Genomic DNA, 72,089 nt, shown 5'->3' with positions numbered 1-72,089 from the left:
AGTTCACCAATAGGTTCGGTCACGTGTAAGCGTCGTCACTCGACCAAATTTTCAAAAACAAAAAAAAAGGGGGGGGGGGGGTCTTACACGAGTCTATGTACGGTGTTCAGTTCAAACTCGTATGAGCAGTGCCGGAAATGCCGTATATGCCACCGATAGATGTCGGTGAAACGCCTGTGCGTATGCATTGTGGCTATCCGCAAAAATGTAGGCGTGAATCAGAGCAAACGTATTCGTGTTACCGGGAAGGTTACCTGAGTTTATGAAAGCGGCCGTCGGCGGGGCATTCGACTCTGCTCGCATTTCGAGCGACCCGTTTGTTCGTCATGTACGGCGTCGACGCGAGGAGGCTTGCTCAGCTGCAAAAACCCGCGCCTCGGGGACGTCTTATCAAAGGAGCCCGATGAAATGGTAAGAAGTTTATATGTTTTTCATTGACTGAGTGATTGAAAAAAAAGATTTTGTTGATCGGCTGGTTGCTTGATTGAAGTATCTCGATAGTACCGTACGACGGTCTTATCCGCGCGCCAGGAAAATATCAGGCTCCCTTGAAATTTCTAGCCGCCTGAGCAGGAACCAAATTTTTTTACTGGTCCTCACAGACTATCGACTATCACGAACGGTTCTATACAATTCAATACGAACTGTTCAAGTTGTAGTCGAAGCCAACCAGCTACCCAAGATCACATCTTGTGAGGATATTGGAGTTTCACCTTTCCCGTATCTGCCAGCTTCCTCAAAATCGGCAAGGGATGAACTAGCCATCTTTTCCAGAGCCGAAAGAGTGGCTTCCAGTGAAGAGCTACCCTGAGGCGCAGGACAATGGAGTTTTGGCTAAATGAAGTCAATACCAGCACCTCCACTAACTTGACACCTTGTTCATAATGCGTATATATGATAGCGACTTAGCCTTACTGGTCTTTTTGAGTGACCTCATGTCAACTTTTTTACCCGACACAGTTTTAGAGCAAGCCGTTCAACATGAAACTATGGAAGGCCCTAAAAGACGCGCCCGGAATTGATCGGCCAGTCAGTTTGTTCTGCTAGCATCAATGTTTTCACACGAGAAAAAGCGATTAGTAGGAAGTTAAAGGTACAGGAGTGGGCACATCATGGGCCCTTACTCCGATCAACGTGTGATTGTGCATTTACCTTCGCGGCTCAGAACTCTGTTTGGGTGAATGAAAGGAATTTATTAATGAATAGGTCGCGCTAGTGTCCTAGCCCGAAGCGGGCCGTGCTCTTACGTTGCAACCGAATGACCTAGCCTTTTAGCCGCTTCGCGTACCCGTTGTACTGCCCGTAATTGTCCCTCTAATGTAGGACTGCGCTAAGCTGCATCCTATCGTTCTTCAGTATTTTCCTTGTCGCTGCGTAACGCGAAGCAATGCCAGATTAGTTTCCATAAAGAAAAATAATAATTAGTCGGGTACGTTTTTATCAACTCCAAAACCTATAGAAATGGATGAGAAAAAAATCACAGCATATCCACGGAGTGAATATGCTGTGATGAGTGGGGAGGCTGGATATGCTGGATGATGAGGGGGGCGAAGTGTCCGTCAGCCATTCCGGGCTTCCGTCCTTCCGCGCGACCACCCATGCGTCCGTCCGTCCATCCATCTGTCTATCAGTCTGCTAGTCTTTCTGTCCGTCCGTCCATGCGTCCGTCCGTGCATACATCTAGTGAACACTCCAAGTACCGCCATCTCCCATCTCGCATCACTTGTGGCACATACCCGCTCTAGAGCGGGTATGTGCCACCGGTTGCTATACGTACATCACCAATAACAAACCCCATGGTAAGTACAGACCCACGCGTGAAGGAGCTTCGCCCCTAAAATAGAGAAATGCGTGCTGCCCGCGTACAACTACTCGCAAAAGTTCGCAGGACGTAAGAGTTGTGAGCACGAAGCCAACGGGGTATAGAGACAAAGTGTGACTGTTCGCGGACAGTGTTGCTGCCTAGTACTCGGACATTGCTCCCGTCACTACATTTTTTCGTACTGTCAAAAACTCTTCATTTTTCGCCTTCATTCTTTTACACCCCATTTATCCTTTACAAGTAAAAGGTAGCGAACCGGAGTCTTCCTCTGGTTGCCCTCCCTGTTCTCCTTGTTTTTCCTTTATTTTTCTCTCCTCGAAGCCCTCACATAGAACATCGAAGTCAATGTTTGGTGTGTGTGTGTGTGTCGTTGGCGATATATGCAGTGATCTATTAGATACTAAGTGCGATACCCTAACATACAGAAATCTCCGTAAAGAGAGAACGAGAGATGGACGACGCCGTCGAAAGGCAGATACATTAATCAATTACAAGGTGTACCGGATGAGTTATACGTTAAACCGGGGGATAGAGAAGAGGACAGCAAGACAATAAGAAAGTAAAACAACAAATCTGCGGCTGTCATAAACAAAGTGAACTGTAATTCATGATGTAACTGAAAGCTGACTTCAGTCACGCAGTGCAGGAGTACACTATCGCAGTTATTTAAAGCTGAGGAACAAATTTCCTCGCGCAAGCTACAAAAAGAAGGTGCACACTTCAGAAGAAAGGCATGTGCAGAACACAAGCGTAAGCTATCAACTGTTTATTGCGGTGATAAACATTGAATAGATACAGAGATTACATGCATACGAAGAGATGTCGTAGCTACCGACTCCATCTGGCCTCTTCAATGGTCCGCCGTGGTGGGTCAGGGATTTCGGTGCTCCACTGCTGATCCGAAGGTCGCGAACCTAAATTCCGGCCGCGGTGCATGTGGCATTTTGGTGGAGGCGAAATGGCAGGGGCCCGCGTACTGTGCGTTGTAAGTGCGCTTTATCGGACATCAAATTGTCGTAACTTCCGGAGCCATAATGATGTCGTCATTTTGGCAGGTAAAAACCAAGATATTACTATTATTAGCCTCGTTGATAAGCCCCTTTAGCACTGTTAACTAGGACATCTCCTCTGTGCATGTGTTTGGTCTCAGTGTATACCGCATGTTCATAACCGCATTAAACAGATTATAGATGGCGCTGATGAGAGTTCTGCACGTGTCTTTCTACTTGTAGTTTGCGCAAGGAAGGTTCGTCGTGTTTATCCAACTAGCCCATTGTCAGACTTTCTTTCGGCTCAGCACGCAAGCACGCCGGAAGGGAATTCCCTTTCCCACTTTATTTTCCTTTCCCACGGCTTCACGGCACCCCATTGGTATGTATAGGCGGCCTCCACTCCAGCATGATTTATTTAAACCTCCTTGAGTTGGAGTTAAACATCACAGAAATCACTTCCGGTTTATGTCCCTGCCTTCTTGCTCTATCTTTCTCCTTCCAGTATCTCGTTCTCCCCCTTCCATCTCTACTTTGGAGATGTCTAAAATTGTGCATTTGTCACTTTGACTTTCAAAGGAGAACGCCTATTCGAATGCAACAGCGCCGGGGACGTGCAAGGCGGACGTCGACGCCTCGTACCCCCGCGACCTGTCCTACGTGGCGGGTGCCTGTTGCGTTCTGTTCGTGATCTTGGGCGTACCGGGCAACCTGCTCACGCTGGTCTCACTGGGCCGCAGCCGGCGGCTGCGTGGCCCGACCACAGCGTTCGTGCTGAGCCTGTGCTTTGCCGACTTGCTCTTCTGTGCCATCAACCTGCCGCTGACGGCCACGCGCTACTTCCGACGCTGCTGGATGTTCGGCGACGACATGTGCGTCGTGTTTGGCTTCTTCTTCTACGGCAACGTGGCTACCTCCATATTCTCGATGACGGGCATCTCGGTTAGCAGGTGGGCTACGCCTACAGAGAGTATTACCTGTTGGAGAAAAAAAAAACTCGGGTTGTGTCACTAATTTTATTATAGCCTACGTGAAACTCTACTCAAGGAAAGGAATCAGAAACACAAATGACAAAGGGGGAGTCTGAAGGTGAAGCGAGAAGGGCTCGATGTATGGTTTGCATTCCTGAGCATAGACATGCATGGAGTTGGGGGTGTCGATCGATGTGTGCCGTAGCGGGATGGAGGGAATTCGAACAAGTCGGAAATTCAGGCAAAGATTCAGGCTTGTAGAAAAAGAAAAGTTCTTGTACAGCTGGGAGCGTTGTTGGAGCCAACTTACGACCGAAGTTGCTACCTTGAAGAGCGTTTGCTGAAACGTTGGCTCCAGCCAGGACATCCCGTGTTCAAGAATTTTTCCGTCGCTAGGAGGCATCTTTTGGACAGAATAAAATACTTGAGAGTTCTTTCTATTCAGCCCGGCTGGGGCCGCTGCGCTGGCGGAGAGCTATACCGTACCTACCCCCTACTTTGTATGCAGGCTACATGCGCGGCCTTGCAAAGGCTGAGTGAACCGTTACAGCTGGTCACTTTGTGTGGGCGCTCAGTGTTCAAGGTCACATTAGCACAAAGTTTAGGGGACATGCTGTAAAGCGTGAGGTAAAGCACGTGCTGACCTACGTCGGCGCCGTTTCTCACTTTACCGCTTTAGTGGCAAGTGTTCCCGCGATCGCTAAGTGCGACTTGTTTGTGTATGACTGCGTGCATGCGACTCCATGCTTGTCAGCTTGAATTAATAAGCGAATTTGTTCACTACAACACTGCTGTGGGCCGCTTACCTAGAAAACGAAGAAAAGGAGGACGCGTCAGTTCCTGTGGTCACCGTGGTTGTGCATACCATGTACCTGTCTCATGTACCGGTGTGCCTTATAGCTTTTTTCCTCGTTCTTCTGACGTCTCCATATAGCTTTTTTTGGTGAAGGTGCTGAATATATCCGAAGCACGCCTGGTAACTTCGCAGCGGACATCTTCTTGGCCATTCCATCAGGTCGATAGCAAGCCCGCCGGCACAGCCTCGGCTAAACCAATTAAACCAGTACTCCTCTTTTTCACTTAGAAGAACAGCTCATAACGATGTATTGGGTGTTTCGAGAAATGTCTAAAATATTTTTAAGAACTAGTGAAATCTGACATTTGTTTGATGCCTTCACAATCGCTTGTTCTGTAAACGTGGGCACCCTAAGATACCCAATGACTAATTTGAGACATTAATTAAGGTCAATAAACTAATTAACGTTTTAATCAGTAGAGTTAGGTGGTTGTGTCAAGTGGGACATTTTAATCCTGCATGTGAAGAACCCGTAGCAGCTTTGGGATTTCGAAGAAGTGGTTTCTAGTAGTGACTGCGAAGTAATAATTTTCACCGAAATTCAGCGATGGAACCCAAACTGATGCTCGAAAAAACACAGTTGCCGTATTATTATGAGGCATCCACAATGAGTTGGCGTCGTTGTATCAACGACTTCGTTATGCGGTATGCGGGCTGCGATTGCAGTCGTTGTCTTAAAAATCGACGTCACTCAGGTGGTCTGGTTGTAGCGCGCAGAAGTGCATCGGTTTAGGTTTCATCGTATGATTTGGGTGATTCTCATTACGCTCCAATAATTAACAGAGGCCACAATTTCTATACCTGAAAGCTGTGATTAGTTCTTCGCAGGAGGGACTTCAATTCTCCCATTTCACATAGCTACCTATAACTCTACCAATTGGAACGATAATTACCTGACTATTTAGCATCCCATACGGTTTATTTTAACATTTTAGGATGTCCACACCTATGGAAGAAGCAATGGTGAAGGCAGTGAGCACATATCACAATTTATCGATGATGCTGAAGAATCTTGGGCACACTTAGAGAAAGACCCTGTAAACGGTCAATAAAACCAGGAACATTACATGCTGGTGCTGTAGCGCTAAAACGTCAGAATGCAGCAAAACCAACTTGCCCGTCTTTTTGTATTATTGCAGGAACGCTACCTCGTGTAGTGTTCTGATACTTTTTTTTTCTCTGTCTGTTAACGGTTCACCATTCGGCGTGAGTTAAAAGCTATCCTCTGATACCTTTTGTAAATTTCAGGGCCGTGCTGGTAGACTCGCGCCTTCGGCACGACCGTCTGTTCTCCGGAACCCGCACCCTAATGGCGGTCGTTTCGTGCTGGCTGGTCGGTTTCGGCCTGCTCGTTCCCGTGCTCCTCGGCTGGTGGGGTCGCTTCGGTCTGCACAGGCCGACCTTCTCGTGCACCATCCTGAGCAAAGATGGCCGTTCGCCCAAGAGATTCCTGTTTGCCTTGGCATTCCTGATACCGTGCATGGGAATCATAGCCTCGTACGGACGCATATACTACAAGGTACACGGCCGCACCAAAAATGAGACTGAACGAATCGCATCTTCCTGCTGCGACTTCGTTTGTCTGTGTATTTCTTGTGTGCCACAAGATTCACCGCCTATCACCGCGAACAAGTCCATTCTTACATTATTTCAAACTCCTCTCGGATCCGGTCCACTAACTAAGTATGAGGAAGATATATGTGTACAACTAGCCTGACGGACATATGTGTCACAGAAATTGGGCAATCGTCCCACTACTCGCTTAAAGAGGAGTATGAGGATACAACTTTGTTAAAAGTAAATTACAGTATTTGGAGGCGACCGCTTGTCTACAGAGGTCTCTTCCACCCAGGCCATGACTGATCTTTGCAGTTTTTCATCGAGGGATCGTATTAGTGTCTGCATGTCGTTTCTGAGGGAACTGGCTGAAACTTTTAGGGTGGGGGAAGGTCTTCGCTATCCCAGTCGATGCGATCTTGGTTCGCTATGATATTTTTAATTGCAATGCTCGCATACTGAGTCAACCTACCCGCCTGTGGAGATCGCTAAGCGATGGGGAGCGATAAAGCTGTCAGACTGAATTTGGTGGAGGATAGTGGCCTGCGTGTGCGTGAGATTGCAGTACGTGGTAAGGGGTATAATCTCCTGTCATATTTGCACGTATGCGCAAGTTCGTTGTAGGACGTCCCTACCTCTTCCTCAGGAGAGGAGGAGAGGGGGAGGGTTCAAGAAAAGCGTTACCCGGTTAATTCTCGGTCAACTTTATGCGCTTGTTCGTTACCGAAGTTTCCCAAGTGAGCTGAGACCCAGACCAGATTAATTCTGGTTCTGTCGTTCAGATTGAAATTTCTCAGGACTTTGGCTCTACTTACTGGCACACTTCTCCTCGCAAAGCTTTAAATGGCGCTCTAAGAGTCGCTTAGGACTCCGCGATTCATGACAGCCATCTATATCCGGTTCACTAAAAACAAAGAATTTGTCAATTACTAGTTTAGTGGATGTGTATCCCACATAAATTGGGCAAGCACCACTACACTCCTCCAGTCCACTAGAAATCTAGAAGTTGTCTACAACTAGCCTGGACTTCATGCGTGCTATGCAATAAAAGTGGAATGGACATTCGATTTACGGCAGGGTGCAAACCGATATGATCCAGAAAGCCGGTGGTCTTTCCAATGTTCTACGATGGATAAAGTGTGCGCTCTTCGCAAGAACAATGTGTCTATTGGGATCGTCAACAGGAATATACGCGTGGGCGGAAATGAAGACGTCGCTCTTAAGCACAAGCTCGCAGGAGCTTCTAGAGAGAGAATCTGACGTTACAGATGTGAACAATTTCAAGAAAGACAAGATTCAAATTAGGTTAGAATTAAAAAAAAACTTATATTCTTAGAGGTTGTGTACACGTCCGGGTATATGAGGTGAAAGCGGACAGGTGAGGGATACGTGTTTGAAGTAGACGCAAAGTGGTGGCCTGTGCCCGGTTGAGCTTGGGGTGAGGTGGGAGAAAGGTTCGGCGTCTGAGCTAAAAGTTCTTAACCAGATCATTGCAGGCAGTCAGGTTGTCCCTGGTGTCCCACTGCCGGCGCTGCGGCACTCACCCGGCTACGCTTCCGCACTTGCTGTGGGAGTGCCCGGCACAGTAGAGACACAGTAACGCCGCGACCCTTTCGTCGAAGCTCCATGATGCCCTGTGAAGCCCCGCTCTTAACGACCAAACCTGGGTGACCCAGCACGCCCATGAGGCGGCGTTGAGACAAGCCCTTGACGTCCCCTCATGGGAGGCCTAGGCCCGGCGACCTAAACCTGCTGGTTTCTTATAATAAAGTTTATTCCTCTTCCTCCTCCTATTCTTAGAGATAAAACGAATCGCACTAAACATCTCTGCGTAAGGACGCACGTTTGCTCCCTACCAGATCGTGGGAGCGTCTGTTTAACCGCGCATGCGCGCAGTCCGTCCTCTCCTGTCGGCGTAACCGCACACCTCTCTCACAAGCACAACACACACGGAGCGACGCACGGCTCTTCTTCCGTCAACGCCGCGGTCAAAGGTTGCCCTGCCGAGGAACTGTTGGCGGAGGTGGGGCGTGGTCTCCCGGTCTCAAGCTCTCTGTGCCAGCTGACGAGGGGTTGGAGCCGCTTTCCTAGATGAGCGTCTGGACAGCGCACGTGACGCTCAACAAGAGCAGGTGGAAACAGAATAGGAATACAACAACACGTGAACGGCTAGCATTGCATCCTGAGTTTTAATTAAAACAAGGCAGGACGAAGCGATGGAGAACGTCTTGGACGAGCGGGGCAGTTGCATGCAAATTATGCAAGGCTAGATCCGCCGGCTACCTACAACATCCTTAACCTTTTTTTTAGAACGTCTTACTGTTTCATCAACCTTCGCGACGTTGAGTTCGTGAAGATGGGGCTTGTCAGTTTCTGTGGCACATAAGAACTTCGACCAGGTAAACAGTTTCGTCGCAATCACGACGAACGCTGCCTTCGTCAACGTCACGATCACGTGATAATACAATGCCTGTAGTCCTATATAATTCACAAGTGTCAATAGCTTAAATCGCTCCTTTTTTTTCGTCATCTGAAATTGGCATGAGGTGTTTTTTTTTTTGTAATATCCATCTCGTGGTAGGGCTTTTTATGGTTACTGCAGCAGCTTTCTAGCTTCTAAATATTTCATGTTCAGATTAACGTGGAACGTGGCCGGGCTTCTCGCCCCCTAAAGACAACGTGGGCTCGTATACAGTGCTTATAGCGTGATACGCCAATCAGCTTCCGAATTCTGGAGCACCTTTACGTACTATAGAAGACTGTAAAAAATTGACATAGTTGAAATATTTGACGGTCACTTCAATAAGTAGACCCTTTGCGTTGTGCAGATTCAGCACAGTTCGCGCAGGCTTGCATCCTACAGCGGCATGACGAGGATGCGAAGCCCATTCTCGCGCCACAGGGAGGAAGAGATTCGGGTCACGAGGCTGATGACCATCATCTTCGCGCTCTTCCTGCTCTGCTTCCTGCCGCTGCTCGTGGCCAACCTTCTAGAGGCGCAGATTACGTGAGTGGCGACGTGGTGATTAAATTATATTTTTGTATCCTAGATATACGTGCGCTCTTTGAAAAAAAAACCACTTTTTAGATAGATAGATAGATAGATAGATAGATAGATAGATAGATAGATAGATAGATAGATAGATAGATAGATAGATAGATAGATAGATAGATAGATAGATAGATAGATCAGAAAACATGGCTAAAGATGACAGAAACGTGCGGTGGACCGGAGTTTGCGGGATCTTTTATGACATTTGTTTTTCTTCTGCGCATACTTTCGCACACATGGTACGAATTGACAGACTCCCTTATGTACTCACCTTAGACGACTCGAAGCCGGAACCTTTTTTTTCGGCATTTTTTTTTTCAGAGGGTGGCGGGCTGGAAAGGTCCCGGCCCGCCACCTTCCGAAAGTTTTCCGCACTTTATACGTGGTTTTCCACTGCCTCCACTATCGGTCCACTTTTTACTCAGCTACAATGTTGTGCAATGACGCGATCACGTGACGGTAGAAGTGACTGTGGTTCGGCAAGCAATGTTACCATATATTATACGTATACGTAATATACATATCTAGTGCTTCATAGACATTGTTTTGTTGTTGTTGTTGTTGTTGTTGTTATGGTATGCGCCCGAAGACGTGAACACGATGACACAAAGAGCGCTTTGTTCCGTCTTCGTGCCCTTACTGGTTTTATACGAAGCAGCTCAGACCCAGCCTCTGATTCAGTATACTTCATTTATTCGTTTTGGCTGAATTTCGTCCCTGTACCTATATGACGAGAGGGCGCCATTCACTCTTGATGTTAAATCGACAGATGGTGTGGTGAGCAGGTGTCCTTAGGTTGTCTAACAATATATGTCCGTTTCAGAACGCCGTGGGTCCACGTGACGGCTTCCATTCTGTCCTGGATGTCCTGCTGCATAAATCCCGTCGTGTACGCAGTCATGAACAGGCAGTACCGAAGCTCTTACTTGGCACTTCTGTGCCCCAAGAGAGCCCGAGAGCAATACCTGAGAAACACGATGTGCCGAAGTCTGAAAAGCACTGCAGTATGAGTGTCACGTGTTGCGCGACCAAGTAGGTTAAAGGCACCAGACAATTTTCTTGGTATTTCTGGCTGATAGGTTTGATGACGTATGTGACAGAATTTTTGTGTTATTCAGGTGATGACTAGACAGTCATATTCGTAATACCCTCTTGCAATCCAATGGCCGTTTTGGTCAACACCACGTCAAGGAGGCGATCACGAGAGCACCCAGAAGTAGGCGGCTAGGTAGATCGACAGACAGGTAACCTTGATAGAAACGCTCGAAGTGTGTTTGGTTCTCTCAGAAATGCTCCACATTAACAAATTGCGAAGTGGGCCTCCGGGGACAATCGCTCTGCAGCTCGCCGCTCCAACCAGGCACCATGCAGCCACCGGCGTATGTATGTAGAATACCTATATTGTACGTTTTGGGCGTGAGTAACTCATGAAATAAATGTCACAAAGGGATTTATTTTTATGTGTTATTTATTCTGTGGTGTATCAAAGTTGCAAAACCCATGTCGCGCGCAATGCAGAGGTTAGCAGCGCCAAAAGCGCAGTGTAACTTGTCCGTAGTAACCTACGAAGAACACCATAACTTCTGCGTACACAGCCTCACACCCTAACCACTTCAAAATGGTAAAAGCATTGGTGGAAGCTGGTGAAGGTCCGCGGCTACGAGGATGTTTTTTCTTATCGCTTATCGTGCGGCTGCGGTGAAGTGCAGACGGTGCCACTGCGGGCGGAGAGCATTCGCAACGCGTGCAGAGCGATGCACCGAATCGCCGAAGCTGCACACGGCGCGCTGTTTTCTCGCGGTGGTTGCGAACTTGGTTCGCCACTTGCTTCCTTGAGTTTTGTGTTGCGTGATAAGTGCAACGAAACCCCCCCCCCTCCCCCCTTATGACTATCGGCGCTTAGGCGCGTAGCCAGAGACTTTTTTTTTTGGGGGGGGGGGGGAGGATCTCTGTAATTTTTTTGGGGAGGGGCACCACCTTGAAATGGTAATTTTTCGCTCTCTATGTCATGCTGATAAAAAGCTTTCAAGGGGGTGGGGGGCACGAACTCGGTGTGCCACCCCCTGGCTACGCCCCTGTCGGTGTTATGTCATTTTGTTGTTGTTTTTGTTCACCGGATGACTCCACAGCAAGCGCCGTTCTTCCGTTCTTTCCGACTATGCAACCACTGCCCAACGGCTCATGGCCGAACAACTCAGACGGGTAAGTGTCTTTTGTTCCAGGTACTATCGTGAGCAATATGAGCTCGAATGCGCGAGCGCGTGGCAAAGAGCTTCAAAACCGAGATAGCGTCGTACGTGTATGACGCTGCCGAAACCGGTGCGGAAAAGAGGGGTACTCTTCCATGAACTGTTTTCACTCCCGCTTCTCTGGCGGGCGTTGCTTCGAAACGGTAGCTCATTACGTGACATCGGCCGCTAGCAATAAGATATTAAAGCGTGCAGAATGTCGTAATCTGTTGCCAAGGGTTCGGCGCCAAACATCCCTGTATCCATTTACTTGCAAGCGGAGAATGTCTCGGCATAGAAAAACAAAAAGAAAACAGTATTGTTGTTTATGACTATTGCGCAGTTTGCTGGTCTCGTGGTCCGAGAAAAGTCGCACGCTGTAGTTGGTTGAAAACATTTATTGGATGCTCCCAAAACTGTAACAAAATTTTAATGCGCACAATTAATCAGCTAGCTCGCCCTTTTCGTAAGTGTTTACTGGGCTAATAACTGATCATGGCTTCACCGGCTTGAATCACGCTTCCATTCTTTCTGGCAGAGACCTGTAGAAAGCTTCGATGAAGGTTGTCTCCGCTTGAATATGTTCCCACTCTTCTTATAGAGCCGCCCACAGTTCATCAGCTGTCACCAAGTCCAAAGAAAGCCTAGAAAGGTTAGCCTTCATACGTTCCCACACGTGTTCAATAATGTTTATGTCCGCACCCTTCGAGCACCACTCAAGGCGCATTACCCCTCGCTCATCTAGAATGCGTGCGACGTCTTTTGCAGTATGCACGGGAGACAATCCCTGCGGGAATCGACAATACGGGTGTGGGCCATTCAATACACATGGAATTATCTCGTGCTACGGCCGACGGTGCAATATGCATCACTTTGCAGCTCCCGGAGATTCTTGCAAGAGGACTTAGCCCGTCACGCGAGATAGCTGCTCAAACGTTTACCGATGTGCGACCACTTGCAGCTACCTGCTTGATATTCTGCGGACAGAAGTGCGTGTTCTCCATGCGCCACACTCTTGTCTGCTGATCCCAGCGGCTGGAGAAAGTTTATTCGTCGGAGAAGACGACATATTTCTAGTCCTCCACTGTCCAGCTGCGGTGATCGACCACGATCTTAAGGCGAGCCGTTTTGTTGGCACATGCGAGAAGGGGCTTTTGAGCGGCGATGCGACTTCGGAGTGCAGCTTCTCTTAGTCTTCGCAGTGTTGTGCTTTCACTTATATTCGCAAGGTCTAGAGTACGGCGCACATCTTTCGCACTTGAAGATGGCTTCTCGCTGACTACAGCAACAACTCACAGATCTTGGTCCGACGACGTGGCACCAGGTCGCCTTTTGTGCGACGCATCCTTAATTCGTATACTTCATACTCTTGGACTATCCTGTTGACAGGGCTGACATTACAGTCTGTAAAGGTAGCAATGTTCCGCTGCGAGTAACCTTTCAGTGATAATTGAACGACTTCTTCCCGCTTATGCGTAGGCACTCGTGACATGTTTGCCCTGGAACTCAGAACAATACTAGGCAAAAACGGCTGTGGTGTGCGATACCGCTATCTTAAGAAAAAAAAGATAATGAAAAGAGCGTATCAAACTGAGCGTATCAAGTCTAATTGATTGATTGATATGTGGGGTTTAACGTCCCAAAACCACCATATGATTATGAGAGACGCCGTAGTGGAGGGCTCCGGCGTATAAAGTCTAGGTGGTGTTGACTGCAACACCACCTAGACTTGATAAAAGCATGACCTGTGCATCACGGGAGACTACGTCACAGCCGATACCGCGGCAACTACATAATTTGATACGACACTGTATGTATAGCTGTGCGCGATGATGTGAATTGATATCGCCGCTAGGGGCTTCGGACATACTACAAGCTGCCGTTTTGCCCCTACGATATTTAGACGGGAGTGTCAGCAGTTATCGGAAGCGCGATGCCCTTTCCTTTTTGTTTCCGACAGCGGCCGCTGCGAATCGACCGATGCAGGGTTTCAAGGCTATTTTCCACGCGCTCGCGTGTTTGAACCCATGTGGATCACAATAGTACACTCTAAGGGCATGTGACGTCTTACTTATTCAAGTACTTGTCCAATCGGGTCCTTTCTGAGCTGTTATAAGCGACCTCGTTTGTGAAGTTTGTTGCGAGGGTGCTTGTCTTAGCGGTATGTATATGATGTTCACTTGGTTTATCGTTACGCATGACTGACATACTGCTCGCGACATTATGTGTCGACAGACATTTTCGTCTATATATCTGCCATCCGTGCTCCTTCAAATGGCCAAGTACTGGCGCCGCTGGCTCGTTTGGTCATGTGCTACCGGCGAGAAGTAACGTGAGTAGCCTTCTCCAAATAAATATCGCCTTTTCATGTGCGCTCTGCCTTGCAGAGATTGCGGGATTTCGTGTAGTCATAAATGCACACGGTTCCGGTGCTCGGCTGCAGCGTTAATATTTGAAACCCGAGTTTGCGCCTGCTTTCTGCACTTATGAATTGGGTTCTGTGCCTCAAGACTTGGACGCTACGCGAAGAAGTGTGAGAGTACTTAATGTGTGGTGCTACGGGGTTAGGCTTTATGCAACACCTAGGCGAACCATGAGATTGAAGTAACTGGAAGGATAAGAATGGGGTTGAGCACATTTGGCAAGCACTCTCAAATTATGACAGGTAGATTGCTACGATCGCTCAAGAGGAAGGTATATAACAGCTGTATCTTGCCGGTACTTAGCTACGGAGCAGAAACCTGGAGACTTACAAAGAGGAGGGGGAGGATTGAAAGAGGAAGGACAGGGAGGTTAGCCAGTTCTCAGACCGGCCAAAGGGTTCAGCTTAAATTGTGGACGACGCAACGAGCAAGGGAAAGAAAATGGTAGGTGTAACCTTAAGAGACAAGAAGAGAGCAGAGTGGATTAGTGAACAAACGGGGGCTAAGGATATCATAGTTGAAATCAAGAAGAGAAAATGGTCATGGGCTGGGCATGTAGCGCGTAGACAGGATAACCGCTGGCCATTAAGGGCAACTGCATTCCCAGAGAAGGCAAGAGGGTTAGGGGGAGACAGAATGTTAGGTGGGCAGATGAGGTTAAGAAGTTTGCGGGTATAAATCGGCAGCAGCAAGCACAGGACCGAGTTAAGTGGCGGAACATGGGAGAGGCCTTTGTCCTGCAGTGTATGTAGTCAGGCTGATGACGATGACGACGGCGACGAAGACGGTGATGATGCTGATAGGTGAACCTGGTTCATTGAAGGTTCTGCGCTTCAGAGTCAGTGTGCAGACAGCATCGATAGCATGACGAAATTGCACGTTTTGTTACGACACGATCCTGTCTCTAATTTATTGCATATTCTACGTGGGGAGACAGAACAAGATAGCGGAGTTATTGGGCGCAGTACACATGGAGTTTTTTTATTTGTCAAAAAAAAATGTTGTTACTTTGCTGCCGCTCCAAGATTAAAACTATAACGCGTGTTCCAAGACTAACACTGCGCTGCTCCAAATCTCGCTTCGTGAGTGGCACAAGTGCACATATGCTGTAATTAATTGTTGCGATAACGATCGAAATTATTATTACTTTCCTTTGCTTCTCTCAGCACGAGGAATATTAGTAGGAAAATCAATTTATGGTTATTATTAATAATCACTTTTGCTTTACCTTAACTATTTTTCACTAGCATCGAACCGAAGTAGAGCTCCGGTTTAAAAGCAGCATTGGTGATCTAGAGAAAACGCATGCAGAGGACAGTGTCGGAAGCGTTTTAATGCAGAGAATAACCTGAATGTACATTTATTGATATAGTCGAGCACTTTCAAGGCCATTAAAAGCACACACTCATCAACGAGGTTTGTGCAATCATCACTACGGGTATAAACTTATCAATTACTGCTGCATCAAGTGCCTTCCCACAATTTTATTTCACTTTGAATATCGTAATAATATGAAAGTGCTCCCAAGTCTTGTTTTTCTTTAATGATTCTCGCTTCAGTTTGATAAGAAGTTTCACCCCGCTATTTCTTGATGGCTCTATTGTGATACTTCACCGATAAATCTACCGGATGATTTAGAAGTCGCTGCACCTCATATGCATACGTGCCTCTGAGCACACGCGTTTCCGCTAAAAGTGCTGAGCAAGTCATTCGGATCTCTATAGAAGTTACAAAGTGGACCCTCATTTTTCGTCTGCTGACATGCTGAATAAAAAAATCTTTAGCACCCTCTCGTTGTCATGTTGCAGAATGTTGCCCTGCCGGACACAGTCATTGCTCGTGGACTGCACAAGAACCGCCTGTAGAATCTTAGTTTTCTCGTTAAAAAGAAGAGTGTGCGCTAGCTATGTAGCGCGTTGATATGTTTATTGCGATAGCAAATATATCGACCCCCTCCGCTGGATTTTGCCGCCGGTGTCGCCGTTACTCACCATATATATATATATATATATATATATATATATATATATATATATATATATATATATATATATATATATATATATATATATATATATATATATATATATATATATATATATTTATATATATATATATATACGGTAGAAAAAGAGTTCGACAAACGTGCGAAAAAACACTAGTTTTACTAACGTTTCGGCAGGTGGGCCTGCCTTCGTCGGAGTGAATGGTTACACATGGCACACAGGGCACATATATAAGCCGCTTCTTTGCGTATCACACGGCTAAGTCATTATCAGTAGTTTAGGAAACAAGATTATACATCACCAAAGGTACATGGCTATAGTGCATATACAGCTGAAAACGCGTATCATTATACAATAGTGAATTGGCACGTATTAGATACCCTACAACTTGTTTGGAATGAAACAGGTCAGCAAAATAACAGACTGCGCACGCACTGTAGCTCACTTGGTCATACGTCCTGCAGGATAATCACAGCCTAAAAACATTCAGTAAGCCTTTAAAAAAGAAAAAGAAGTTTAGAGAGATAAACAAAATCACAAAGCAGGCAGAGCAAAATGAATGCGAGTAAATGGTGAAGCGACAAAGGCCACCTACATTATGTAGGTAATATTTGACAATAGGCCAACATCGTGCGAAGAATATACACTTGTCAGTAAAACAAAAAAGCGATTTACTCAGGCAATATGCAAGTAAGGGTACCCGGGCTCTCGTTCATGCCGGCAGATAGTGTTTTGAATTTATGAATTAAAAATGACTCTTTTACTTCGCGTTCATGGTGTGATTTAAAACCCGATTCCAGTATTGTAGCTATCATGTTACTGAATGAATGACCTGCCTCGGTGACATGCCTTGAAATCGGTAAGTTAGGAAGGGCATGCACATGAGCTTTATGATTATTGAAACGGTATCGAAAAGAAGTTTCAGTATGACCTATGTATTGTACATGACAGATTGAGCATTCTAGCAAATATACGACATTTGCACTATCACAAGTAAAACTGCCCTTAATTTTGAACTTGAAGTTCGTCGCAGTACTGGCTGCCAGTGTTGTTGTCGTCATGTGTGCACACACTTTACAGCGGGGCTTTTTACAAGGACGGCAACCAAGCGTCTGGTCGTTATTGCTCTGTCTGGTTTTAGAGGAAGTTAATAAATCTCGCAAATTTTTGCCTCGTCTGTACACAACACGTAGTGGTTCTGGAAACGCTTTTGCAAGGCGTTCGCTCTGCATAAGTATGTTGTGGTGTTTACGGAAAATTGATGTGACGTTAGGTGCCGATGCGTTATGGGTTAAAACCAGGTTAACCTGTGAATGACTTTTAGGATTTTTCTTGGGGATGCAGAGTGCTGTACGGTCTTGTGCGTCGGCACGCCTTACTGCGTCATCGACTAACTTGGGCGGATATTTCTGTTTAAGAAGTGCAGTGCGTAGCTGGTTACAGTTATTATCAAAGTCAGATTGCTCAGAGCAAATTCGCTTAAAGCGTAAGGCCTGGCTGTAAGGTATGCTGGATTTGCAGTGCCTTTTGTGGCTGCTTTGAAAGTGTAAATACCTCTGTCTGTCAGTCGGCTTGCGGTACAGTTTAGTGCTCAATTTTGCATTATTGAGACATACTGTGACATCGAGAAAGTTAATGGTCTCTGGTGAATATGTGTGCGAAAAGGATATGGAAGGGTGAGCATTATTAAAGTCCGAAATAAAATACGAAAGTTCCTCCTCTTCATGTGGCCAAATCATGAAAATGTCGTCAATAAATCTTTTATAATAAAAATGTTTTAGCGAACGACCCGACAAGAATTTGTTCTCAGGGGATCTCATAAATATATTTGCATAGCTTGGCCCGATCTTAGTACCCATAGACGTACCACTTACTTGAACATAATGCACTCCATTGAATTCAAAGTTGTTGTACTGAAGAATCATTTCAAGCAGTATAGCTATAGTCGAGCTATCAATGGACTTGTCGAGAGCGGACTGATCGTAAGCCTCAACCACGGACCTTATACCATCCAAGTGCGGTATGCTTGTGTAGAGAGACGCAACATCGAGAGTTACAAGGAGAGCGTTGTTAGGTATAATAAGGTTGGCAATATCAGAAAGGAAGTCGTTAGTATCTCGCAGAAATGACTGGAACGTAGGGGGTATCTGGTTTATCAGGCTATCTACGTAACGCGACAAGTTTTCTGTCACGGTACCTATGCCGGAAACAATTGGGCGACCAGGATTGTTGTGTTTATGGATTTTCGGCAACAAATAGAAAGAACCTGCCAGCTGCCGGACTAAGAGGGATTAGAGAAGCTGCCCTATCATTTAGTTTTTTCTCCTTTATTAGTTTTCTTATTGTGCCGTCTAATATCGCTTTATAATCCTCAGTCGGATCGGCCTCGAGTCGCTTATGAAACGACCCATCATCAAGCTGACTGTTCGCTTCAGCAATATATTTGGTCGTGTCCATGACAATGATGGCACCTCCTTTGTCCGCAGGTTTTATTGTGATGTCGATGCGTTCGCCAAGGTTTGCTTTAGCTTTTATTTCTAGGGTCGATAGGTTTCGACGAAAAGACTGGGGTTCATTATAAGCTTGAATGATATCTCGCTGCACTGCTTTAATAAATATGTCCAAGTGTTTGTCACGTTGTGATCCCGGTGTCCAACGTTTAGCCGAGGGTAAAGCGATTGGATCGTCGGCGGGAGTCGGCTGATCGAAGAAATATTCGCGTAGTGGCATATTTCGTGCGAAGTTGTCTAAATCTTTGTATAACTGAAATTCATTATAGTTAGCACTTGCTGGACAGAAGCTTAAATCACGGGATAAAAGACTGAGTTCTTCTTTAGATAAGATAGCAGCTGAAATAATAATAATGTTGTCGGGTGCAGGTTTACATGTTCTTTCCTTGGCCGAAGATGGAGGCGTTGAATTTCGATGTTTTACACCATCTCTGAGCAACTTTTTGCGTTTTTGTGCGTTAAGGTTGGAACGCTGCTTTTGCTCATATGCTCTTGGGGACAATGATTGTTCTGGAGAAAGGCTAAACTGATCGAGTAGTTGGCGCTTCCTGTTTATCAGGGATTTCAGGAAAGATCGATAATGGTTTAATACAATGTGTACTAGCTCAAGTGAGGCGTTCTTTAAGGTGTCAAACCACTTCCTCGCGTTGCACTTCGATAGCTTTGATGTTGCTGGCTTTAGACAGAGACCTAAACCTCTAGGCGGAATGGAAGCCGCTAAATATGCTTCTAGAGTAGACACATGTAGCTCGTAACGGACAGGTTTCTCGACAGACTTCCTAATTATTTGAAACTGCTTAGAACACTTTGAACTCACGATACTATTCGACAATGAGTGCTGCAGTCAATTATTCGGTTTTCTTTTTAAAACGTCTGAATATTTGCGTCGAAGTGGGTACCTTGAGCCCGTAAGGGAAACTGCCGTCTTTCGTGGGTCTTGTGGAGCCAAGCTGGATGATGTTCCTGGTGCGGAATTCCTCTGGGCAGAGCAGGAGTAGCATTTCTCGTTCCGGGGCACACAAGGATGATCCGATGACCGCTGGTTGGCGGACGCTGTAGGCGTTGATTCGGCGAGCATGGCGTTGCTGCGTGGCTCCTTCAAGGTGGGTTCGTTGCGAGAAGAACTGGCATGACCCTGGATACTTTTGGTCGGCCGGATAGCCCCAGGTTGCCTTTTTCGGGTCTTGACCGAGGCAGGTCATTCATTCAGTAGCATGATAGCTACAATACTGGAATCGGGTTTTAAATCACACCATGAACGCGAAGTAAAAGAGTCATTTTTAATTCATAAATTCAAAACACTATCTGCCGGCATGAACGAGAGCCCGGGTACGCTTACTTGCATATTGCCTTAGTAAATCGCTTTTTTGTTTTACCGACAAGTGTATATTCTTCGCACGATGTTGGCCTATTGTCAAATATTACCTACATAATGTAGGTGGCCTTTGTCGCTTCACCATTTACTCGCATTCATTTTGCTCTGCCTGCTTTGTGATTTTGTTTATCTCTCTAAACTTCTTTTTCTTTTTTAAAGGCTTACTGAATGTTTTAGGCTGTGATTATCCTGTAGGACGTATGACCAAGTGAGCTACTGCGTGCGCAGTCTGTTATTTTGCTGACCTGTTTCATTCCAAACAAGTTGTAGGGTATCTAATACGTGCCAATTCACTATTGTATAATGATACGCGTTTTCAGCTGTATATGCACTATAGCCATATACCTTTGGTGATATATAATCTTGTTTCCTAAACTACTGATAATGACTTAGCCGTGTGATACGCAAAGAAGCGGCTTATATATGTGCCCTGTGTGCCATGTGTAACCGTTCACTCCGACGAAGGCAGGCCCACCTGCCGAAACGTTAGTAAAACTAGTGTTTTTTCGCACGTTTGTCGACCTCTTTTTCTACCACATTTTCCACCGGATCCATTGAATTTCACCCCACCATATTTTCCTGCTATGGATATCCGGAAGACAACGTCGAAATGCACCACCTGCAAGTATCCCAAGTCCGGAATAACCACGGCTATCTTGGGTGATTCACAGACAAAGTACCTGTTCCAATACTTCGACCCACTGCTACAAGGAACACCGGCGTTCGTAACGCAGTCGAGCGCTTTGGTCAGGGATGTTCCTTCACTGCTTGACCTAGTTCCTTCGTCGACAAGAACTCTGTTTCTACACGTCGGGAGCAACGACTTGGCAAAAAGAAGTGCTCAAGCAACCTTTCGTTGTTATCGCAACCTTCTACACCTAATCCGTGAAGAGCGACCCGAAATAAGCCGTCTGTACGCCACGCTTGTCTTGCCAAGGGCCACGAATCAACGTCGCAGAAATAATAACCAAGTATTTGTCCATCGTTTCAACCGCGAAGAAAGCCATTTCAACAGCCTATTACGAAGTGTCTGCGAACGCTCTAGGAATGTGTCGTTTCTGGACCACATGTTCGAATGGCTGCCACCTGGACGAGTACTGGCAGCCGATGGACTGCACGTGAGCTTTGAGGGCGTCGCGCTGATGGCAAGTCACATACGCCAGCTTTGTTTCGACTCCCCAAGTGAAGCAACTTCAAATAGTTGGGGTGACGCTGTATCTTTGCCCCAGCACCTTCGGGGGCTTACCCCACAAAGGAGCCACCGTACTACGCCAGAAACCGCCAAGACCCGCAAAAGGCAACCTGGGGATATCCGACCGACCAAAAGTATCCAGGGTCATGCCAGTTCTTCTCGCAACGAACCCACCTTGAAGGAGCCACGCAGCAACGCCATGCTCGCCGAATCAACGCCTATGTATACAGCGTCCGCCAACCAGCGGTCATCGGATCATCCTTGTGTGCCCCGGAACGAGAAATGCTACTCCTGCTCTGCCCAGAGGAATTCCGCACCAGGAACATCATCCAGCTTCGCTCCACAAGACCCACGAAAGACGGCAGTTTCCCTTACGGGCTCAAGGTACCCACTTCGACGCAAATATTCAGACGTTTTAAAAAGAAAACCGAATAATTGACTGCAGCACTCATTGTCGAATAGTATCGTGAGTTCAAAGTGTTCTAAGCAGTTTCAAATAATTAGGAAGTCTGTCGAGAAACCTGTCCGTTACGAGCTACATGTGTCTACTCTAGAAGCATATTTAGCGGCTTCCATTCCGCCTAGAGGTTTAGGTCTCTGTCTAAAGCCAGCAACATCAAAGCTATCGAAGTGCAACGCGAGGAAGTGGTTTGACACCTTAAAGAACGCCTCACTTGAGCTAGTACACATTGTATTAAACCATTATCGATCTTTCCTGAAATCCCTGATAAACAGGAAGCGCCAACTACTCGATCAGTTTAGCCTTTCTCCAGAAGAATCATTGTCCCCAAGAGCATATGAGCAAAAGCAGCGTTCCAAGCTTAACGCACAAAAACGCAAAAAGTTGCTCAGAGATGGTGTAAAACATCGAAACTCAACGCCTCCATCTTCGGCCAAGGAAAGAACATGTAAACCTGCACCCGACAACATTATTAATATTTCAGCTGCTATCTTATCTAAAGAAGAACTCAGTCTTTTATCCCGTGGTTTAAGCTTCTGTCCAGCAAGTGCTAACTATAATGAATTTCAGTTATACAAAGATTTAGACAACTTCGCACGAAATATGCCACTACGCGAATATTTCTTCGATCAGCCGACTCCCGCCGACGATCCAATCGCTTTACCCTCGGCTAAACGTTGGACACCGGGATCACAACGTGACAAACACTTGGACATATTTATTAAAGCAGTGCAGCGAGATATCATTCAAGCTTTATAATGAACCCCAGTCTTTTCGTCGAAACCTATCGACCCTAGAAATAAAAGCTAAAGCAAACCTTGGCGAACGCATCGACATCACAATAAAACCTGCGGACAAAGGAGGTGCCATCGTTGTCATGGACACGACCAAATATATTGCTGAAGCGAACAGTCAGCTTGATGATGGGTCGTTTTATAAGCGACTCGAGGCCGATCCGACTGAGGATTATAAAGCGATATTAGACGGCACAATAAGAAAACTAATAAAGGAGAAAAAACTAAATGATAGGGCAGCTTCTCTAATCCCTCTTAGTCCGGCAGCTGGCAGGTTCTTTCTATTTGTTGCCGAAAATCCATAAACACAACAATCCTGGTCGCCCAATTGTTTCCGGCATAGGTACCGTGACAGAAAACTTGTCGCGTTACGTAGATAGCCTGATAAACCAGATACCCCCTACGTTCCAGTCATTTCTGCGAGATACTAACGACTTCCTTTCTGATATTGCCAACCTTATTATACCTAACAACGCTCTCCTTGTAACTCTCGATGTTGCGTCTCTCTACACAAGCATACCGCACTTGGATGGTATAAGGTCCGTGGTTGAGGCTTACGATCAGTCCGCTCTCGACAAGTCCATTGATAGCTCGACTATAGCTATACTGCTTGAAATGATTCTTCAGTACAACAACTTTGAATTCAATGGAGTGCATTATGTTCAAGTAAGTGGTACGTCTATGGGTACTAAGATCGGGCCAAGCTATGCAAATATATTTATGGGATCCCTTGAGAACAAATTCTTGTCGGGTCGTTCGCTAAAACCTTTTTATTATAAAAGATTTATTGACGACATTTTCATGATTTGGCCACATGGAGAGGAGGAACTTTTGTATTTTATTTCGGACTTTAATAATGCTCACCCTTCCATATCCTTTTCGCACACATATTCACCAGAGACCATTAACTTTCTCGATGTCACAGTATGTCTCGATAATGCAAAATTGAGCACTAAACTGTACCGCAAGCCGACTGACAGACAGAGGTATTTACACTTTCAAAGCAGCCACAAAAGGCACTGCAAATCCAGCATACCTTACAGCCAGGCCTTACGCTTTAAGCGAATTTGCTCTGAGCAATCTGACTTTGATAATAACTGTAACCAGCTACGCACTGCACTTCTTAAACAGAAATATCCGCCCAAGTTAGTCGATGACGCAGTAAGGCGTGCCGACGCACAAGACCGTACAGCACTCTGCATCCCCAAGAAAAATCCTAAAAGTCATTCACAGGTTAACCTGGTTTTAACCCATAACGCGTCGGCACCTAACGTCACATCAATTTTCCGTAAACACCACAACATACTTATGCAGAGCGAACGCCTTGCAAAAGCGTTTCCAGAACCACTACGTGTTGTGTACAGACGAGGCAAAAATTTGCGAGATTTATTAACTTCCTCTAAAACCAGACAGAGCAATAACGACCAGACGCTTGGTTGCCGTCCTTGTAAAAAGCCCCGCTGTAAAGTGTGTGCACACATGACGACAACAACACTGGCAGCCAGTACTGCGACGAACTTCAAGTTCAAAATTAAGGGCAGTTTTACTTGTGGTAGTGCAAATGTCGTATATTTGCTAGAATGCTCAATCTGTCATGTACAATACATAGGTCATACTGAAACTGCTTTTCGATACCGTTTCAATAATCATAAAGCTCATGTGCATGCCCTTCCTAACTTACCGATTTCAAGGCATGTCACCGAGGCAGGTCATTCATTCAGTAACATGATGGCTACAATACTGGAATCGGGTTTTAAATCACACCATGAACGCGAAGTAAAAAAGTCATTTTTAATTCATAAATTCTAAACACTATCTGCCGGCATGAACGAGAGCCCGGGTACGCTTACTTGCATATTGCCTTAGTAAATCGCTTTTTTTGTTTTACTGACAAGTGTATATTCTTCGCACGATGTTGGCCTATTGTCAAATATTACCTACATAATGTAGGTGGCCTTTGTCGCTTCACCATTTACTCGCATTCATTTTGCTCTGCCTGCTTTGTGATTTCGTTTATCTCTCTAAACTTCTTTTTCTTTTTTAAAGGCTTACTGAATGTTTTTAGGCTGTGATTATCCTGCAGGACGTATGACCAAGTGAGCTACTGCGTGCGCAGTCTGTTATTTTGCTGACCTGTTTCATTCCAAACAAGTTGTAGGGTATCTAATACGTGCCAATTCACTATTGTATAATGATACGCGTTTTCAGCTGTATATGCACTATAGCCATGTACCTTTGGTGATATATACTCTTGTTTCCTAAACTACTGATAATGACTTAGCCGTGTGATACGCAAAGAAGCGGCTTATATATGTGCCCTGTGTGCCATGTGTAACCATTCACTCCGACGAAGGCAGGCCCACCTGCCGAAACGTTAGTAAAACTAGTGTTTTTTCACACGTTTGTCGACCTCTTTTTCTACCGCATTTTCCACTGGATTCATTGAATTTCACCCCACCAAATATATATATATATATATATATATATATATATATATATATATATATATATATATATATATATATATATGTATGTATGTATGGTATATGGCACAACGGGAGCGTTGTCAACAAGGATGAATATATTTATTTCCCAACAGTTTCGGGAGGGGTCCTCCCTGCATCAGGGGATGAAGGGAGGACCCTCCCGAAACTGTTGGGAAATAAATATATTTATCCTTGTTGACAACGCTCCCGTTGTGCCATATCCCATACCTTCACGAAGACTAACTGGCCCATTGAATTATTACACCCACTATATATATATATATATATATAATATATATATATGTGTGTGTGTGTGTGTGTGTGTGTGTGTGTGTGTGTGTGTGTGTGACGTATGGTATGAAGTGATGGTTAGGAGGAGTAGATGAGGAAGGAGTGCTTATAGAATAAACGACGTATGAGCCAGGCCACGTCTCCCATTCATCGTAGCGTCACACGAGTCGACAGGATGGAGACCTGCCTGCCCCTTCATCAGTCACTCATCATCGACGCAGTTCCCCAGAAGACACCCTGACCATACATTGACTACCGAATCATTGCATAGAAGGACAACGACCAGCACCTTGACAGAACCATCGAGTGACCTCGGCATCCCCAAGTACACCGGATCAGCGGACGACGGACCCGTACAGGACTGGTTCAACCTATTCGAGCTCCACGCTGCCGCTGCATCCTGGTCGCAACGGGTGATGATCATCAACTTCACTGACTACATCTAGGGTGAGGCATTCACATTTTACCTCACCCACATATTCGAGAACGACGAGTCATGGCAAAAAATCAGAGGAGATGATTACCCATTTTAAAGACTATGACCAAGACTTACTCATTGCCAACCATCTTGAGACAACCGCACACTATCGTCAATTCCCTAAGCAGTCCTCAACCATTCGAAAGCCCAGCACAAATCGACAACTGCCTCAAGACGAAGTGGCACATGAGTTTTCATACAGAAGGCCATGCGTATATTGGGAAAAACCTAACTGTCAAGCGCGCCTCCCTTCTGCGCGAAAGTCATCGTTTCAGCATATGACCCGAGACGTTGCTCAACCACCTGATGTCCTTCGCTCTTCGTCTCGCATACGTGGTGCACCACCTGGGTTTTCGTCACGCGGTTCTTCAAGCGCTCCGAGTGCTCACCACTGGCCTTGTAAGGACGCCGTAGTCATGGTAGATGACCTGGCGCATCGGAAAAATACCCTGTCAAGCCATTCTTCTTCCGTACGGTTTCATGCATCAACGTCCGGTGCACACACTCTCGACAGTGCAAACAAAACAAGGCTCAGACGCATCGAACGTCGCACGCTACCAGGCGCAAGAACTACTCGCAGTGAACAGCGAAAAAGAAGCCCCTAAAGAGCTTCGTGTCATTTCTACGGCACCACAGACTTGCCAAAATCTGCAGTTCAAACCTAATAATGCCATGACACCTGTGGTGCCCACATGCAGAGCTCACCAATTCATGAATCGAACGCATTCAGAAGTGCATGATACATCAAACCTCGTACACAGTTGTCTTTCGGAAGCGCCCTTAATGAACCCCGTCACCGAAGCTTTTGAAGAGCCTGCCAGCAATGATGACGCATTACCAACTATGCCCGACAAGCAAGACACCATTTCACCATGCATCAGCTGTCTACAGGACGCATCAAACCTCGAAGGAAATGAATTCCCAATTCCAGAAGGGGCGCCACTACAGCCATCTCCTGAGCAGCACCAGAAAAGCAAGCAAAGCCAAGTACACAAACTCGGGAGACAACGAAAGAGACTGCAACGAGGGCATCGAAGAACGCGAAATTCAACGGAAGTGCACTCACGAATTGAAGAACATCAGAAAATAAGATCTTGAAACCAAAGACCAATTCAAGACGTCAGACACTTTCACCCAAAGAAAAGTCACCAGAGACACTCCCTGCCTCAGCCATTACACCGACTGCACCACCACAGAAAACGCCGAGAAAGACGCGGAAGCACTGCTTGCACACCGCAAGCACTCAGGCACTTCGTCACACTTTGTCAAAAAGCACGAAAGCAACAAGCACCAGGATTGCACCATTCGCGACAAAAAATACAACCCCGACGACATCCGAGCTGCCGATGCAACAATGCGTTCCATCCTTGCTCAGTCCCCAGAGGAGTTCAAGCAGTATTGTCAGTATCCATGTGTAGCATGCTCTCTCCGGAACGCAACAGTCAAGCTCGTCAACCAGAGTCGTCATAAAAATCACCGGACTGCTCCCTCGGCCTTGAAGATTTAGTGAGATTGTGGAACTCCGTCGGGACGTGGAACTGCGAATTTGGCCATTATTAGGGGTGAAGCTCCTTAGGGCGTGGGCTGTGCGTCCCCTGTAGCCTGTATGTAGCCACCTCTAGTTTAGTTCTTGCAGTGTTCACTAGATGGCGGTACCGTCCCCTGTATGTAGCCACCTCTAGTTTAGTTCTTGCAGTGTTCACTAGATGGCGGTACCGTCTCCTGTATGTAGCCACCTCTCGTTTAGTTCTTGTAGTGTTTACTAGATGGTGGTACTTGTAGCTGATGATGAAAAGATGCAAGATGTTATAAACTAGAAAGCGGTACTTGTAGTTGATGAAAGACGCGAGATCTTATAAAATAGGAATGATGTCACATATGGCGCGTGTCATTGGTTGAAGGCAATCGTTCGATTTAGTGCGGCGACGTACGCTAGGGGGAGCGTTGTAATAAAATCCGTTCGCTGTTGGCGCGCGCTTGGAGTCGCCGGATGAATAAGGCTGCACAGCGGAGAGAGCGCAAGGCGGCAGCAGCGCGCGCTCGCAGACAGAATCCCGATGTGCGAGCGCGCGAGGTAAGGGACATCGCAAGCCATCCATCGTCTAAGAACAAATAAAAGTTGATTTGTGTATATACACACACAGCGTTTCTCACGTCTTTACATGATGATCGACTGGGCGAACTACACGGAATATTCACAGTTTACCGATGAATCCCCCCGGAGCTTCGCCCATTCATCATCATTCACCCCGTGAATATGTCGTAATTTTTTTGTTTATTTTGTTTTCAATTTGTTGTAGTTTGTAACCGGTGCCAGCTTTCGGTGGGAGGGGGAATCGTGTGACGTATGAAGTGATGGTTAGGAGAAGTAGATGAGGAAGAAGTGCTTATAGAATAAACATGACGTATGAGCCAGGCCACGTCTCCCATTCATCGTAGCGTCACACACACACACACGCACGCATACACACACGCACATGCACACATGCATGCATGCATGCATACACACATACACACACATACATACATACATACATACATACATACATACATACATACATACATACATATATATCATCATCATCATCATCATCAGCCTGGCTACGTCCACTGCAGGACAAAGGCCTCTCCCATGCTCCGCCAGTTAACCCGGTCCTGTGATTGCTGCTGCCAATTTATACCCGCAAACTTCTTAATTTCATCTGCCCACCTAACCTTCTGTCTCCCCCTAACCCGCTTTCCTTCTCTAAGAATCCAGTTAGTTACTCTTAATGACCAGCGGTTATCCTGTCTACGCGCTACATGCCCGGCCCATGTCCATTTCCTCTTCTTGATTTCAACTATGATATCCTTAACCCCCGTTTGTGCCCTAATCCACTCCGCTCTCTTCTTGTCTCTCAAGGTTACACCTACCATTTTTCTTTCCATTGCTCGCTGCGTCGTCCTCAATTTAAGCTGAACCCTCTTTGTGAGTCTCCAGGTTTCTGCTCCGTAGCTAAGTACCGGCAAGATACAGCTGTTATATACCTTCCTCTTAAGGGATAATGGCAATCTACCTGTCATAATTTGAGAGTGCTTGCCGAATGTGCTCCCCCCCATTCTTATTCTTCTAGTTACTTCAATCTCGAAGTTAGGCTCTGCAGTTATTACGTGCCCTAAGTAGACATAGTCTTTTACAACTTCAAGTGCACTATTATCTATCTCGAAGCGCTGTTCCTTTCCGAGGTTGTTGTACATTACTTTCGTTTTCTGCAGATTAATTTTAAGACCCACCTTTCTGCTCTCCTTGTGTAACTCCGTAGTCATGAGTTGCAATTCATCCCCTGAGTTACTCAGCAATGCAATGTCATCGGCGAAGCGCAGGTTACTAAGGTATTCTCCATTAACTCTTATCCCTAACTGTTCCCATTCTAGGCTTCTGAAAACCTCCTGTAAGCACGCGGTAAATAGCATTGGGGAGATTGTGTCCCCCTGCCTTACACCCTTCTTGATTGGTATTCTGTTGCTTTCTTTATGAAGCACTATACTAGCAGTTGATACCCTGTAGATTTCTTCCAGAATGTTTATATATACTTCATCTACGCCCTGATTTCGCAGTGTCTGCATGACGGCTGATATTTCTACTGAATCAAACGCCTTCTCGTAATCTATGAAGGCTATGTATAGTGGTTGGTTATACTCTGAGCATTTCTCTATTATCTGATTGATAGTATGAATGTGGTCAATTGTTGAGTAGCCTGTTCGAAATACTGCTTGTTCCTTTGGTTGATTGAATTCTAATGTTTTCTTTACTCTGTTAGCAATTACCTTTGTAAATAGCTTGTACACTACAGAGAGCAAGCTGATCGGCCTGTAATTCTTCAAGTCCTTGTCATCTCCTTTCTTATGTATTAAGATGATGTTCGCGTTCTTCCAAGACTCTGGTACCCTTCCGGTCAGGAGACACCTCGTAAACAGGGTGGATAGTTTTTCTAACACAATCTGTCCTCCATCTTTCAGCAGATCTGATGTTACCTGATCCTCACCATCAGCTTTGCCTCTTTGCATGCTCTCGGAAGCTTTTCTGACTTCTTCTATCATTACTGGTGGGGTGTCATCTGGGTTACTGCTAGTTCTTATCGTATTAATGTCGTGGTTGTCTCGGCTACTGTACAGATTTCTGTAAAACTCCTCCGCTATTTTGACTATCCTATCCATACTGGTAGTTATTTTGCCTTCTTTGTCCCTTAGTGCATACATCCGACTTTTGCCTATCTCAAGTTTCTCTTCACTGCTTTGAAGCTTCCGCCGTTTTTCAGAGCGTGTTCAATTCTCTCCGTGTTATACCTTCTTACATCGCATACTTTACGTTTATTAATCAACTTCGAAAGCTCTGCCAGTTCTATTTCGTCTGTTGTACTTGACACTTTCATATTTTGCGCCTGTTAATTAGGTTCTTCATTTCCTCGGAAAGCTTGCCAGTGTCCTGTCTAACTACCCTGCCTACAACTTCCACTGCACACTCCGGAATGATACTCGTCAGATTACCATTCATCGTATCTACGTTAAGGTTGGTTTCCTCACTAAGGGCCGAGTACCTCTTCTGCAGCGACACTCTGAATTCCTGCACTTTCCCTCTCAGTGCTAGCTCATTGATTGGCTTCTTGCGTATCAGTTTCTGTCGTTCCTTCTTCAAGTGTAGGCGAATTCGAGACCGTACCATTCTATGGTCACTGCATCGTACCTTGCCAACCACTTCCACATCCTGCACGATTCGTGGGTGTGCAGTCATTATAAAGTCTATTTCGTTCTTATTTTTGCCATTAGGGCTCCTCCAGGTCCACTTGCGGTTTTCTCGTTTTCGGTTGAAGGTATTCAAAATCCGTAAATTATTGCGTTCTGCGAATTCTACTAGTAGCTCTCCTCTGGCGTTTCTAGTGCCGATGCCATAATCTCCTACTGCCTGGTCTCCAGCCTGCTTCTTCCCTACCTTTGCATTAAAGTCACCCATCACTATAGTATGCTGTGTTTTTACCTTACTCATTGCTGATTCCACGTCTTCATAGAAGCTTTCAACTGAAGCGTCATCATGGCTGGATGTAGGCGCGTAAGCCTGTACTACCTTCATCTTGTATCTTTTATTCAGTTTAATTACAATACCTACCACCCTTTCATTGATGCTATAATATTCCTCTATGTTGCCAGCTATGTTTCTGTGAATTAGGAACCCCACTCCTAGTTCTCTTCTGTCTGCCAAGCCCCGATAGCAAAGGACGTGCCCATTCTGTAGCACCATATAGACCTCATCTGTCCTCCTAACCTCACTGAGCCCTATTATGTCCCATTTAACACCCTCTAGCTCCTCAAATAGTACAGCTAGACTTCCCTCACTAGATAAGGTTCTAGCGTTAAACGTTGCCAAGTTCAGGTTCCAATGGCGGCCTGTAGTCCAGAAATTAGCACCCTCTGCTGCGTTGCAGATCTGACTGCCGCCGTAGTCTGTTGCTTCGCAGCTGCTGAGGACTGAGGGCCGTGAGTTATTCGGCGTATCCATGTGAAAGGTAGTGGCCATATACTGCACCAGGGTGGCCAATGCTTCTCTGATGAGGGAGTGCGTTCCCGGCGGTGGTTACCGGTGAGGCCGCACCTCAGGCCTCTTAATGCAGTTCCATCAACTCGCGTTTTTTTTTTCTTCCCGGTTGGGAACTGCGCGGCACCGGGCACGTGGTCCGACTGTTGTTTTCACAGATTCACACTGTTTCCCCTTTTAAAATTTAAAATTTTCGTTTGTAATAGCAGTATTTGTAGCGGTTGAACTCCTTGTATCTTCACGAACAAATAGACACCACTCTGACCCTCCTAGGACCAAAATTGCTAACGTTATAGGTAGATATGTGCAGAGCTCACTTACCCGTGCTGTTGACGCGGCCGCTCCCGCTCCCGCAGTTGGAATAATCTGTGCTTATTGGCTAAGAGGTGGAGGAGCAGTTCCGGTGGGCTTAATTCGCTGTGGAAGCTGTTTCGCCAAACCCAGCTCAAGCAGTGACAGCAGTCCGGCAACACTGAGTGTGTCTTCTGAATAAGTCTCTTTTGACCCTCTCAGTTGAATTGGGCGCTCGCGTTTTTTTTTCTACGGCTATCTCCGAATTTTAACGACTCAATTGAGACCTGATTTGTCGTCCTGGGGTGTGTAAAAGCCGAGATATGGCTCGTTGTCCTCAAAGTGGCTTGGTCCCACACAAGATGGCGGCCCCATATGGTCATAAGGTGGGAAAACTTTCTTGTGGGTTTGTTTTCGCCGGTCAGAAACTGGTAAGATTGAGCTCAGAGCCCGAAATCTTCCTTCTGCGTGATTTAATAATGTTACCAATATTTGTTGTGATCTTTTGCCTTTTCATTCAATCTTTGAGCTCGAGGGGGCAGGTGCTAAAGTCCCCTGTCAACATGGCAGCCCCCATAGGGCGGATACACGTGTTACCCACAGTTGATTTTCAGTGAAGAAAAACAGTTGTTTCCCGCAGATTCAAGATAAGATGGTAGCGGCGAGGCCCCAGAACGTCCCAAGAAGAATCGAGGGTGGTTTTAGAGGTGCGCAATAGCTTTTCTTGCGGAATTCCTGATTCGATCGAAGTGGAGCCCGTGGCTACTGTTGTTAGGCCTAATCGAAGTACGAGTCGTTAATCTCTCTCAAGTTGTAACTGATTTGGGTGGGTAAACCGTGCTCCCCGAAGTGCTCCAAAGCCTCATAAAACCATGCGAGAAAATTTAGATTATTACTCACAGTTTTGATGGGGATTTGAAGTTCGAAGGCTGAGCTGTTGTGCAACCGCTCAAGCAACCCGGGCCCCCTATATATATATATATATATATTAAACGCAAGAAAGAAAAAAAATAACCGAGAAGAAGACTCCAGCGCACGGAATCGAAAGTGGGACCTTTGAGTCGTGAATGCTAGGCGCTAACTACTGAGCCACCGAGAAGCTTTTTTTTCTTTATTGCCTTGCAAATCATGACTGTTCACATTTTACATATTTACATATTGGTCCATATTCAAGTGCGTCACAAAATACACCCACAGAATTCATTGAGGTACCGTCAGCTCTTGGCTGACTATTAATCAATACTTCGGCATTCGTAACAATCGCTCAATGCACCCAATCCAGTGTGGCACATCCTCTTGGCTTTTCAGCATTTCAAGAAAATGGCACACAGAAAAAGACCCCGCTCCAGCAATCTATAAACACGTGTTCAATTGTTTCCGGTTTATTACACAAGTGGCAATTGGTGCTCCATGGCACGAATATTCCCTTATCCTGCAACCACGTTTTAACTGGTAAGGTACCAGTATGTAATTTAAAGAAAAAAGTTTTGACCCCTGGCGCTACAAGCATTCTTTTAACACGTTTCAGAACATCCTGTCCTGGGCCTGCACAATATAGCTGACGGTACAATGGAACAGGCAGTAAAACATCGACAAGGTCTCTATACAATTTTTTACGTGGTACTTCAGCCAGATACTCTAACGAAAATCTTACTGACAAAAAGCGGAAAGACGAAACAACTTCTTTTAAATACCCTTGTATTGGTCCTTGCGTATTTGATGATGATACGAGAAATCCCGGCAGCACTCTAGATAACCTTAGTTGTATAACAGTTCTCAAAAAGGGGTCATCCACATCACGCAGAAAAAGGAAACGATTGACAAGTTGTCTTATGTACAAATGAACTAATCCAAGTCCGCCATCTCTAACTTTTCTGAAAAGGTTTGTGCGGCTTGATCTTTCCCATACAGAGCTCCATATGAAAATTGCAAATACTCTGTGTATTTTCTGTACACTTATTCTACTGCAGTGCAAAACCTGCATTACGTACCACAGCTTGCTCACCAGAAACAAGTTGCATGTTGGCCCGTGCGAATATCGAAATACCCCAACCTTTCCATTTTTCTACATCATTGCGCAATGCCTGTGTTTTTTTTTTCCAATACGGTTCACTGTCATGATAGAACTCCAGCGGCACTCCTAAATACTTCACTGGTGTTTCCTGCCATTTAATGTTTAGAAATACTCTTGACGTGACGTCCCATTCCCCATGCCAGAAGCCAAGGCACTTATCCCAGTTCACGGCACTACCACTCGCCTGGCAAAAAGTTTTCACAGCATTTACAGCGTGCATTATACTCTCATAATTTGTACAGAAAACTGCAATGTCGTCTGCGTATGCGAGGAGGCTAACCTCAGCTTCATGCAGTTTAAAGCCGCTTATTGCAGGGTTATTAATTTCACTTAAGCAGAAAGGTTCAATGAAAATAGCAAAAAGCAGGGGCGATAGTGGACACCCCTGTCTCACTGACCGCAGCACAGGTATACGCTCACCCGCAGTTTTATTTAATACCAATCTCGTCGTGCATCCAGTGTAAGCCATGCGCACTCCTTCGCTAATCAAACTCCCTACGTTAATGTGCTCAAGTAATGAAAGGAGCATGTCGTGCGGCACGCGATCAAATGCCTTTTCGAGGCCGATTTGAAGCATGGCAACATTGAGATACATAGCGTCACAACTTTCTAGGATTGATCGTGCTATGTTTATGTTGGTCATTATTTTCCTTCCCTTTATGCCACAAGTTTGGTGGGGCCCAATCAGTTTTGTCATAACTGTCTGGAGTCTTCTGGCCAATATTTTCATCAATATTTTATAGTCAACATTAGTTAGGCTAATTGGTCTATATGCAGTAACACTTCTTAACTTCGCGGGATCTTCTGTTTTAGGTATTAAGACCGTGTGGGCTGACAAAAACGATGGTGGAAGTTGTTTACACTTAAAAGCCTCGTTAAATACCTCCCTCAAAATAGGTGAAACTACGTGTTTGAATTCCTTGTACACTGCAGCACTAAGGCCATCTGGTCCTGGAGACTTACCATTGTTTAACTTATTATTATTATTTATTTATTTAATTAGTACCCACAGCGCCCATACAGGCATTATAGTGGGGGGGGGGGTACAGAAAAGAACATGAAAATTGCAGGTTCACATAAGTTCACATAATTGCATTCACCTAAGTAAAAAAGAGAAAAGAAGTAGATTTCCAAAACACAAAAACATACACAGTTGCACCGAGCACAGATGCGTCAGAAAAGTCATATGTATTAGAGAAAAAACCACAAAAAAAATGATGAAAATCTCATGATAATTAAAACAAAGTGCAGCATTCGTCTAGCACAAGGGCAAATTAACACCAAAACAAAACAACATAGCTTACAACCAAGATACCGTACAGATCATGGCGACTGCCAGGCGCACACACGTAGTCTACAGGGCTTAGCGGTCCAAAGATTCAATCATTTTTATTGCAGAAAAGAACGCATCCGTTGAAGAAATTTCTACAATTGTGGGAGGAAGTCGATTCCACTGACTGATAGTTCTCGGAAAAAAAGAGTTGCTGAAGGACGATGTATTACATTTATATTCTCTTATCTTGTGTTCATGATCTTTGCGGGCTGAAATGTAGTGAGGCCGGCTTATGTATACGTCACAGGGAATTCGAGTATGAGAATAAAATATGCTGTGCAATAGCTTCACTCGAAACGATGCCCTTCGGTGCTGCAGAGACTTCCATTTTAACTTCAGCTTAGCTTCCGTCGCACTGAATTGTCTGTCGTACATAGGTGCATTAAACACATATCTCGCCGCCATAGACTGAACATTTTCTAATCTTTCTTTATTTGATGATGTTGCAGGGTCCCACACACAACATGCGTACTCCAGTACTGATCTCACGTATGTTTTGTATAGTACCTCTCGGGTTTGCTGTGGAAAAGCACGTGTGTTTCTTTTTAAGAATCCTAAGCTCCGACAAGCTTTATTTACAGTGTAATCCACATGCCGATTCCATGATAGAGAGGGGCAAAAGAAAACACCTAGGTATTTGTATTCGCGCACCATTTTTACCGGAGAGCTGTTTATTGTGTATTCAAATTCACCTGGGTTTCTTTTTCTGGAAAACCTCATGCATACAGTTTTCTTAAGGTTCAGTTTCATTTCCCATCGCTGGCACCACGCGTATATTGCACATAGGTCGTTTTGGATTACGGAACAGTCAGTTTCAGAGGTAATCTGACGATATAAAATGCAGTCGTCTGCAAATAGCCTAATATGAGATTGTACGTTTTCGTTAATGTCATTTATATATAATAAGAAAAGTAATGGTCCCAGAACTGATCCCTGAGGTACCCCTGACGTAACACTAGTTATTTCAGACTGTTCGCCGTTTACAACTACATATTGTCGCCTCTCATGTAGATATTCAGCAATCCATGCAATAACTTGGTGATTAATATTAAAGCTGGTTAGTTTTTTCAGCAATAAGAAGTGTGATACAGTGTCGAACGCTTTTTGAAAGTCGAGGAAAATACAGTCGACCGAAAATTTGTCGTCCAGTGCTGCTGCTAAAACATGGGTGAACTCTACCAGTTGTGTGACGCATGATAGCCCCTGCCTAAATCCATGCTGGTTAGAGTTGAATAGGGAATTACTATCTATGTGCTTTACAATCGCAGTATATAAAATATGTTCAAGAATTTTACTGCACACAGAAGTGAGTGAGATAGGGCGGTAATTATTCACAGCATTGCGCGGGCCAGATTTATGTATAGGAGCAACAGACGCCATTTTCCAATCAGTTGGGAGAGAACTCTGTTTTAACGATTTTTCAAAAATAACTTTCAAGTACATAGACACTGCATGGGAAGAAGACTTCAACATAAAATTAGGCAAGCAATCAGGACCCACTGCTTTCGCACAATCTAGATCTCTAAGTAGTAATTCAATGCCACGAGCGTCAAGTACTACATCAGGCATGGATGTGGATTCGTGTACCAACAATTTCAAGTCTTTTTGGGGGTCAGTAGCGGCTGAGAACACTGACGTAAAATATAAATTGAACAACTTAGCCTTTTCTGTCGTATCGCTCACGGTAATATCACCGCTGGTCAAAGCGGGAATTGAAATGTTGTCTTTCTTGTTTCGTTTGATATACCTCCAAAGTTCTTTCGGGTTTTGCGTTATTTTACGTTCAATTGTTTTAAAGTAGGCTACTTTCATTTCGACTGTAGCATTATTTACTTCACGCGTTGCCAGCTTCAGTTTGCAAGAGTTCTCTTCCGAGGGATTTCTTTTAAATGAACGGTAAATTCTCTGCCTACGCTTGACCAAAACGTCGAGTTCTCTACAAAACCATGGTTTACTTTTATTACGCCTTCTGGTTAGCACCCATGTCGGAACAAATCGGTTTCTCAGCTCTAGAATCTTGTCTTTAAACAAATTCCACAGCTCTTCTACTGAATAATCATCGGCAAGTGTTTCGAAAACAATGAAATATGCCTCCAATGCAGTGTTGATTCCTTGGACATTAGCCTTCGCGTAATTGTACATGCACCGACTCCTTTCACTGTAAGCACTCGTATGTTTCATATTTATCTCACTTAGCACAACCTCGTGGTCACTTATCCCTGGTAATACTTCAGTGTTTTCTACCATTTCTGGCATATTTGTGAAAAATAGATCAAGGATATGACCTCCTCGAGTTGGTTTCAACACTGTCTGTTTTAAAGACAAGAGGTTCATGAAATCAGCCATTTCAGATTTAAAACTAAGAGAACTTCCAGAAGCTATTGGTTGCTCATTCCAGTCGAGATCAGGCAGGTTAAAATCCCCACCTACAACGACGTAATCAGAGGCGATTTTTGTAGCTGTAGCAGTGAATTCACTAAATTCCTTAGTTGAACCAGTTGGCGGTCGATAAAAAGAGCAGACTGATAGTGATTTGCCATTCGAGAGCTTAAGTTGACACCAAACAGCTTCACTCGTATCGTCTGTAGTGCTTATGCCTATAGACGGAATGCGCTGATCTACCAAGATAAATACACCACCTCCATGATAGTTCCTGTCTTTCCTGTAACAAGTAAAGTTATCTGGAAATACCTCGGTGTTTGCCACGTCTTCATTCAGCCACGATTCAGTACCGATAACTACACTTGGTTTGGTCATGCGCACTAAGTCATCGAATATGTCAACTTTATTTTTAATGCTCCTACAGTTTACTAACAAAAAAGAAAGTGAAGAGCATAAGAACTTAGTCGGTCACTTGCACTGCACAACCTTGCCTGAGGTATCATCGTAAGTGTACCTGATGCCGTCCATGTGAAGGGTATCGTGTTTTAGCTGTACTCGTGCGTCCCCGCTTCTATTTTCTCTAGCAAACTGCCACAAAATTCGCCTTTTCTTTCGCACTGGTTCAGAAAAGTCTTCCGACATACCGATACCTGTATCTTTCAAATTCTTGGCCTTTCCTAAAATCAGGTGCTTTTCTTTAAATGACCCGAACCTTGCGATCACGGGCCGCGTTTTTCCCTCTCGAAATTTCCCGAGCCGATGAGCTTTTTCTATCGTTTCGGGGTTAACTTGTAATTTTGTCGAGCATACTTCTTTCACAAGCGATTCAGATTGTGACCAAGATTCGCGGACACTTGTATCAGGTATGCCGTAGAATACCAAGTTATGCTGTCTACTACGATTTTCAAGATCATCAATCTTATTTTGAAGCAACTGTATCACCCCGTGCTGGGTATTACAGCGCGCAGTACACTCAGTGATAGCGGCTTCTAATTTTGACAGCACTGACATTTTTCCTTCCATTGACGACACTCGTTCACTCAAGTCATTTATAGCAGCCTTATGTTCCGCTTGGTTCGCTTCAATGGTATTAAGCTTTCGAACAATCGCGTTTTGCCCATCCAAAATTTTCTGTAGCGTCGCATCAACGACAGGGCCAGGATTCGTTTCGATATCCCCGCAGAGAATTAATAACAAAAAATAAAAGCAAAAACGACGCAGCAGCAAAATCCGACGCTTTGAGTGGTTTCCAGCATCGGAATGCACGCGCACACAGTTATACAACATATGGGGTGGAACCGGCTGGATAACAAGAGCAAATTGTCTACAAAGGGAACATTCACTAACCTGCACAAGAAGCAGAACATGCGTGAACGGCACTGCCATTGCACTGCCGGTTCCACGCCCCAAAGATGCACTGCAGTCGATCGTCTTTTGTAGGGCGGTGATAGCGGTGAACCAAGGTTCGTAGACTGTTGCTGGACACATGTCGGATTCAGCTGCAGTGGGCGTCAACGGTTCCCCATTGAGCGCTTCGCAGATTTTCTCGCTGTTGCCTGTGAATCCTTCGGCGACGTCGACGATAATGCCGTAGTTGACAGCGTGGTCCGTTGAAAGCACCCCGGAACTATATGCAACCTGCACAAGAAGCAGAACATGCGTGAACGGCACTGCCATTGCACTGCCGGTTCCACGCCCCAAAGATGCACTGCAGTCGATCGTCTTTTGTAGGGCGGTGATAGCGGTGAACCAAGGTTCGTAGACTGTTGCTGGACACATGTCGGATTCAGCTGCAGTGGGCGTCAACGGTTCCCCATTGAGCGCTTCGCAGATTTTCTCGCTGTTGCCTGTGAATCCTTCGGCGACGTCGACGATAATGCCGTAGTTGACAGCGTGGTCCGTTGAAAGCACCCCGGAACTATATGCAACCTGCACAAGAAGCAGAACATGCGTGAACGGCACTGCCATTGCACTGCCGGTTCCACGCCCCAAAGATGCACTGCAGTCGATCGTCTTTTGTAGGGCGGTGATAGCGGTGAACCAAGGTTCGTAGACTGTTGCTGGACACATGTCGGATTCAGCTGCAGTGGGCGTCAACGGTTCCCCATTGAGCGCTTCGCAGATTTTCTCGCTGTTGCCTGTGAATCCTTCGGCGACGTCGACGATAATGCCGTAGTTGACAGCGTGGTCCGTTGAAAGCACCCCGGAACTATATGCAACCTGCACAAGAAGCAGAACATGCGTGAACGGCACTGCCATTGCACTGCCGGTTCCACGCCCCAAAGATGCACTGCAGTCGATCGTCTTTTGTAGGGCGGTGATAGCGGTGAACCAAGGTTCGTAGACTGTTGCTGGACACATGTCGGATTCAGCTGCAGTGGGCGTCAACGGTTCCCCATTGAGCGCTTCGCAGATTTTCTCGCTGTTGCCTGTGAATCCTTCGGCGACGTCGACGATAATGCCGTAGTTGACAGCGTGGTCCGTTGAAAGCACCCCGGAACTATATGCAACCTGCACAAGAAGCAGAACATGCGTGAACGGCACTGCCATTGCACTGCCGGTTCCACGCCCCCCAATTGCTTTTTCAACTTCTCGCTCTGTTATAGGCAATTCTAAAATTTTCTTTCTTTCGTCATCAAGTCTTGGCATTAATGAAATGAAATCGCTATTAAAACGTTCTGCGTGTACACTGGTTGGTGTGAATAACTCTTTGTAATATTCGAAAAAAGCACCGGCTATTGCTTCTTTCGTATGGCACCTTGTTCCTTTATATTCTATTTCTCTTATTTCATTCTTACAGGCATGTCTCTTCTCAGCTCCAAGAGCTCGTTTTGTTGGCATTTCTCCCGCTACCAAGTTTTCTGCTCGAGCTCGAATCAATGCTCCACGATAACGTTCTTGGTCTATCAACTCTAGCTTCTGTTTAGTTATGTTTATCTCCTCTGAAAATGTTCCGGCCTGGGTACATTCATCCGCTACTAACTGTTGCAAGTTTTCACGCAAACGCACTTCAAGTTCTTTTTCAGTATGTCTCAGGATACTGGCTCTCTCAAGTGCTTTCAGTTTAATGGTCTGTTTAAATATTTCCCACTTATGTCCCCAGGATTCAAGTGTTCTATTTGCTAAGTCTTCTATGCCCTCTAGAAAAATCCGATTAAACTCTTCATCCTTTAGTAGCTTTACATTCAATTTCCAGAGGTCCCAAGAGAAATGTTTGTTATTCCTTTTATGTTTACCCATTGAGAATGAAACCAAACAATGATCACTAAACGTAACAGGTGTAACTCTGTAATCATGGCACGAAGGAATGATTTCGGAAGACACATATACTCTGTCAAGTCTAGCATGGCTTGAACGCTGAAAGTGGGTAAACATAACCCCTTTTCCACTGCAAAGACATTCACCCACGTCTTCTAGCTGAGCTTTCGCCACCATATTGATTAGAACGGCAGTGCTTAAATCTCTGTATGGCCTGGAACTTGATTTATCTATACTCGAACAAACGCAGTTGAAATCCCCAGCCAAAATTAGTTTGCGTTCACATTTCAAATACACATCAAGTTTTTCAAAAAACTCCTTTCGATCTTGAATCACAGTGGGTGCGTACACACAGATTACTCTCCATTTTTCTCTTGGTAGGGATAAATCACATATAATAAAACGACCCGCCTCGCAGGTAGTTACAGACTCCACTTTCGCATTAAGGCTCTGCCGAATTAACAAGAGGCAACCTGCAGATGTACCCACCGCATGACAAACGCACACATCAAACACTCTCGTGAAAGGCTGCACCATTCGCTCAGCGTGCTCTTCACTCTCTACTTTAGTTTCCTGTACAGCGACGATGTCCAGATCTTGTTCTATAATCAGGCGGTAAAGCTGGTTTTGCCGCCGTTTGGCAGAAAGCCCACGTACATTTAGCGTCGCCAATCTAATCGTCGCCATCGTGATGAGAGAAAGCCGAGCGAAAGACGCTTACCTTACCAACACCTAAACCACTGTCCGGCCGACGCTCAAGGCGTCGTCCCGTCGCCGCCGCGTGAAAGCGACGACGAACGCAGGCGGCCAGCACCCCGAGACTTTTTGGAGCCAGCCACTCGCCACTGCCCTTGATCTTCCTGGGTCAGACGCTGCTGGGACGCCGCGTCTCCCTCATTCAGGCGTCGCTTTACTGGCGTAGCTTCAACTGTATCCATGTCCGAAGTAGCGTCGGACCCGATGACTGGTTCAGCCTTGTGCTGGGTTTCCGTTTGAGTCGAACGCCGTTGCGTTGGAGTGCCCACAACCGTATTTTCATCTGTGTCTTGCTTAGGTGTCTCCGTCTTTTCCTCGCTGGTCGCCACTGCATGAGACGCCTCCTCTCCTGCCTTCGACGCCGCGGCCCTCTCTGCTTCCTCTTCATCCATGAGCAATTCACTGTGGTCGGCATTTGTTGCTCGACTTGCTGCACTGGCATAGGAACGAGTACAGTCCGCCTGCTCATGCCCAAAAGCGCGACAACCAGCGCACCTGGGCACCCTGCAGTCGCGACAAATGTGTCCCGTGTTCCAGCAACGCAGGCACAGCGGTGCTCTTCCTGGCACGACCACCAGTGCCATGCCGTATCAGACGTGCGACATCTGATACGCTCCTATGCCGCTTACCTCTTGAATGATGCCTAGTTCCTTGAGCGGCTTTCGGAAGTCATTAATCCCGTACGGACGCGCTGCGATGTCGCAGTGCAGAACCAACGTGCGTCTGAGTCCTTCTCCTGTGGGCAGTGGTGGCAGAATTAAACGGTAGTCCTTGGGAAGCGATGTGCACGAGAAACCGCGGCCAGCGTCGGCCGCTGTAACAGCTCTTGAGGAGCCTGCCATCCTGCGTCCGCACGCGTCGGTGACCAGAAGCAGAATGAGAGCCACCGAGAAGCACCTCCTTCGACGTTCAAACGGCAAGCTATTTATATCTACCACTTTCCGCTGTTGACAGACATATCGGGGGGAACTATCGTGTTTTAGCGTTATCAGCAAGATGGCGCAATGAGCGCGCGTCGCTACATCATCACAACGCGGTGGCGCGCACTCTCTTCTCCCATGCGTACTTTAGCCCACGGAGAGGAGAGTGGGCGCTCTCTCATGCGCCCTTATCTCGCGGTGGCGAGGATCGTACGTCTTGGCTGGCTTTGGGCTTTTACTGGAACAATTGTGCTGTAGTTACGGGGCGCACAAGGGTCGCTGTAATGGTTGCATGGTCTCCGTTTACGAAACGGGTGCGCTTTTCAGCCACAGCGAACAACAACTGAGACGCTTATTCGCGTTCATATTAACCTGTGAGTAGGTTATGTGCGTCATTTGTGCGTGAAAAACGCGGGGCACCTTTAGATTTGCTTGCCATTCTGCGCGTGACCTTCCGATTTGTTGCTATCGCGTTCATTGCTTCGTCTTAATTTTCTTCAGCAAGCTGTGACTTTTATTAATTGTGTTTTAGATGGGAAGCAGCTAACGTAACTTGTCCCTTTGGCGTTACCGCTAGTATCGAGCGCGCCCACTAGAGGCGCAGCGATAACAGCGCTCTCTCTTTCCCTCAGTGCTGCGCGCACGAGCCGTTTTCGGGTCCGCTAGCTGGCGCTCGTGCTGTTGTGGTATCGTGGACTATGCAGCCACGAAACTCAATACAAAGACAACCCTTTCGTACTCATCGAAGACCTAAACGTGAACATCATGAAGGACGACTGGCTATTTCAACACATGGTCTCCCGTACGCTTTCCGGTGCATTTCGTACAATTTCAATTATCCTACCACCACCAGGGAAACGTGCTTTGACATTGCATTCTCAAACTTCAAGCTACAACCGCTGAATCAAGAGCAATTAAAGGTGTTTTTTACGGACCACAAGGCCGTTATACTCAAGGGTAAACGTTCTGCAGAAGTTAAAATTATAATTGAAGACTGAATTGTCTGTCAATTATAATAAAATAATGTAAATGATTCACAAAACATCGCCTCGTTGCTGCTTCGCATGCTCCTTAGGGTTCCCTTTGGGGAGTTGTACGCCGTTTGCCTGGGTGGATATTGTTTTTGTACAAGTCATATTACAGCGTGGGAGAGTTGCCTTTATTATTATTCATTTTTTTTACATGTCACCCTACAGGCCCCAGAGGAGCATTGAGTAGGGGGGGTCACAGAAAAATCACAATACATAAAGCATAAAAAGAAATATATTGAAGAAAACAAAGAAAATTGTACAATGGAAGGGAGAAGAACAAACACTATAAGCAAATGCAGCAAAATACAAAATGAAAAAAAAATAAAGCATCATTATACAAAATCAAGAGAACATATAAATTTGCAGTAGCTCACGAAATTTGGCCGGATCTCTCAAAGAAACAATTTCATCCGGAAGGCTATTCCAAACTGCGATGGCGCGTGGCAATGCAGAATTATTGAATGACTGTGTGTTGCCGAAGATGCGTCTGAAACTGAGATGATTATGAAGTCGACTAGATGTACGCGAAGGAATGTCAAGCGATAGACGACTGGTCCACGAGTTGTAGTAGTACTTATGGAGGAGGCATAGACGGGTGACAGAGCGGTGGGAATTCAAGTTAATAAGGGCAATATCGCGTTTGATTTGGGTGATGCTGGAGTGGCGGTTATACATTGAAGTGATGAAGCGGGCTGCACAATTTTGGATGGATTCCACTTTATCTATTAGGTATTGTTCATGCGAAAACCAGATAGATGAAGCGTATTCCAGCTGAGGACGTACAAACGTTTGGTGGGCCTGCTGCCGAATGGTAGATGGGGAATGATGCAGATTCCGGCGCAAGAATCCCAGAGTTCTGTTTGCTTCCGCGCATATCTTGTCGATGTGAGTACGCCAGGCAAGATTAGTACAAAGATGGACACCAAGGTATTTGTATGTAGATGAACGGGGAATTACAGCTGAACAGATAGAGTAAGAAAAGTTAAAAACCGATTTCTTACGGGTTAAAGAAAGTACGCAGCACTTAGATGTGTTAAGCGTCATTTGCCAACGGTCACACCACTGATTTATTAAGTCGAGGTCCTTTTATAAATGTACGTGGTATTCTTCAGAGTTAATAGTTCTGTACACTACGCAGTCATCCGCGAAAAGACGAATTGAGGAAGAAATGTTACAAGGCAAATCATTAATATAAGTCAGAAAAAGAAGAGGGCCTAATACACTGCCCTGGGGCACACCTGATGAAACAAATGAAGTAGACGAGCTGAAGTTATTGACAAATGTAAACTGCTGCCGATTTTACAAAAAATTTCTAAGCCAAGATAATGTTGATGAGTCGAGTTTAGGTGCAGACAGCTTAGCTATTAGGCGACAATGGGCAACTCTGTTAAATGCTTTCGCATAGTCTAAAAAAATGCAGTCAACAATTTTATTACTATTCATGCCGTTATGTAAATCAGACGTAAATTCTAATAGCTGAGTATCACAAGATAACGCTTTCCGTAAACCATGCTGATTTAGAAAGAAGTTATTTGACTCAAGATGTCTGTATATATGAGAGGTGATGATGTGTTTAAGCAGCTTGCAGCAGATGCATGTTAGCGAAATGGGGCGGTAGTTACCGGGTGTGTGTTTGTTACCATCCTTGAATATCGGAATAACCTTTGCTATCTTCCAGTCAGTGGGAAGTTGACCAGAAGATAAAGACTGTGTCCTTGATAAGGCACGAAGTACATTCTAGTAGAGGACATTTTAAATATAACACATGCCTGTCTAATTGCTGCACGCCTTTACAATGGTTACATTCATAAAGGGAGGTGTGTAACCTATATAACAAAAAGTAACCTTTTTCTATGTAACTGTTTGAAAGGCTACGAACGTAAAGGTTACGTTGATGTTAACTTTTAAGTTATAAGTACACAAACATTTGCAAATGTGCACCTTTGCATAGGTTACCAGATCGAGAGCATACTCAAGGCAAGCTATTTATGTACGCACCATTTACCGTGGGTGATACGCAAACCTTGGGGGCTTTAGCGTGTTCTCTGTCACCAGCGATTATCCTAGAGTTTTTTTCAGTTTGAAAACTGCCCTTCAGACGCCCGCGAATCCAGCCCTTTCTGAAACCACTCCCGATGTTGGACCGTACATAAGGTAAAAGCCATATCACCCTATAACCAGATGGATGGATGGATCGATATGGCTGTACCCTTTAGATCTGTCGGTGGCTAACGCCACCAAGCCGTAATACTTGAACTAAAAACTAGATTCATTTTTTCCCTTTAAATAGTGAGGTTGAGGACTCGTGCTTTGCAGTCAAGGGTTTAATTTTCACTCGTGCCTTGACTTTAGCCACCAATCAGATAACCTCCTTCTAGTTAATTCTACCCGCTTAAGGTCCATTTTGCCCTCCCTGCCCCTAAACCCCAGTGTTTCGAAAAACTCTGCGCCATCATCCTGAACTATAGGGTGAAGCCCTTTACAGAACATTATCAACAACACAATGTATCGAGCGCCACCACGCGGTAGGATACTCGGAGGAGTCACTCCACGTGCAGCAGTTGAAAAAAAAATATATCCATGACCCCTAAAACTCAAAGCAACAATTGTTTATAGTTTACAGAAGGATTGACAGGCGGGCTAACTGGTACAAATTCATAATGAAATAAATGGAAGCTTCCATTTATTTCATTATGAGTTTATAGTGTAGTTGTTACCTTGAGTTAGTCCACCCTCGCATTCTTTTCGAACGTCCTTCTGTGTGTTTGAGTAGCCCGCTGCAAGTGTCGAGCTTAGTGCTAGGTTTGCACTCGTAGTGTGTTCTCTTGTGCGTCCCTTGAGCTTTAGTGGTGGGTCTAAAGTTTTGAGCTGCGTCTCCTTCGTCGTGTGACATTCCAATGTATTGCCGTAGCCATTGCTGATCACCCTTGCGGCGACACTGGGAATTTTACGACGCCACCGAGGCTTGAATTGCGGAGTGGTTCTTAAGAGAAAGGAAGAGAAAAGTGAGCCCCGTTATTGTCTGCTTCAGTGAGCGACACCGCCACAGAGCTCACAAAGGGATGGGGGTAAGGAGGGATAAAAGGGTAGAGGTAAAGGTATAGGAAAGAGGAAGAAGAAGCAACAACAAACTGAGGGGATAGGAGAGACAGGAAAGATGGAAGAACGGTCACTGGAGTCCGAGGACGGGGTACACTTGCGAGAGATGTTGTCGGCGTCTGTAGATGGCGTAGAGCAGGTCCAGTAGGTCAGAGCTGCGCTGTCACCGAAGACAGCCGGCGACAGGAGGTGACGTAGGGCCAGCCCAGTCGGCCAGAGCTACGATGACGCCGAAGGTCGCGAGCGCGCGGGCGCACAACCGGTCGGCACGAAATCCAGGGAGCGACTCGGCTTGAATTGCACTCCCGTATGACGTATACACATGTGCAGTTGTACAGATATACTGTGTAGCTGCCAATTATACATGGACGTCTACGTCTCCAACCTGTAGTTATCAGCAATTACCGTCGCGACTACGTAGGATTGTGGGCAGTGGCTTTCTCATTATATTCTCTTATTGTTGTTATTACGGTTCCTTTGCTACAATGCGGTCAAGTAATGATGAAAAAGTTAAATAGTGAGAAAGTAAAAAGTAAGAGTCGATGAAAAAGTAAAAAGTAAGAGTCGCAGTGCTGTCAGTGAAAAGACCAGTTAGGCTGGCCACATTCGGTACCTTATAGATAGCAAGAGCATTTGAGAGTGACATATATATCTACTCGTACAGGTATACAAACCGAAGTGCTATAGTGTTTCGGTGTTCCAAGGGCGAGGACATCGGAACACTCTACCAAGTTCTAGGCGGCTGATCATTTCTTCTTAAACTCGCTTGGTGACATCGGCATATTAACTCTGTGCTTGGCGGATTCCGTGCCGAACGGCTTCGTCATCCGCGATCTCCTTCGCCAGCGCAGCTCTCGCTGATCGGCTCGCGATCCGCAATCCCCGGACGCGGTGTAGATCTCGCCGATCTGTGCGTCATCCACGGATTCCTTCAACCGTACGTGTCCCCCATTATTCCTATTTCTTCTCTCCTCTTTCTTCGTTCGTGTGCAGCCAGTGGTCCGTCTTAATTATACCTTTCTGCCATCCCTCTCATCCCCTTCTCCCACTCCTACAAGGCACTGCGCCGTGTCACCGATTAGGCAAACAGATAGTCACCTTTTTTTCCCCTCAAGAAACACTTACCAGTCTCCTTACCATGGTGCTCCCTACAAAGTCGACCGCGCGTTCGCTCCGACGGCAATGAGCAGCGTGTGTTGTGGTACAACCGTAGGTACGACGATTGCTGCTCAAAAAATCGGCTGTCTTTTAGCCAAGTGCAGCAAACCGAGCTAACACTTGGCATCATTGGTTTAACACAGTGCAACCTGTGCAAGTTTTCAACACGGGTAGCAAAATTTATATAATTTTGAACGTCCACCTAAAGAAGTATCCCCAAAGAACGTTTCCAAGAAAGTGACAATATAACTCGGCAACACGTTAAAATTGGCTTGAAGACTTCTCAAAAGCATTCAAGTTTTCAATCGAACCAAATTGGAGCCCTATAATTCTGAAATGACAAAGCGTTTCGCTTGTTTCACTCAGCAACACTTTAAAATCGGCTTGCAGACTTCTCAAAAGCATTCAAGTTTTCAATCGAACCGAATTGGAGCCCTATAATTTTGATATGACAAAGCGTTTCACTTGTTTTAGAACAAAAAGGCGGTATGCGATGAACTAGCTCAATTGAAACTGGATTACCATGCTCTAGCCATTTCGCACCCTTCCATCAAAGGTTTCAGAGATTTGAGAGACGAGTAACGCTTCCTGTACTTGCTTCCTTGATATGTTGCAGTTGTAGTACTAGCGCGAGCTACCACTTCAAACATTGTGTAAATGAGTAGCATAGTATTGCCGGTGTGATTTCTACCATGCCAGGGCTTTTTTTTTTGTACAAATCTTGTATCTCATTTCATTCGTATGTTCCAGTGCATAACTCAGTGGCACAGTTATAGAAAGCAGTCACTTTGGAATTCATTAAGAATAGCCGCGATTTCACCCTCGCTTTGCAACCAGAAGATACTGTTTTGAAGGCACATCCAGGCCGGCGCGGGACACGCAGTTTAATCGCAGTGCAAATCGGAGCAGTGGCGTTCTAAAATGCCGCTGTAAGTTCTGTTAGTGCTACTACTATAAGTAATGTAACTATGTACCCACAAAGCCATGCAATCATTATTTTTAGTAGTATAAATGCCGACTACGAGTCTGTAAGGAATTATAATTGTGTGCACATACGTCAGAGTTCTTCAATTAGATATCATTGGAGTACTCTGACTAACATAAATAGTAACACCCTTCAGACCGTTGACTTTGCTGATGATAAATTATCGCCTGTTACCACGCACTGAATAGACAGCTTTCAACCACGCAGTCCTAACGCAATTCACGTGGTGTGACACCTGGCGCCAACTCATTTTTGCAGTTCACGCAGCAAAATCAATTTGAACACTAAAGCACCATGATTACTGTAGTATATCTGTAAGGCTAGAGCGAACTAGCTCAGGCTGACTTGACCTCTCTGCCTTCTAATAAATTCTCTCTCTCTGTCTCTCTCTCTCTGTAACATCAATGCAGATATACTGCCTGTCAAAAACGGAACAAATATTTGTGACCAGGATCCCACCTCGAAAACAAGTACAGTGTGAAGCGTCAAAAAAAGTCATGACAACATTCCAGAACACATAAAATGGGAGGTGTTAACAGACATGCATGCTAAAGTGAAGGTGTCTGGCACTCTATTCATGTGGACCATGACACGGCGGTTAGCACCACCACGGCACTACCGCGACCACTAGATGTGCACAAAACAAGGGAGCATTGTCAATAAAAAAGTTAGGTGGTTTGGCAGTGAAACACACGACCCAAAAGTATTATATGACACAACATGGCGCCGCACCGCGCGTCACTCGAAGGTCCACAACCAACCTTCATCCTCTTTCTCAAGTTCAGACTGAAGGACGAGTGGTCCTTCTGAACGTTCTACACTGGCGCCGAAGAAAGGGTCCATCGCAATTTCTATCTCAGTCATATAACAATCCTCAACCGTCGCACCTGCCACGTACTCACCCGATATTTTCACCTTCGGTCGAGAATCGCCAGCACAAAGCTTTTGTTCACTGGCAGCTCGGATTTCCTCGATAAAACGGTTCACCAGGTACTCTACTGGAGTGTCGTTCTGCAAATAGTTTGGAAACGCTTCGCCACTGTTAGGCCCACTGTCGATGACAATGTTAGAGTAACGCGATTCTCTTCTCTGACGGTGCCAGGAATCCTGTGTTGGTCTTCGACCCTCGATAACCGGGATCGAGTACGTTTCCGATTCACCGGACCCAAACTTTTTCTCTGCGTTGAAAGTGCCCAGAGACTCCTTAGTAAGATTGGCAGCAGATACCGAAGCGCAATCGTCGGCACTTGTCAACTTTGTAGATGCAAGGCTGGGTTCGCGAGGTTCACTGCTGCCCATAGGCTCATCGACGAAGCTTACCTCGTGTGGTTGACGCAATACTGTTGACATTAAACTTTTGCTTTCTAGTACAAGTTCTTCGAGGCTTGTTTTTGTTTTCGTGGCACTTGCATTCTCTTCACACTTGTCTCTTCTGGGTGCGATTATTCTTTGAGTGCATGGGCACTCTTCCTCAATGTAAGCAACGCCTTTACGTTTGGCTCGCGCCTTTTTCTTAGCGCAAGACCTGCACCTTTTGAGCAGCGACAGCACGGACGACACAGCTGTGCGCGGATCGCCGGCGTGCAGATACTTAACCGGCTTCAGGGCACGGGGCATCAGCATGCCGTTGTCGAGGCAAACAGTTTTCACTGAATGAGTACTGCTGACTTCAGCGGTTTCGCCCGTTGTACTCGTAGCAGTCTCGGTCGATGTTACCGACTCACGCTCTGCCGGTGCAATCGTCGAGTCTGTTAACGGACTTGCACTAGGTGAGATGTCCATCGGCGTGGCGTCGTGACTCTCGATGGTACGTGAGCTAACGCTGGGCTTCGGTGAACTGTCTACCACGCGGGGTGGGTCTACCACCGGGGGAGGGGGAGGCGGAACTCCTACGACGACTTGCGAAGTATGCACTGGCCAATAACCGTGATGGGTCCCATTCCATAGCGTTGGGAAAACGCCATGTAGTGGTGGTGGTGGTGGTGGGGGCCGAGTTGAGGATGATAGGCAGCCGTAGTAGCCATAAGGCACTAGTCTTTGTGGGAAGCACATTGTTGGTGGAGGAATGTGGCGCCAATACGGGAAAGGTTCGCCAACTCCAGAGAACGAACTGCGATCCGCCGAAGAAACTGTTTGTCCGACGGTGTCTTCCGGGTATTCAGCTTGCCTGGCAGAGTCTTTCATCCCCTTCTCTTGTCTGTCTGAATCTTCCTGCATTTGTACTTTTGCCGCAAAGTCTCTATTTACTTGCGTTAACCCGTTCGACACGTTCATCACCTTCGCTTTTGTGCCGGAGTCATCCGTGATCTGCGCTTGTCCGTCGAAGTCGTCACCCATCGCCTGCGTCACAAAATACATAGTTTAGCGTGAAAACAGCGTTAACATGTAGGAAATGGAGTAGCCAAACAGGTAACGGTCCAAAATACCTTTGTAGGGAGAAATTTGGGGACGTAGCTTATAGTATATTGTATTCCCAATGAAAGGTCGAAGCTCATGCCTTACACGCGAAACAGTATTATTTATTTTTTATTTATTCATACTGCAATCCCTATTAGAGAGATTTTAGCAGGGTGGATACAGATATAATTTTCACAATGTTGGCACTCAAGAATGCATAAACCAAACAAACAAACAAAAATAGAACGGCATGATGTGAACAATCAAGTCAAATTTGCTGCAAACAACTTTAAGGACGGCTCCATCACTTGGTTATTAGTTAGTCCATTCCACTGAGTTACTGTACGAAGAAAAAAGGAATATTTGAAGCAGTTATTTCGAGACCGGAAAGGGGTTATTGTAAGTTGATGCCTTTGGCGGGTGGCGTACCCAGAAGAAAAGGAAATGATATTGGAAACATCAAGATTGTAATGCCCTTTAATTATTTGGTAAAGAAATTGTAGTCGTATTAAACGATTTCTTTCGGTAACTGAAGGCTCATTGGCACGATGTAGGAGTTCAGTTATAGAGGTGCGTCCAAAGCTATTAAAGATAAAGCGGACTGCCTTTTTCTGCACGTTTTCCAATTTAGTTATGTTAGCTTTAGTGAAGGGGTCCCAAACAATCACTCCATATTCTAACACTGGGCGAATGATAGTCCTGTACGCTAGAGTACGCACCGCGGAATTAGAATGTTTTAGAGCTCTTCGAAGGAAGAATAGTTTTCGGTTAGCGTTTGTAATTACGGAGTCAATATGTTTCGTCCAGCTAAGGTCATTGGTAATCCAAAGGCCAAGAAACTTAATGTTAGTTACCTCAGAAAGGGTGAAACTTGCGGTAGAATAATTAAATAGTAGGGTTTTTTTCTTGTGGGTTATTCGTATAAATACTGTTTTATCGAAGTTAATTGACATCTGCCATAAATCACACCAATTCACAATGTTATAAAAAGCACTATTCAGAATGATTTGATCGGTTACATTGGATATTTCAGAATATATGACACAATCATCTGCATACAACTTGATTTTTACAGGAATTTCATTCACAATATCATTGATAAAAATTAAAAACAAAAGGGGTCCAAGAACCGTACCCGGTGGATACGGGTCTTGGACCCCTTTCTTGGACCCCTTATAAGAGACGCCGTTCTTGGACCCCTTTCTTGGACCCCTTATAAGAAACGCCATAGTGGAGGGCTTCGGAAATTTCACCAAAGCCCTCCACTACGGCGTCTCTTATAATCATGTGGTTTTGGGACGTTAAATTCCACATATCAATCCATCGCTTTCATAAACGCAGCCGTGCATGAAGAAGAATCAAGTTTTTCCACGTGTTAAAGCTAAATGTAATACCACGATGTTATTCTGTATTTGTTATAATTACAGGAATAAGTGTAGTAACAAAAGCGACAGTTTCGACACAAAAGCGGAACAATGAACACATTGGAGTTAACAAGGAAAACTAGCATCTTTTTTAGGACCCGGTGTCGTGCAAGTGTATACGAAACGCTGGCATAAGGAGATACGGCCGCTACAGGGTCGACGTAATTTTTTGTTCTGTTGCTTCAAATCGAAGCGCCGAGAGCACAGCGCCTACAAAAAAAATAGGGGGGGGGGGGCTATCTGCTTGTGTCTGTCAACATAGCACACGAGCAACTACTCCCTTCGAATGTTCTCGAATTCTGCCCCAGCGACGCCCCCCCCCCCCCACCTGCGCTTCACTCTCCTCTACACCCTTCGCAAGGTTTTACTCGCAAGTCGAACATTCCACGAGCGAGGTGATGTCAGTGATTTGCATCTTATGATGGAACATACCAGATTTCACTCTAATATATTTAGGAAATCTTAGTTTTTCCGAAAACAAAATCAAGAAGTCCAGACAACAGGCAAGGCAATAGCGTAAACTTCAACTGTAAACTGCGTCCGTAAACTATATATACACAACTTCATCTCAAAGTGTATGATATCGTATGCGTGAGCCGAAATGCTAGTAGCCTGTGTTTAAGGAAAAATGCAATATATAAGTATCTTTCAACACTCGCCTGTTAACAGATGTGTGCTGGCCCGCCCCGTTGTTCCAGTAATAGTGAGTGCATTAATGGTAATTTCATTACAATGTGCTCAGACAATAGACCATTGTCATCAATCACAGCGTCAGCAAAGTGGGCAGATGCGTATGTGTGCGTATCATTTTACGGACTATCTATCTATCTATCTATCTATCTATCTATCTATCTATCTATCTATCTATCTATCTATCTATCTATCTATCTATCTATCTATCTATCTATCTATCTACGACTTTTGGCTCTCCTGGTAGTTCCATTTATCGTATCGATACAAAATTTGGTATGCCATAACATGACTGTGTGACGAGCATAATTGACTGTGGCCAGCATAATAAATGCTGCAGCAGTCAAAGTACCACTGCCATCGGCTGCACCACTTCAGTTGACATGCCTAACATGATCACACAGTGTTGCCAATAATTCTGGCAAGCATGGTGAGCTTTTCGTGTCAATTTTTAAAATTCACTTGCAAACAATCAGAGCATGTCTCAAGCCTGTAATTTGGTACTAATGACGGAAATGTGCAAAGGAACGTACCCAACTAATTTCATTGACATTCATTGACCCCGAAAAATTGTCGGAGTTGGCGTTTAACCCCAGCACCGCGACTGTCTCAGCGGAGGTCAACTCAACAGTCATGTACGGGGATGAGCACCAGTGGGAGAGAAGTGAATGCAGAAGAGACGGGAAAAATAGAAGGTGCAGAAAGGAGGTAAGTCAACCCTGCCCTGTCCGCGCGCGCCCAGGAGGGATCCGTAAACAAACATGGCGCGATGGGCCCACGGGAGCGGGAAGGGTTCGGAGTCGCAGAGAGGTTCAACATGCAAATGCCCGAACAGCATACAACTTTCCCAAAACAGGACCTACAGCTGATCCGTAAGAGATTTCATGTTCGCCGGGCAGATGCAGAAGTCCGAGCACAAGAACAGGCCTGGGTGGCGAAGCACAAGCAGCAACTGCGCGCCGAAAATACAGTAGCTCCCAGAGCCGAATGCAAGCGACAACGGCGAGCTGAGGAAACGGCATTGTGGGTAGAGTAGTGTGAACGTGGCAATGGCGGAAACGTTTTAGCCGGGGCCCGCTTTCAGCGAGGGTGTCTTGAGTGGTACTTTGGCTTCGGCGTCTGCAACCGCCTATGACAGCACATTTCAGCTTCGCTTGCTAACCATCTGTACAAAGTGCTTGGGCGCTGGTTCTTGTTTATGACGGTTGTCGAGTTTCATAGTATTGGAAATGAAGCCGTCTACATGAAATCATTTTAAACCTACACCGATGGTTGTACAGAACAGAAAAATTCCCACTTTGCGACAGTTCGAAGCACAACACGCGTTTCGATGGAAGCGGGATGTGCCTGCCGCGGGGTAATGCCAGATGATCACGAAAAAGAAGTCGACATGCCAATACTATCCGAGAACAACGTTCTAAGGAAGGATGAGCTGAGTGATGCCTCAGACAACTCCCTATAGAGTTCATGCGTCGATTTTCACGCGAAGCTTGCTAGATTTAGCCAGTTTCCGCGTTTACGTCACGCAAAGACTGGTGTGGATCATATCAGCACAGGGTATGCGGACAGTAGCTGCGTATGTAGAAAGATCCGTTCAGTACGATTTTCGCTGCGCAGGCAGCGGCACGCGCGTGATGACGCGGAACTACTCGATGCGTCTTAGGCGACTAGTGAAATGAAGAGAAAGGCGGCTTGCGTGCGCTCCAGGCGGATTGCCTCGCCTCAGATCAGTACCCGCGACCAGACGTTGAACGCCGCGTGTGGAGCATTTCACCGAGGAACAATCGACGTGCGCTTGAGCATCGGCGCCGGGAACTCGCCTAGGAAAGGGCTCGCCGTCGACGTGGGGACTCTTGCTTCGGCTTCAGGAGCCCTCAAGGTAAACGCCAGGGACAAACCGTAAAGTCCCGAGGTGCAAGAGCGCAATGCCGAGGCACAACGCACACGACGAGACGTAGGAAAAATGGTAAAAAAAACTACGAGGAAAGTTCGTTACGTCAGGCACACATGACAAGCTTCACTTTCCCGATCATCAGCCACGGTGGTCTAGTAATTATGGCGCTCGACTAATGACCCACACGTCGCGGGATTGTATCCCGTTCGCATTTTCGATGGGGGCGACAATTATTGAGGGCCGTCTGCTTTGATTTAGGGGGACGATTAGACTGAAATGTATTTCGCCGGCCATTTGTTTTTCTACAGGGGAAAGGTTTACGAATATTTCACATCTGCGCACTGTCCCTGTGTTTGCTTCGACACATAATTTGGTGGATTGCATACTTGCACTACACATTCACAAAACAAATGTAGTTCCAGCCAGGATCTGAGTCGTGTTTAATCCTTTTGCCTACACGATAACGCTTGCAAACGTGAACACGCTCACTACAATCACAGCATACCAATGGCACAAGGCAAGAACATTGAAAATGGTTGATTAGACACCAACACCAACAAGAGTGGCAAAAGCACTTGGTATAAAAACAAGAGAAAAAAGATGAAGCACCAACCTACAAGGACGCACGTAAGATTCGCGTCGTTATTGATAAGCAACGAGAACACTGTCCGCTTGCCGAGACCAAGAAATCGACGACTGTAGTTTCATGATGCTCGCGTATGCTTCTCCGTTTAGCTGCTAGGTCCTTGCAGCGTGCATTGCCAGTTCGCCGTCGGGAACACAACGTGAAGAATTGCCGAACTTGTCTATATATTGCTAGAAGTTTTGTTCTTTATCCACGGGTTGATTTCGAGCTTCGGGTGGCAGCGGTCACTTATTGCAGAAAGGTGGACGGGTTGTTGCCACTCAGAAGTCGATGGTGGCCACGCGTTGGGCAACGTGCAGTCTTTCTTTTCTCGGTCATTTCCTGCAGCAGTCGTGGCTACGTAGATGATATGGTGAGCGCGAAGGTATCCAGGGTTGTAAGGTTTGTCGCCCAAGTCGTAGATATGTCTTTTAAACCAAAGAACAGAGCTGACGGGAAGCCTGCCAAAGTTACGATAGAACGTTATATTTGCGTTCACTAACGTGACTCAGCCAGGAACACGAAATAACTGTTCGTAGGGCTCGCTATTTAGCATACTCGACGGTCAAAGAACGACTTATCTTGTAGGCGAAACTGAAGGTATATGTTGTTCGGCGACAGAGAGAAGACGGCTTGCGGTCCATACTGAAGATGATGGAAGCCTCCTTCGCCGTCAAACTGGACAGCGGCTGCCACAGAAACAAGCGTGCATGACCGAGGAGGGAGAACCACATCGTCATCAGTTAGACGCAATTAGTTTGGTCGCGCCTGTGTACAATCAGGTGCGCCCGAACTGTTGCGGAATGTAATCAAACTGTCTGGGATATTGATGACGGCGCCGTACTCTCGTAAGAAGACCATACCAATAATTAGATCCTTGCAGCATGCGGCGAGAACGACGAACGACGCAACGAAAGAAGAACCTCTTATGTCAATTCTCGCTGTGCATCTTCCAGAGGGCATCAATAACTGACCACCTGCCGTCCTTATTTGAGGGCCTGTCCACGGTGTCTTCACTTTCTTGAGGCAGATGGCGAGGTCCTGACTGATGATAGAAAAGTCGGCACCGGTGTCGACTAAGGCTGACTTTCTGGCCGTCAAGAAAAAACACTCAGGTCAGCGGTCACAATGTCGTCGCTCTCACGTCTTGTCGGATTTACAGCGTCGTGTAATGGGGGCTTTTCGTCGTCATCTTCATGGCCTGCAACCTTACCCCCGGAGGTCGCCGCCCTCTGTTTCCCCGTCGCGGGCTGGGTGACTTTCTAGCGTTAAGGTCCGCGGAGGTACGTCGGTGTGACGAAGGTGAATGAGCAGGAGAAGGAGAGCGGGATTGACGTCCCAAACCTGGCTGGCGGGTAGGTATTGCCTCCTCGTCAGAAGTACGGTATTCGTAAAAGTGAGAACGGGCTCAATGGAAAGAGGCGTCCTCCCGGCATGGTACGTATTCTTCGTTCGCACGTCGATCGTCAGACCATGTTCGAAGAGGGCGGAACGAATCACTGCGGTGCCAGCAATGACGGGCAATATGACCTGCACCTCCGCAGTTAAAGCATAGTGGACGTCGATCGATTGTGCGCCATGCTTCTGTTCTTCGGAGGGGTGGACGTCTGAGCCTCCCTTCTCGCGACGATGTCCATGGTGCTGCTGTGGACGCTTGGTGGTACGTCGGTTGGCTTTGGCGGTCGGCTCAGGGTCTGCTCTTACCGTGGTGACCTAGGGGCCGTCGGCACTGGGTGATATGGCGGCGATGTACCAGATGATGAACGTCGCAGAGCATCGGCATAGCTCATGGGACGGTGCTCGTCACCAGGACCAGTGTTAGAAAATGCGTGGCGGATTTTGTCACGTACCAGTTCAGCGATAAACGCAACGGGGGTTTGAGCAACTGGATTCCAGAACTTTTGCAGTTCTTCGCGAACTGTCTCCCTAATGAGCTCTCGCAGGGAGCTTTGATCCTCAGGTATGGCGGCAGCATTGATTGGGATGCTGCTAGACATTCGATGATACTGCCTGCATCGTTGATGGAGCGCCCGCTCGATAGCCGTAGCCTCCTTGATGAAGTCAACTACGGTTCTTGGAGGGTGGCGCAGTAGCCCGGCGAAAATTTGCTCCTTAACGCCGCGCATGAGGTAGGTCAACTTCCTATCTTCACTCATGTTCGGGTCAGCTCGACGAAAAAGACGAGTCATATCTTCAGCGAACATAGTAACGCTTTCATTGGGTTTTTGAACCCGTAGCTCCAACAGCTGCTGCGCACGGTCACGTCGACCGACATTGGTGAACGTATCGACAAGCTGTTGTCGGAAGTCGCCCCAAGTTAACAGACTGGCTTCTCTGTTCTCATACCAAATTTTCGCACCACCGTCAAGGTAGAAATAGGCGCGTGAGATGTTTTCTTGTTCAGGCCACAGATTAATCTTGGCGACACGCTCGTAGTGCTCAAGCCAGTCGTCCACGTCTTCATGGGCGCCGCCACTGAAGTGATAGGGAACCAGCGGTTGAAAGATGGTTACCTGTGAAGGCTGTGTTGGCGGGGGGCCTTGGGGCGCCAGTTGCGGACTGGCGTTGGCCATTTGGAGAGGTAATCGGCACTTGCGATGTTCCGTGGAAGGCGTGAACTCTGGAGCGAGGCCTATCAGCCGCCGACTGAGCCGGTGCACGGGAGTTGCAATGGGTGACAATGTGTCCGAGCTAGATGAACGGCTCCCAGTGGAAGTATGGAGCATCAGGTAGGGTTGCGTCCCAGCACTTCCACCAGTGTCGCGGTACAGCACGAACCAAAGGCAGATAAACGTTGACACAGCGACTCTCAGCAGCCGAACAGCAAGATCGCCTTCTTTATCTTCAATCAGCCAGAGCTCCACTACCTGGTGTCCGCCAAATCCCCTTATCGTCGTTTTGGTCCACCAGTACACACACGTCAATATATATATATATATATATATATATATATATATATATATATATATATATATATATATATATATATATATATATATAATAATCGAGAAGAAAAATCCAGCGTGGGACCTTTGAGCCGTGAATGCGAGGCGTTAACTACTGAGCCACCGAGAAGCACCTCCTTCGATGTTCGAACGGCAAGCTATTTATATCTACCACTTTCCGCTGTAGACAGGCATATCGGGAGGAACTGTCGTGTTTTCAGCATTATCAGCAAGATGGCGCAATGAGCGCGCGTCGCCACATCGTCACGACGCGGTGGCGCGCGCTCTTTTCTCCCACGCTTACTTTGGCCCACGGAGAGAAGGGGAGTGGACGCTCTCTCGCGCGCCCTTATATCGTGGTGGGGAAGATCGTACGTCGCCCCGCCGCGGTGGTCTAGTGGCTAAGGTACTCGGCTGCTGACCCGCAGGGCGCGGGTTCGAATCCCGGCTGCGGCGGCTGCATTTCCGATGGAGGCGGAAATGTTGTAGGCCCGTGTGCTCAGATTTGGGTGCACGTTAAAGAACCCCAGGTGGTCTAAATTTCCGGAGCCCTCCACTATGGCGTCTCTCATAATCATATAGTGGTTTTGGGACGTTAAACCCCACATATACAAGATCGTACGTCTTGGCTGGCGTTGGGCTTTCACTAGAACGATTGTGTTGTTGTTACGGGGCGCACAAAAGTCACTGTAATCGTTGCACGGTCTACGTTTACGAAAAGGGCGCGCTTTTCGGGCACAGCGAAGCAACAACTGAAACGCTTATTCGCGTTCATCGGTACCTGCGGGTATACGATTCGTGCGCCATTTGTGCATGAGAAACACGGAGCACGTTTCGATCTACTTGCCATTCTGCGCGTGACCTTCCAATTTGTTGCTATCGCGTACATTGCTTCGCCTTAATTTTTCGCGGTGAAGGTGTGACTTTTTAAAATTTTGTTTTCGATGCGAAGCAGCTAACGTGGCTTGTCTTTTTGGCGTTACCACTAGTAACAATTAAGCACGCCCGCTAGAGGCGCAGCGATAACAGCGCTCGCTCCTCCCCCAGCGCTCGAGCAGTCTTCGGGTCCACTTGCTGGCGCTCCTGCTGGTGCGGCATCGCGGGCTATGCAGCTACGAAACTCAATACAAGGACAACTTCTTCGTACTCATCGGGGACCTAAACGTGCACTCTAAAAAATTTTACACCCATAAGGGTGTATTTGTTTTGTCCCATGGGCAACACCCCTTTAGTGTGTCTAGGAACACCCTAAACAATAAGGTGTTTAAAAACACCCTGAAACTGTAGGGTGTAAAGAAACGTTACACCCTACTTCAATAGGTGTTTATGAACACCCCTAAACTATGGGTGTTGGACGAAGCTACACTCATGCGAGTGGGGTGTACGCTGAAAACCCCCTTGAAACGATGGCAGTTATATGGATGATGTCACACAACGAGCGCTCAAAAACGGGCGCGACGCCAAATTCTCGTGACGAAACGCTGGAGTGACGCCGAGAGGACAACGATAAAAAAAGAAAACAAGCATCCAAAGACTCCTCGGGCGCGCGTCCTTCTCCCCTCGGAAGCGTAGGCTCGCCGACGAACCTCCTCACCCCACATCGGCGGCCGAGCAAGCCCTCGAAATTTCTCGATGGAAAGGGGCGTGATGATGCCGGGTTGAGTCATCCGTCACGGACGGCCCCCGTATCGTCTTGCCCTTTCCCCCAGCCTTCGTTGCGCATCGCGCCGAAGAAATGATGAGAACTTTCTGGAATCTCGCGCGGAAGGTATTTAATCGAGCAGCCGAGATGAGAGATCAGGAGAAGAAGGAAGTTAACGCCAGAGTGCGTAGGGTATCCCGCCGCGTCTGTCGGTGAAGGTTTTGTCCTTAGCGACAAAGCAGGAGAAGAAAGCATGCGCCAGAGTGCGTAGGGTGTACCGCCTTGTGGGCGAAGCCTTTTGTATGCCGTGACAAAGGAGGAGAAGAGGATTTCCACCCGAGGGGTGACGACTCGGGCTACAGGCAAGAGTGTGTGTCTACCGCTATCGAGCGAAGACGCGTGGCAACAGCTGCGAGTGTGAAGCCGACGTGTTTCCGGCGAAGACGTTTGAAGCTTGGAGAGCAGCCAAGTGAAGACGCGAGGTTTCCTGGAAGAGAAACTTCGGGGGCAGCGGAACGACAATAACTCTGGACTTTGAGTGAGTGATTCTCGGAAGAGTATCATCCAAACTTTTGTTCCAAGAACTTTGGACTGAATAGGTTTTCTATCTCTTTAGTCTTTAGGTGTCTTGGTTGTTCAATGCATGGGACTGCATTGTAGTGCGTATTGTTGTCTGTGTCCGTTGTTTCGAGTGTGGCTGATTGCACTGTGTAGTACGTTGTTTGATTGGTGACATATTGTACTCAACTATTGTGGAGTGTGCATACTTGTGTATTGTTTTTGATCTGCCATTACTGAGAATATAATTTTGTTTTGTCTATCAACTTGTTCTTTGGGCCACAAGCGGCGTCCTCTGGCGCGCCAAAAAGGACCACTTCTAAATTGTCCACGCTTTCGTGGTGCGGTTCGGGAGGGGCCGATACTTCGGCCCTTGGAATTAGCCCGGCGATCGCCTCCCTAATTAACGGGACCGTGTGACAGACGAGCATACTTGATCAAATGAAGCGCAATTAACGGGCAACAAAAGTAAAGACACAGGAGGTGACGTTTAGATTTGTGTGTTGAGGAAAGCCGTTCACAGCACTTCATTCCATCAAATATGCATCACCAACTGGTCCAAGCCTCAATTTTTCTCAGGGAGAAGCATATATGAACCTTCTCTGCAGCTGACAGGGAAGAAGGAAGATACTGGTGTCATCCACTGCACTTATACCTGCATGCATGCAGCTGATAAAATAAGGTGCCATGGTCTTGAATGAGCTGCATGAGACCAGCGTATATATATGTGTACGTAGACTGGGCCGTAAATGACAAAGACGCGGAAGGCGCTTACGCACACAAACACACACACACACACACACACCACCACCACACCACAGTAGTGCAAGCAATAACCTGTAGCGTAAGGTCCAACCGAACATAACCCCGAAGCAAAAAACAATTAAGCCCATATGATAACATCAGCCTTTATTATAGAAAAACTGCAAATATGACAAACAGGACTCTCATGGGATTCTGCAAAATTTTGGAATATGTCACGGGACCAAGTTTTTTTCTCTCTATACTAAAAATTCATTGTTTCAATACAATAAATCTCCACAACTTTCAAAACATTTGCGCAGTCGGGCAAACGACAGAGACATATGGCGTTTAATTGGCACCTATACAATAGAAGAAAAAAACACGTAGAACGAGTAAGCGAGTTTCTGGAGTCACATTTACAACCTATTACATCTAGCAGTGTAAGTTTGGACATTGAAAAAGAGAACATTCAACAAGGTAGTGTAATTGGGGTTGTATTAATGTAATGTCAGTGTTGATATACTTCTAACTGCAAAACCACTCGTCATTGCTGCTTGCACAATCATCTTCAGCTGCTGAGATGACTGGTGGCATCGAGAGAAGCGGGGCGAAGCTGTTCTTTCTGTACAGGAAATTCAATTCGGGAAACCTAAACACAAGGAGCAATGACTGAAATTTCACAAAGAGTGCAACATACAGTGTGCACCATGCATAACTAACTGCTTTCGTATGTGTAAGTATAAATTGAGTGCATAGCAAGCATATTCAGTGGCATCGGGCTCCACTGCAGTGAGAAATGCTAGAAAAGGTATGCTGACTAATAAACGCCATAAAAAGCGCGCTGTGGCAGAATCATCATACCTTTCATGCTGTAGATATGAACTTTACCCTTTCAGCTTGCTCGCGCAGGCAAATAAAAAGGCTGCTCCAAGTTGATAATGTTCCATTAGCTACATGCAACGACCAATCTAAGTGAATGTCAAGTTCTATGCTTAAGTATGCATCAACACAGCTGCATGTGTATTTCTGCAGATCTACCATGGTACTCATTCGATTAGTTTAATAAAAGGAATACAGTACGACGCGCAACAACATATACATATTTTATCTGTATTGCACAAAAGCACAATGCCACTGAGCATACATGACGGTGTGCGCATTGAGAGGGTATTCAGTGCAGCTAACTTGTAAAATTAAGTACTGTACAGTTACGTATTAAAATGCGAATGATACTAGTGTTCTTGAACTGGCTCACATTAACACGATTATATAATAGAAGAATTGGCTATTGGGTCATTTCACATCAGACGTCCCAGCCATTTTGGTCACCACTGCAAATGTATTAAAAAAATCGCACTGATTTTACTGCATTAAAAAAGGTAACTGCCAGAATATTTCGCAGACAAATAATTCATTGGTCACGTAGCTGCCTTCTCAACTTCACGGAATCTCGTCTGTATGTATGTGAAAAAATTATTTCATAAGTATCTATTCTTCCGTGCCAAATTTGGTCTACAAGTTAAGTGAAGAGCTTGCGTAAAGTGTTTGAAGCTCAGTAATAATATTACCATTTTTCGACCACATACGCCTCAAATAATTTAGCCGAAGTGTGTTATATCTGCCTTTTTCTATATCAATACTGCACTTTGAATGAATATCTGAGGACTGAATGCTTAATCCACATAAGGTATATTTGGAGGAAAAAATATTTAGACCTCTCAAGCTGTCAAACCCTAGGAGAAAAAGTCGCACATTTCACAAAATAATTGTTTTGTCTATAATGAGACGCAACTTGCACTATGTGGTGGTTGAATTAAAATAGACTTTGTACCTTAATCGAAGCAAGTAAACAGTTCTTTTCATGTGCCAAATTTTGTAATAGCAATTTATGTTTTGAGAAAAAGATCACAGCATATCCACGAGTGAATGATGATGAGTGGGGCGTAGCGTTCGTCCGTCCGGACGCACAAACTGATGGACAGACAGTCTGACCCCAGTATGGACGAACAGAAAGACGGACGGACTCACGGACAGACCGACACAGGGAAGCCCGGACGGATGGATGCACAGACGAACGGACGAAAGCACAAATGTACGGACGAACGATTCGCCCCACGAATCATCATTTTGTCCGTGTATATGCTGTGAAAACCACTAACGCTATCTTTTGTGCAACTCAAGTGGCTACATAATACTAGTACGACTACAGAGGACGGAATGACCCACGGCCTCAAAAGCTTTGCGCCTAGATGATTTTTGAAGTTCCAAGTTCCCCATTCGTCATTTGGTCATATACAGCAGCCGACGCCTCGAAGTTCCTTATTGCCGTTGATGGGAAAATTCAAAAAATATTTTATTCCTTGAAATAGAAATTGTAATGATGAAACTTGTCACATACAAAGAACTGTTTATTTGCTTTCAATTTAGGTAAAAGGGGATTTTTGATTGGACCACCACATGGTGCGAATTGCGTCTCAATACGGACAAAAATGACAATTCTGTGAAATGAGTGATCTTTTCTAGTAGAGGTTAACAGCTTAAGATTTCTAAAAATAATTTTTCATCAAAATATCTTTTCCGTGAAGTAAGTAGTCACAGCTCAGATATTCATACAAAGTGCAGTATAGAAATGAGAAAATGCAAACATAACACACTTTGGCTAAATTCTTGCAGAAGTATGTGGCCGAAAATTTTTATTAATACTGCTGAGTTTCAAACACCTTACATAAGCCCCTTTACTTAACATGTACTAAAATTGGTATAAAAGAAAGGTGCGGAACTTGTAAAAAAAAATTTTCACAAACAACCCTCAAACAACAGTCTGGAAAGTCTGAAAGGCAACCACGTGACCAAAAACGTTTTTCTTTCCGAAATATTCAAGCAGGTCACTGTTTTCAGTGCATTAAATCAGCACGGTTTTTTTTTTCAAACACATTTGCATAGCCGCAAAATTGGCTGGGAAATGTCGAATAAAAAGACCCTGTTACCTTCAATCAAAGACAATTGCACACTGCTAATTTAGGGCCATTTGTTTCAATCATGCTGTCAGGGTGAGAAAGCAGGACTCCTTCCCGATGCAGCGTAGGCTGTTCGGTGGCTGTGCGTGTTGTGTTCCCAGATACATATGCTGCCCAGTCTTACATTTTCGCTGTAACACATGCTTAGATACCGTGTAGTATGTATAACATTAAAGTGTTTTTGTGCAACAAAAAAACTAATAATACGCTTCACATAGCGAAAATACCTTTAACATCTGAAGTACTTAGCGAAGTTAAACGACAAAGCGAGGCAATGGCAATAAAACTCTGAATAACAAGAATGATTTGAAAGTTACACATGATGGAAAAAATCTGAAAAAATGTGCTCGAACGTTAGCAGTTATGTTCAAACAAGCGTTTGCGCTGTTCAAGTAGGCAATCCGACCACACACACAGACTAAAGGTCTGTTCAAACAAAAGTCCAGCTTCAGTGCTGGATCCGCTACATAGGCACGGCTGTCGGCAGTGTCACGCTACGTTGCGGGTGAACGAAAATACCGGTGAAGACAAATTTAAAGAAATGGAATGTATTATCAAGTAGGCAAACTTCGGGAGCCGCACCTAACGCGAAACAATATGCTGTGTTGTCACCCGATGCATCAACCCGAGTTATCACGGTAGTGTTACCGCACAAAACGAAAAAGAGCCGAAAAGAACGACATGGACACCACGCCCTTGTTTTCCGTTGTCGGTGTTTTTGTGCAATCAGAAAAAAAAAAGAAAGTAAATGAACTACCGACATGCCCAAGCATATGCGTCTTACATACGGTTGATGCTTAGAGCTAACAGGCGCCGTCCCCACACATGCATTAATTAGTAAACTAAAATCGGTGTGCAGCACAAGCGGGCCCCGTTAAAAACGGCTGCCAACAAAGGGTACCGCAAAAATCTGTTCAATTTCTTCGCTGAACCTCAGCGGCGCTTTCTCACTCTGCTTTGTACTCCAAACAATCTAAACAAACAAACAAAAAACTTGCCCACAATTACACTTCGCCATCATCCCCGTGAAACAGTTCGGACAAATATTCTCGCTAAGTAAACAAATGACGATTTCTCATCAACTAGTTGAAAACAAAATTGTTTGAAGGCGTTATTCTCGTGCTCACGCAGTTAAAGCGCTGAACGGAACAACGTGAGAGCGGTACTCACTATTTCACTTCGAGTGCTCCACAATATGAATCCACAGGTCCAGTCTTGAGGATGGTGAACCTCCGCAATAATCAGCACTGACAGAACACACTGCTGGGGCACAGAGCGGAGGCACATTTCAAACTAAACACCGACTAATAAACTCTACCGATTGAGAAGCCACGCGAAATAAACGCACACACACAGGAGCGTTTTTCGCCAGCGCACGCAGTGACATGTAGGACGATGTCGACCCTTTCGCGCGCTGTGCGCCCGGCGCGCAGCAATACCGGGCAGCCACGGAGGAAAGGCGGGCAGCCAAGGTTGCCTAGGCGACGGGACTTGATGGCGCCTTGTGGCGCTCTCAGACCGGCTAGATGCGGTTTAACGCTAGCTCCGGCCCTCTGCTGATAGCGCGGGCGCTGCTTTTTTTTTTTTTCGCAGCGATTTCTTGCGTTATACTCGTTCTTTCACAGTGCATCTGAATCGCATTGAACTTTGTGACGGTGCAGTGCGGCCAGCACGAGCTACTAGTCAGAACGCGCATTTTTAATATTCAGGAGCAATGTTTATTGCACCTTCACCGACCTAATGTAGTTAATTTTGGTAAAAAGGCTAAGCTGATGCTTTTCGCTTAGCTCTATGGGTCTTTAGGGACTGCACATTCAAGGTCACGCAGGCGATATTTTATCAGCACTTTCTTTTCGGTAAAGACATTGCAACATTGCATGCATCGGCCGTCACACTATTCGATGAGAACATATTGCCACGAGCGTACTGCTAGGAAGACGAAGACGACAGCGTATACGCGCATCTGCACGCTTTTATGCAGCAAGCAACAACAAGAAAGAAGAGGAACGCTCTGGCACGCTGTGAATAAAAATACTGACCTGCTGCTACTTTCTCAACCTGTTAATTACTACTTCTGTCTTCACGTTGCGGCAATACATTTGTACTTAGCTTGCAGTCCTTGGAACAAGACCACGGCTGAGAATATTTCATTGCCGTTTTCTAACTACCTACAAAATCAAGGCTTTGACCGAAGCACGTCTGCTGGTGAAGTTACATAAATTAAAAGACGAGGATTCACATAAAAAAGAACGGAGAGAGAGAGAGAGAGGAGAACTAGAGAATTCGTTTCGGCTCCCCTGAGGAGAGCTTTGTTCGCAATTTAGTCTACAAGGCTCCCGTCATTCTGAGCAAGGCTGCGTCAAGGTCACCGAAATGTTCGTATTCTGCATTTTTCCCTATGGTCGGTGTCCTCTTCCTAATTTTCATGGCACACTCTTAAGGACACATGAAGAGGAACGTTCGTTACAGTAATTAAATAAAACGTGCCTGCTAAAAATACATGACGTCAATGTTCGTTTTTAAGGGACCTGATGGCCTGCTGACGTGGTGGTTATGGCTAAACAACTGTGCTGTTGTTTTTTTTTTTGCAAATGGTGGACGTTTTACCTCCAGCTTTAAAAGCTTCGATCCAATGGATGGGGGACGGGGGGAGGGGGGAGTGTTTTGTGCATGGCTACACGAATGTGCGCAACATTACTTTGTTCAGGCAAAGCAGTGTGTTTTGTGAGTGTTCTCTAATCACGCGAATGACACAGATGAAACAAACAGGTACAGGAGAATTGGCCCTTACTCTATTGAACAAGCGTCGCTCCTATTGTATCTTCCATCTTATAGTAGTTTGCGTGCTTTATTGACGAAAACTGCGTTTCGGTCACATTACTTTCTGCTTTGATTCATTACTATACTCGCAAGCAGCTAGTAGTGGGAGCCTTGCTGGTATCAAGATGGTTAACGTATACTAACAGTATAAGCAAAACGGCCCGAAAATGCTGTGCATTTGTAGCCTTGTAGGCACGTTTTCTCAGATTTGGGTGCACGTTAAAGAACCCCAGGTGGTCGAAATTTCCGGCGCTCTCCACTACAGCGTCTCTCATAATCGTATGGTGGTTTTGGGTCGTTAAACCCCACATATCAATAAATTATTTGTAGCCTTGTTCACTACACCCCAAATATAAGGGTGTAAATGAGGTGTTTTGAGGGTGTTTCAAAAACGAACATCTCAAATTTAAAAAATGGGGCGTGAAAAGGGTGTTCATATAGGTGCTTTTAATGCGTACACCCGTTTTACACTTTTTAGGGTATAAAATTTTTTAGAGTGTGGACATCATGAAGGACGACTGGCTATTTCAACACAAGGTCTCCCGTACGCTCTCCGGTGCATTTAGTACAATTACAATTATCCTACCACCACCAGGGAAACGTGCCCTGACATTGCATTCTCCAACTTCAAGCTATACAACCGCTGAATCAAGAGCCATCAACGGTGTTTTTTTTACGAACCACAAGGCCGTTATACTCAAGGGTAAATGCTCTGCAGAGCTTAAACTTATAGATGAAGACTGAATTATCCGTCAATTATATCAAAATATTATAAATGGTTCACAAAACATCGCCTCGTTGCTGTTTCCCATACTCCTCTGGGTTTCCTTTGGCGAGTTGTATGCCGTTTGCCTGTGTGGCTATTATTTGTGTACAAGTCACATTACAGCTTCGGAGAGGTGTCTTTTGTGTCCTTGATAAGACACGAAGCACAGTCTAGTAGAGGACATTTCAAAAGTACTACATGCATTTCTGATTGCTGCACGCCTTTACAAAGGTTACATTCCTAAATGGAGGCGTGTAACCTATATAACAAAAAAACTGTGTAACCGTTTGAAAGGTTACGAACGTAAAGGTTACGTTGATGTTAACTTTTTAGGTTACAGGTGCACAAAAATTTGAATATGTGCACCTTTGCATAGGTTACCAAATTGAGAGCATATATACTAAAGGCGAGCTATTTATATACGCGCCATTTACCGTGGGTGGTACGCAAACCTCAGGGGCTTTATCATGTTTTCTTTCACCCGCAATGATCCTAGAGTTCCTTTCACTTCGAAAAGTGTCCTTCAGACGCCCACGAAGCCATTTTTTTTCTGAAACCACTCGCGATGTGGGACCGCACATAAAATAAAAGCCATTTCACTCTATACCCACACAATGTATCGAGTGCCACACAGTAAAAATTTTTACCCAGAAGGGTGTAAATGAGCTTGTCCCGTGGACGACGCCCTAAGGGTGTTAATTCAGCACCTTCCAAAAAGGGTGCTTTACCACGCACCCTTAGAATAGGGTGTACATGTAAAAAAACTGTAGGGTGTTACAAAAACACCCTTAAGGAAAGGTGCCTTCGATGTCCTTCACTTTTTTAGCACCCTCTGAGGAGGGTGCGAGAAGGGTGCACAAGGGTGTTGAGTGCCCATGGCAGGGGTGGCAGTATTCTTTTAGACTGCACTAATAGTTATCAGCATGCACTGATTACACACTACTTGAAGAAAGTGGTCCTGATTATCGATGGTGCGCCACCTGTCGAGCTCCATTCATTGCGTGTGGGCAAAAATATAAACGCGTACAATCGTGTATGAACTTGTGCTGGATCTATATATACTTCACAGTATATGCATAATGCGCGTTACAGAAAATGAAATCTTGCTGCCCTTGCATATTGCGTTTATTTCATAGGCAAATAAAACATAAACTTTTCTTCTGCCACACAACTTTTTCACCAGATATACGTTTACGTATACGTACACTACACATGCAACACCTCAAATGTTTATTATATTTTTTTTTCAGTTTCACTTTATTGACAATTCTTTGCAACATACAATTACACTGGTTTCAGTTTAGTATACTGCTTCGAGTACATAGAGACTACAACTGAAATACACGCTAATATATCCCTATAATTCTTTCAAGTATCTACAATCCCAGTGGTTTCCAGTTTAATACTCCTTCTTGTACACAATCGGTTAATAGGAATGAAATACAGGCAAATATATACTTATGATTCTTTCAAATATATACAATCACCATGATTTCACTATATACGCATTCATGTACACAATCGCTCCCAAGAAATGATGCGCACAAAAATATATATGGATAGTGTTTTCAAATGTATACAATCACAGTGGTTTAAGCTTTGTATTCCTGGATGTATAACAATTGGTTATGAGAAATGATGTACATGCAAACATATACGGGTTTCGCACATATAACTTTAGCGAATACTTAAGAAACCAATACAATGATCAGAAACACAATAAGCTAAAAACGAACACAAAACTGAGTCAGGACACACAAAAAACAAAAGAGGTAATGCATAATTATGGCTAATGACACAGCTGGGTCACTTTATGCCAAATGTCCCAGCCATTTTGGCAACCATCTCAAATGTATTCGAAAAACTCGTGCTGTATTGAAAATAGTGAACTTCTGGAATAATTAGGAGAGGAAAAATATTTGGTCACGTGGCTGCCTTCTGAACTTCCTGGAATGCCGTCTAGGTGTTGTATGTGAAAAACTTAATTTTAAAAGCACCGCTCCTTCTTTCCATACGAAACTCGGTCTACGTGTTACGTAACAAGAGCTTAATATGGGAGAGTTGGTTCATCGTGGTTCTGTGCTAGTCACAGCGCGACAACTTTAGGAAGAGACAGAAAGGACAGGAAAGAGCACCGACTGTCAACTGAATTTATTGAATGTGCTACGAGCGCTTTTATGCGCAGTACAAGAACCGTGTTCATGCGCGACGACACGTGTGAGCACTAAAAAATAATCTTAACTGTGAAAAGAATACTTCCTCTCGGAAAGGATAAGTGAACGTGTAGTGATGCACTGATCATTGTTTTACCTGATGAAATATACTTCTACAAACGTTAAATTGGCATTAAGTAAACCTATTCTCATGACGAATGGGGCAAGATTGACTATTCCTGTTGCTGTTTAGTACACACACTTTTGAAAGCTTGCAAGGTGTGGAAAACAACACGCTAATATCATATCTGCTGGCTATTTTTTTAATTGTGAGACACGTGATGTGGTATAACATGCAAAGGTTTTGGTCATTGTTTTTTGTTGGTCCTGTCTTCTTTAACTTTACTTTCTGCAGGAGGGTTTTGCAAACGGGTGTGATGATTCTGTTGGGATGCCCAGCATCTTTTAGTCTTTTAATCTAGTTTTTAAGCCTGACCTCACCCTTGTGCTAACATGACTTCTGAAGGGTGGCCTGAATACACGTGGTATCAATCCCTCTTTCTACTAATTTTGAATGCCCACTATCAAAATGCAGAACATTCTTAGCACTCCTGGGCTGATAGCACCAGCCAATACCCCAACAGCATCATCACACTTGTTTGCGAAACCCTCCTGCAGAAAGTAAAGTTAAAGGAAACAGGACCAAAAGAAAAAGAGAATGACCAATCACCTTTGCATGTCACACGGTACTACGTACATAAGGTGTCTCACAATTTTAGAAAAAGAGCCAGCAGATATGACATTGTTGTTTTCCACCCCTTGCAAGCTTTCAAAAGTGCATGTACTTACAGCAACAGGAATAGTCAATCTTGCACAATTCGTCACTAGAATAGGTTTACTGAATGCCAATATAATGTGTATGAGATACCGCTAACACGTGGAAAAGTAAACATAGGACAAACTGGGCAATGCTTCAATGATCAAGCAAGACAGCATGCTTTAAATGTTAAGAAGGGCTTTAGTAGTCTCATGGCCGGACACCGTAAAGAATGCAAGTGTAGTCCTAGGTTTCATAAAACACGGTTTTTGAAAAAAAAAAGCAAGCGGAAAAAATGAGAGATTTTAGAACTCTTTATCAGGAAGGCCAAGGATCAATGCATCTGTACACCTTCACTTATCTTTTCCGAAAAAGAGTATTCTTTTCTCGGTTAAAATTATTTTGTCATGGTGACACATGTGTTGTTGCAGATGAGCCCTGGTCTTGTGCTCAGTATAAAAACGCTCATAGCACCTTCAATAAAATTCAGTTGACAGCGCTCTTTCCTGTCCTTTTTGCTATAGGATTTTATTACAGAAAGAATTTCATTTTCTTACAATTTAGGTATAATGATGATTTTTGATTGTATCACCACATGGAGCAAATTGCATCTCAATACGGACAAAAATCACGATTTCGTGAAATTCGTGATATTTTCTCGTATATTTCAGCAGCTTGAGAGGTCTAAAAACATTTTTTCCTCAAAATATACCTTCTGTGGAGTAAGTATTCACTGCTCAGATATTCATACAAAGTGCAATATTGCAATAAAAAATGCAAACATAACACATTTTGGCTTTATTCTTGGAAGCGAATGTGGCAAAAAAATTGCACTATTATTATAGAGCTTCAAATACCTTACAGAAACACATTTACTTAACAGGTAGACCGACTTTGCTTTAGAAAAAATAAGCGGTAGTTTTAAAACAAAATTTTCCACAAACAGCACACAGACGGCATTATGCCAGGAAGTTATAAGCCAGCCACAAGAACAAAACGTTTTTTCTCGCTGAAATATTCTAGCAGTTCACTGTTTTCAACGCAGTAAGTCAGCACATTTTTTTTTCAAATACAATTCATATGGTCGCCAAAGTGGCTGGGATGTTTGGCATGGAATGGTCCAGCTATATTTAAGCAACATAACTTACACAAATAACAATATTTGTTCATCTACCATGACCACACTAGAAAAAGTTGTTCAGACATTGTAACACTAAAATTTTCAGCGTCGTACTGCCTGAACAACTTCTT

General features: G+C 45.4%; 2 protein-coding genes across 3 annotated transcripts; one reads left to right on the top strand and one right to left on the bottom strand.

The window, feature by feature from the left end:
- Nucleotides 1-199: 199 nt before the first annotated feature.
- On the top strand, nucleotides 200-10,697 carry LOC119173827 (protein trapped in endoderm-1). Of its 2 annotated transcripts, none has more exons than XM_075894339.1 (5): nucleotides 200-411; nucleotides 3,391-3,683; nucleotides 5,887-6,157; nucleotides 9,024-9,202; nucleotides 10,071-10,697. In XM_075894339.1, exons 1-5 carry the CDS (start codon nucleotides 409-411, stop codon nucleotides 10,255-10,257), a joined length of 933 nt encoding a protein of 310 aa, XP_075750454.1. In that variant the 5' UTR covers nucleotides 200-408; the 3' UTR covers nucleotides 10,258-10,697. The 2 variants fall into 2 exon arrangements, with proteins under 2 accessions (XP_075750454.1, XP_075750453.1); XM_075894338.1 differs by having other exon boundaries at nucleotides 202-411; nucleotides 3,391-3,761.
- Nucleotides 10,698-47,513: 36,816 nt separating this feature from the next.
- On the bottom strand, nucleotides 47,514-65,703 carry LOC142817808 (uncharacterized). Its single transcript, XM_075895608.1, has 2 exons — nucleotides 65,453-65,703; nucleotides 47,514-50,686 (listed from the first exon to the last, which is right to left on the bottom strand). The coding sequence occupies exons 1-2, from the start codon at nucleotides 65,567-65,569 to the stop codon at nucleotides 49,085-49,087; spliced, it is 1,719 nt and encodes a 572-aa protein (XP_075751723.1). The 5' UTR covers nucleotides 65,570-65,703; the 3' UTR covers nucleotides 47,514-49,084.
- Nucleotides 65,704-72,089: the final 6,386 nt, after the last annotated feature.

This window comes from Rhipicephalus microplus, chromosome 5 (assembly GCF_043290135.1).
Source record: "Rhipicephalus microplus isolate Deutch F79 chromosome 5, USDA_Rmic, whole genome shotgun sequence".
NCBI classification, from domain to species: Eukaryota; Metazoa; Arthropoda; class Arachnida; order Ixodida; family Ixodidae; genus Rhipicephalus; species Rhipicephalus microplus.
The sequence above is the reverse complement of the archived record's forward strand: the minus strand, read 5'-3'. Positions and strand labels throughout refer to the sequence as shown.

Excerpts from the sequence above, each read along its gene's own strand:
- LOC119173827 (XM_075894338.1), top strand. Across the intron at positions 6,158-9,023 it reads ACGGACGCATATACTACAAG|ATTCAGCACAGTTCGCGCAG; the intron begins GTACACGGCCGC and ends TGCGTTGTGCAG. Across the intron at positions 9,203-10,070 it reads CTTCTAGAGGCGCAGATTAC|AACGCCGTGGGTCCACGTGA; the intron begins GTGAGTGGCGAC and ends TGTCCGTTTCAG.
- LOC142817808 (XM_075895608.1), bottom strand. The coding sequence starts at position 65,569 with ATGTGCCTCCGCTCTGTGCCCCAGCAGTGTGTTCTGTCAGTGCTGATT. Across the intron at positions 50,687-65,452 it reads GGAGCACTCGAAGTGAAATA|GCGATGGGTGACGACTTCGA; the intron begins GTGAGTACCGCT and ends TTTGTGACGCAG.